The sequence below is a fragment of the Oncorhynchus masou genome, unplaced genomic scaffold, assembly GCF_036934945.1.
Source record: "Oncorhynchus masou masou isolate Uvic2021 unplaced genomic scaffold, UVic_Omas_1.1 unplaced_scaffold_1131, whole genome shotgun sequence".
NCBI lineage: Eukaryota > Metazoa > Chordata > Actinopteri > Salmoniformes > Salmonidae > Oncorhynchus > Oncorhynchus masou.
In genome coordinates this window covers 142,806-209,620 of record NW_027001052.1, presented here as the reverse complement: position 1 = coordinate 209,620, position 66,815 = coordinate 142,806, and the positions used below count along the sequence as shown (strand labels likewise).

The 66,815-nt window shown below is 46.2% G+C and overlaps 1 protein-coding gene across 1 annotated transcript; it reads right to left on the bottom strand.

Annotated features, from left to right (window-relative positions):
- Positions 1-6,108: 6,108 nt before the first annotated feature.
- On the bottom strand, positions 6,109-20,081 carry LOC135529325 (heat shock 70 kDa protein 14-like). The gene is made up of 10 exons (XM_064958113.1): positions 20,002-20,081; positions 19,659-19,739; positions 17,059-17,141; positions 13,846-13,894; positions 11,821-11,923; positions 11,401-11,596; positions 10,183-10,344; positions 9,244-9,399; positions 8,641-8,743; positions 6,109-6,735 (listed from the first exon to the last, which is right to left on the bottom strand). Exons 1-10 carry the CDS (start codon positions 20,056-20,058, stop codon positions 6,694-6,696), a joined length of 1,032 nt encoding a protein of 343 aa, XP_064814185.1. The 5' UTR covers positions 20,059-20,081; the 3' UTR covers positions 6,109-6,693.
- Positions 20,082-66,815: the final 46,734 nt, after the last annotated feature.

The window sequence follows — 66,815 nt, the reverse complement described above, 5'->3', positions numbered from 1 at the left end:
TGAACACCACATATAGGCTACTGGAGGCCATCATTGAACACCACATATAGGCTACTGGAGGCCATCATTGAACACCACATAGGCTACTGGAGGCCATCATTGAACACTACATATAGGCTACTGGAGGCCATCATTGAACACCACATATAGGCTACTGGAGGCCTTTATTGAACAATTGCCATAGGCTACTGGAGGCCTTCATTGAACACCACATATAGGCTACTGGAGGCCTTTATTGAACACCCACATATAGGCTACTGGAGGCCTTCATTGAACACCACATATAGGCTACTGAGGCCTTCATTGAACACCACATAGGCTACTGGAGGCCTTCATTGAACACCACATATAGGCTACTGGAGGCCTTCATTGAACACCACATATAGGCTACTGAGGCCTTCATTGAACACCACATATAGGCTACTGGAGGCCATCATTGAACACCACATATAGGCTACTGGAGGCCTTCATTGAACACCACATATAGGCTACTGGAGGCCTTCATTGAACACGACATGATAAAACATGCCAGTGTTTGACAGCATCTCATATGGTCCCATGATAAAACATCAGCATCTCATATGGTCCCATGATAAAACATGCCAGTGTTTGACAGCATCTCATATGGTCCCATGATAAAACATGCCAGTGTTTGACAGCATCTCATATGGTCCCATGATAAAACATGCCAGTGTTTGACAGCATCTCATGGTCCCATGATAAAACATGCCAGTGTTTGACAGCATCTCATACGGTCCCATGATAAAACATGCCAGTGTTTGACAGCATCTCATACGGTCCCATGATAAAACATGCCAGTGTTTGACAGCATCTCATACGGTCCCATGATAAAACATGCCAGTGTTTGACAGCATCTCATACGGTCCCATGATAAAACATGCCAGTGTTTGACAGCATCTCATATGGTCCCATGATAAAACATGCCAGTGTTTGACAGCATCTCATACGGTCCCATGATAAAACATGCCAGTGTTTGACAGCATCTCATATGGTCCCATGATAAAACATGCCAGTGTTTGACAGCATCTCATATGGTCCCATGATAAAACATGCCAGTGTTTGACAGCATCTCATATGGTCCCATGATAAAACATGCCAGTGTTTGACAGCATCTCATATGGTCCCATGATAAAACATGCCAGTGTTTGACAGCATCTCATACGGTCCCATGATAAAACATGCCAGTGTTCGACAGCATCTCATATGGTCCCATGATAAAACATGCCAGTGTTTGACAGCATCTCATATGGTCCCATGATAAAACATGCCAGTGTTCGACAGCATCTCCCACTGAGAGTTCAGTCTGTGGTGGTGAACATTCCAGAGAGTTCTTTCCCTCGTGGGTATTGTTGGTAGCAGTTCATCTGTTTTCCACTATGCCACATTAAGAGCTTCTTCCACACATTGTGGAGAACAGCCTCTTAGAAACCTGCTGTCCATCTCCACTGCTTTGTCTAGATTGTCGTATATGCCACTCAGAGGACTCAGTCTGAAAAACTGGCCTCTTGGAAGTCCTCCTTTAATGGCTCAGGATGTCCCCCTGTAATATAGTATTTCTGTCTTTCTTTTCTGTACAAAGTTGTAAACAGAGTTCCATTTGATTTCTCAAGTCGGGGTTATTTATTTTATTGAACTAGGCAAGTCGGTTAAGAACAAGTTCTTATTTCACCTTTATTTAACCAGGTCGGCCAGTTGAGAACAAGTTCAGCGACCTGGCCAAGATAAAACAAAGCAGTGCTACAACAGAGTAACACATGGAATAAACAAACATACAGTCAATAACAATAGAAACATCTAGATACAGTGTGTGCAAATGTAGTAAGGAGGAAAGGCAATAAATAGGCCCTCGAGGTGAAAATAATTACAATTTAGCATTAATACTGGAGCGATAGATGTGCAAGTAGAGATACTCCCTTGCTCTTTTGCACCCCAGTAAGTAATAATATGGGGATGAGGTAGCCTGTGCTATTTACAGATTCACTGTACACGGCCATCGGTAAGCTGCTAAGACAGCTGAAGCTTAAAGTTTGAGGGGGAAGAGACTCCAGCTTCAGTGATTTTTGCGATTCGATCCAGTCATTGGCAGCAGAGAACTGGAAGGAAAGGCAGCCAAAGGAGGAATTGGCTTTGGGGGTGACCAGTGAAATATACCTGCTGGAGCACATGCTGCTATGGTGACCAGTGAGCAGAGATAAAGTATTTGCTAGGTAAAGCCCTGCCTTATTTACTTAGATGACCTGGAGCCAGTGGAGGACAACAAATTCAAGGTATTGGAATGGCCATCACAAAGCCCTGACCTCAATCCTATAGAAAATTTGCGGGCAGAACTGAAAAAGTGTGTGCAAGCAAGGAGACCTGCAAACCTGACTCAGTTACACCAGCTCTGTCTGGAGGAATGGGCCAAAATTCACCCAACTTATTGTGGGAAGCTTGTGGAAGGCTACCAGAAACATTTGACCCAAGATAAACAATTTAAAGGCAATGCTACCAAATACTAATTGAGTGAATATAAACTTCTGACCCACTGGGAATGTGATGGAAAAAAATAATTCTCTACAATTATTTTGACATTTCACATTCTTAAAATAAAGTGATCTTAACTCGCCTAAGATAGGGAATTTTTACTTGGTCAAGACTTGTGAAAAACTGAGTTTAAATGTATTTCGCTAATGTGTATGTAAACTTCCGACTTCAACTGTATGTAAATGTGATGAGTAATGTATGTAGACATTATTAAAGTGCCATTATTTAGAGTGGCAATGTTTAATGTGACCAGTGATCCATTTATTAAAGTGGCCAGTGATTGGGCATCAATGCAGGCAGCAGGCTCTCTGAGTTAGTGGTGGCTGTTTAACAGTCTGATGGCCTTGAGATAGAAGCTGTTTTTCAGTCTCTCGGTCCCAGCTTTGATGCACCTGTGCTGACCTCGCCTTCTGGCTGATAGGGGGTGAACAGGCAGTGGCTCGGGCGGTTAATAATATATATCCTCTTAAAGAGCGTGTGAATTTTTTCAGCTTTTTGTTAAAAATCGTATGTGTGGATAGAAAACACTCTGAAGTTTCTAAAACTGGTTAAATCATGTCTGTGACTATAACAGAACGTGTGTAACAGGCAAAACCCCAAGGAAAAACTGTTCACAAAAAAAACATCCTCCGCCAGTTCTCTGTATTGTCTATGGCAAGAGAAAATAGATAGCGCCCAGTTTACAGTTCCTACAGCTTCCGCACGATGTCGCCAGTGTTGGGAATTGGGTTGAAGTTAATCCTTGGTGAAATGAGAAATAGGCACTTCCTGTCATCGAGTACACAAGAGAAAGTTATGGAAGAGACAAAATCGTCCATGATTTGTTGACTTGCTGCTATTGAATACAGATCGCTCCGTGATCAATTTGATCGATTATTAACGTTTACTAATACCTAAAGTTGGATTACAAAAGTAGTTTGAAGTGTTTTGTCAAAGTTTAAAGGCAACTTTTTTAATTTTAAAAAACAACGTTGCGTTTTGAAAACGGAGTTTTTTCCTGGATCAGACGGTCTTCATAAATGGACATTTTGGGTATACAAGGACCGATTTAATCGAAGAAAAAGACCCAATTGTGATGTTTATGGGACATATTGGAGTGCCAACAAAGAAGCTCGTCAAAGGTAATGAATGTTTTATATTTTATTTCTGCGTTTTGTGTAGCGCTGGCTACGCAAATTATTTTGTTTACGTCCCCTTCGTGTATTTCGGGGGTTGCATGCTATCAGATAGCTTCTCATGCTTTCGCCGAAAAGCATTTTAAAAATCTGACATGTTGGCTAGATTCACAACAAGTGTAGCTTTAATTGAGTACCCTGCATGGGTGTTTTAATGAAAGTTTGAGTTTTATCGAGTACTATTACTTGTCACTCTGACATTTCCCCTGATGTTGATCCCTGTACAGGGGCAGCAGCCATAAAAAGGTATTAATGTAATTGATGATCTTTATGGCCTTCCTGTGACATCGGGTGGTGTAGGTGTCTTGGAGGGCAGGTAGTTTGCCCCCGGTGATGCGTTGTGCAGACCTCACAACCCTCTGGAGAGCCTTGCAGTTGAGGGTGGTGCAGTTGCTGTACCAGGCTGTGATACAACCCGACATGATGCTCTCAATTGTGCCTCTGTAAAAGTTTGTCAGGGTTTTGGGTGACAAGCCACATTTCTTCAGTCTCCTGAGGTTGAAGAGGTGCTGCTGCGCTTCTTCACCAGACGGTCTGTGTGGGTGGACCATTTCAGTTTGTTTATTTTATTAAAAGTAATTACAATTTGGCAATTAAACACTGGAGAGATAGATGTGCCGAAGATGAATGTGCAAGTAGAGATACTGGGGTGCAAAGGTGCAAGATAAATAAATAAATACAGTATGGGGATGAGGTAGTTGGATGGGCTATGTACAGGTGCAGTGATCTGTGAGCTGCTCTGACAGCTGGTGCTGAACATTCGTGAGGGAGAGTCTCCTGCTTTGTTTTATCTTGGCCAGTTGTAAATGAGTATTTGCGTTGTGCAGACTGCACTACCCTCTGGAGAGCCTTGCGGTTGAGGGAGGTGCATAGACAGGGCTCGAACTCCCCTAGCGCCACAATGAGAGCCAGCCTGAAAGCTTAGTGGAGTCTGCCACTAGCACAGTCAGTGTAGTCAGCTCAGCTATCCCCATTGAGACTGTCTGTGCCTCGACCTAGGTTGGGCAAAACTAAACATGGCGGTGTTCGCCTCAGCAATCTCACTAGAATAAAGACCTCCTCCATTCCTGCCATTATTGAAAGAGATTGTAATACCTCACATCTCAAAATAGGGCTACTTAATGTTAGATCCCTCACTTCCAAGGCAGTTATAGTCAATGAACTAATTATAATCTTGATGTGATTGGCCTGCCTGAAACATGGCTTAAGCCTGATGAATTTACTGTGTTAAATAATGAGGCCTCACCTCCTGGTTACACTAGTGACCATATCCCCCGTGCATCCCGCAAATGCGGAGGTGTTGCTAACATTTACGATAGCAAATTTCAATTTACAAAAAAAAAAAAAAAAAAAAAAAAAAAAAAAAAAAAGTTCATCTTTTGAGCTTCTAGTCATGAAATCTATGCAACCTACTCAATCACTTTGTATAGCTACTGTTTGCAGGCCTCCTGGGCAGCATTCCTCACTGAGTTCCCTGAATTCCTAGCAGACCTTGTAGTCATAGCAGATATTCAAATTTTGGGAATTTTAATATTCACATGAAAAAGTCCACAGACCCACTCCAAAAGGCTTTCGGAACCATCACCGACTCAGTGCGTTTTGTCCAACATGTCTCTGGACCTACTCACAGTCACACTCTGGACCTAGTTTTGTCTCGTGGAATAAATGTTGTGGATCTTAATGTCTTTCCTCATAATCCTGGACTATCGGACCACCATTTGATTATGTTTTGTAATCGCAACAAATAATCTGCTCAGACCCCAATCAAGGAGCATCAAAAGTCATGCTATAAATTCTCAGACAACAGATTCCTCGATGCCCTTACAGACTCCCTCTGCCTACCCAAGGACGTCAGAGGAAAAAAAAAAATCAGTTAACCACCTAACTGAGGAACTAAATTTAACCTTGCGCAATACCCTAGACGCAGTTGCACCCCTAAAAACATTTGTCATAAGAAACTAGCTCCCTGGTATACAGAAAATACCCGAGCTCTGAAGCAAGCTTCCAGAAAATTGGAACGGAAATGGCGCCACACCAAACTGGAAGTCTGACTAACTTGGAAAGACAGTACCGTGCAGTATCGAAGAGCCCTTACTGCTGCTCGATCATCCTATTTTTCCAGCTTAATTGAGGAAAATAAGAACAATCCTAAATTTATTTTTAAAAACTAAAAAGCAGCATTCCCCAAGTGAGGATGGCTTTCACTTCAGCAGTGATAAATTCATGAACTTCTTTGAGGAAAAGATCATGAACCTTAGAAAGCAAATTACAGACTCCTCTTTAAATCTGCATATTCCTCCAAAGCTCAGTTGTCCTGAGTCTGCACAACTCTAGGATCAGGAGCACGCCCAATTTTTCAGTTTTTTGATTTGTTAAAAAGTTTGAAATATCCAATAAATGTCATTCCACTTCATGATTGTGTCCCACTTGTTGATTCTTCACAAAAAAAATACAGTTTTATATCTTTATGTTTGAAGCCTGAAATGTGGCAAAAGTTCAAAGTTCAAGGGGACCGAATACTTTCGCAAGGCACTGTATATCTCGACATATTGATGAAAATAATCATGGCCTCTAAACCTTCAAGCTGCATACTGGACCCTATTCCAACTAAACTAATGAAAGAGCTGCTTCCTGTGCTTGGCCCTCCTATGTTGAACATAATAAACGTCTCTATCCACCGGATGTGCACCAAACTCACTAAAAGTGGCAGTAATAAATTCTCTTTAAAAAGCCAAACCTTGACCCAGAAAATATTTTTTTTTAACTAATCGGCCTATATCGAATCTCCTATTCCCCTCAAAAACAAATTGAAAAAGCTGTTGAGAAGCAATTCACTGCCCTCCTGAAGACAAACAATGTATACAAAACGCTTCAGTCTGGTTTCAGACCCCATAGCACTGAGACTGTACTTGTGAAGGTGGTAAATTACCTTTTAATGGCGTCAGACTGACACTCTGCATTTGTCCTCGTGCTCCTAGACCTTAGTGCTGCTTTTGATACCATCGATCACCGCATTCTTGGAGAGATTGGAAACCCAAATTGGTTTACACGGACAAGTTCTGGCCTGGTTTAAATCTTATCTATCGGACATATATCCGTTTGTCTGTGGATGGTTTGTCCTCTGACAAATCAACTGTAAATGTCGGTGTTCCTCAAGGCTTTGTTTTAGGACCACTATTGTTTTCTCTATTTTACCTCTTGGTGATGTCATTCAGAAACCTAATGTTAACTTTCACTGCTATGCGGATGACACACAGCTGTACATTTCGATGAAACATGGTGAAGCCCCAAAATTGCCCTCTTGGAAGCCTGTGTTTCAGACATAAGGAAGTGGATGGCTGCAAATGTTCTACTGTTAAACGCGGACAAAACAGAGATGCTTGTTCTAGGTACCAAGAACCAAAGAGATCTTCTGTTGGATCTGACAATTAATCTTAATGGTTGTACAGTCGTCTCAAATAAAACTGAAGGACCTCAGCGTTACTCTGGACCCTGATCTCTCTTGACGAACATATCAAGACTGTTTCAAGGACAGCTTTTTTCCATCTACGTAACATTGCAAAAATCAGAAACTTTCTGTCCAAAAATGATGAAAAATGAATCCATGCTTTTGTTACTTCTAGGTTAGACTACTGCAATGCTCTACTTTCCGGCAACCCGGATAAAGCACTAAATAAACTTCAGTTAGTGCTAAATACGGCTGCTAGAATCCTGACTAGAACCAAAATAAATTGATCATATTACTCCAGTGCTAGCCTCCCTACACTGGCTTCCTGTCAAAACAAGGGCTGATTTCAAGGTTTTACTGCTAACCGACAAAGCATTACATGGGCTTGCTCCTACCCATCTCTCTGATTTGGTCCTACCGTACATACCTACACGTACGCTACGGTCACAAGACGCAGGCCTCCTAATTGTCCCTAGAATTGCTTAGCAAACAGCTGGAGGCAGGGCTTTCTCCTTTTGACCTCCATTTTTATGGAATGGTCTGCCTTCTCCCTTGCCTTCTCCCTTTCCTTCTCTCTCTCTCTCAGGGACCTGAGTCCTAGGACCATGCCTCAGGACTACCTGGCATGATGACTCCTTGCTGTCCCAAGTCCACCTGGCCGTGCTGCCTCTCCAGTTTCAACTGTTCTGCCTGCGGCTATGGAACCCTGACCTGTTCACCGGACGTGCTACCTGTCCCAGACCTGCTGTTTTCAACTCTATAGAGACAGCAGGAGCGGTAGAGATACTCTGAATGATCGGCTATGAAAAGCCAACTGACATTTACTCCTGAGGTGCTGACCTGTTGCACCCTCGACAACCACTGATTATTATTATTTGACCATGCTGAAAATCTTGGCCATGTTCTGTTATAATCTCTACCCGGCACAGCCAGAAGAGGACTGGCCACCCCTCATAGCCTGGTTCCTCTAGGTTTCTTCCTCGGTTCCGGCCTTTCCAGGGAGTTTTTCCTAGCCACCGTGCTTCTACACCTGCATTACTTGGTGTTTAAGGCTGGGTTTCTGTACAGCACTTTGTGACATCAGCTGATGTTATAAGGGCTTTATAAACACATTTCATTGATTTCTGGGTTCCTGTAAGGACTGTTCTGCACAAGCTGCAGCCTGTGGATGCTTTGAGGCCCGCCAAGGAGAGCATTGCAGTAATCTAGTCAGAAGGTGACCTCTCAGGTTTAGAGAGAGCAGGAGTCAGGTGATGTTTCTCAGGTGAAATAATGATTTGTTTTGCCAAACATTCTGTTGTCGGAGAAAGCCAAACTAGCGAGGGATCAAGTCAAACAAGTTGACACGTCACCCCCCCCAAAAAATACATACTTTATACTATTTATAAAAAAAATTTTTAACTATATGTCCAGTATTTACAGAGCACTGTGCCATGGCATCTTCCAAACCCATGTTGGGTAGGTCAGGGTTACCTTGTTGATGTCGCTAGTAGAGAGCCCAGTCGTCTCCAGCAGGCTTCTGATTGGTTGGACACTCTTGTTGAACAGGGAAGAACACAGCAGCTCAAAACGGGCCCTGAGAGGAAAAAAAAAAGTGTGACTTTCCTGTGGCATTGTATTTTTTTAAATTATTATTATTTTTTAACCTTTATTTAACTAGGCAAGTCAGTTAAGAACAAATTCTTATTTTCAATGACGGCCTAGGAACAGTGGGTTAACTGCCTGTTCAGGGGCAGAACGACAGATTTGTACCTTGTTAGCTCGGGGGTTTGAACTTGCAACCTTCCGATTACTAGGCCAACGCTCTAACCACTAGGCTACGCTGCCACCCCATGAAGAGGGGGATTGTGCATCGCAGTACGAGAGGCGTCATTACAGACCCGGGTTCCATTCAGGGCTCACAACCGGCCGCGATCGGAAGTCCCATAAGGCGGCGCATAATTGGCCCAGAGTTATTCGGGTTCGGCAGTCATTGGAAATGAGAATGTTCTTAACCGACTTAGCTAGTTAAATAAATAAATAAAAATACACATTGCGGTGGGTAAGAGAGCAGGGGTTTGTGGGTAGTGTAGTCACCTGGAGATGTTGCAGTCGAAGTCCATGCCGTCGTGTAGCGAGTCAACAAAGCAATTAGCAGAACCCAGCGTGGAGAGAGAATGTTTGGCCATGTCTGCTCCGTTCATCAGCTTCAACATGGCCCGCGCGTTACTACTAACATCCTGTTTAAACGACCTGCAGACAGACAGACACCTTTAAAACCAGGGGATCAGATGTAGGGGAATACCTTCTCCCATGTCACCCCGCTGGCTTCCAGTTGAAGCTCGCATCCACTACAAGACTGTGGCGGAGGGGGGAAGCCCACAGGCCGGGGGGAGCCCACAGGCCGGGGGGAGCCCACAGGCCGGGCATCAGCATGCTTCAGTTCAGCTGGCCAAATAGCGAACCAAACGAGTGTGCTAGCATACTGAACTTCACTTGAAAAATGAAGGAGACGCCAATATAGGCTTCCTTAATTGACTTGACATTTTTGCAGTGGAGACCTTAGTCGCGCAATTTGACATCTAACTAATAGTTTGGTGAAGTTTTTATCAATGAAAACAAGTCATCTGTCGTTGAATGACAACAAAGACTTTAATGAAGAATCCCTCTACTGTTGACCAATCACCGACGATGGACCGTAGACATCGGCTCACCTCTAGAAAACCCTCACCGAAGTCCAAAACGTCACCAAATGTGGTCATAATATAATAACCCTATGGAAGAGTTTCAGCTGGGAGGCACGCGGACGTCATCCCTACCTTCTATGGAAGTGTGAAAATGGGAGTGCCCCCATCCAAATGGTCACTGGTCAGAATATGTACAAACTAAAAACAACTCATTCATCCAGGGGTCTATGAACAGATTGTTATACCATTTCATGTTGATAAAATGCTGTCAGTTCCACTGTCAGTTCCACTCTGCACCAGGTGTGTGTGTGTTACCGTTTGAACTCTGCACCAGGTGTGTGTGTGTTACCGTTTGAACTCTGCAGCCAGGTGCTGTGCCAGGGCGCTTGTGAAGCTCTCTCCTCCGATGCTGTGGTCTGTGTGGGTGTTCAGAACCCGGAACATTCCACCATTCACCTGCAGCACCGTCACACTCAGAGACGTCCCACCTAGTTTATACACCAGGACATGGCTACACACACACACACACCAGTTTATACATACACCAGTTCACACCACTAGAGGTTGACGGAATAATATCATTAAAAATCCATCTTAACATAACCCTCGTTAGCTACACATGGTTGATGATATTACAAGGTTAAACAGCTTGTCCTGCGTTGCATATAATCAATGCCGTGCCTTTTAATTTATCATCGAATCATTAAACGGGTGATGATTTAACAAAAGTGCATTGCCGAAAAAAAGCAATCTTTGCACAAATGTACCGAACCATAAACATCAATTCCTTCCTTAAAATCAACACACAGAAGTATATATTTTTTAAACCTGCATATTTAGTTAAACGAAATTCATGTTCGCAGGCAATATTAACTAAGGACGGTTCCGCATTTCACTGAAAGAATAAACGTTTTGTTTTCAAAATGATAGTTTTCAGATTTTACCATATTAATGACCAAAGCTACATATTTCTGTGTGTTTATTATGATTAAGTCTATGATTTGATGAAGCGGTCTGAGTGGTGGTAGGCAGCAGCAGGCTCATAAGCATTCATTCAAACAGCACTTTCCTGCGTTTGCCAGCAGCTCTTAGCATGCTTGAAGCACAGTGCTGTTTATGACTTCAAGCCTATCAACTCCTGAGATTAGGCTGGCAATACTAGTGCCCATATAAACATCCAATAGTCAAAATACAAATGGTAGAGAGAAAATGTCAACGCAATTCCTATAATAACTACAACCTAAAACTTCTTATCTGGGAATATTGAACCACCAGCTTTCATATGTTCTCAGCAAGGAACTTAAACGTTAGCTCTTTTACATGGCACATATTGCACTTTCTCCTCAAACACTGCATTTTTACATTATTTAAACCAAATTGAACATAATTATTTATAAGACTTAAATAGATGTATTAAGTTAAAATAAGTGTTCATTCAGTATTGTTGTAATTGTCATTATTACAAACATACATATAAAAATCAGCCGATTAATTCAGTATGGGCTTTTTTGGTTGTCCAATATATCGGTCGACCTGTAGTTCATACACAAGAAGGAGTAGTGTGTACCTCTTCCCAGAGGGGCAGTCCTGTCCGATTCCGTAGGCCAGTAGAGCAGCAGCTGGCTCGTGGATCAGCCTCAACACACGGAACCCTGCGGCCTCCGCAGCCGCCCTCAACGCAGACTTCTGAGCATGTGCGAACTCAAAGGGGACAGTGATGACAGCCTCTGTGACATCAGCGCCCAAGGCCGACTGAGCCGTCTCTATGGAAACAACAATAGATGGGAGGGTGGCCCAGTTCCAAGTGGACCTGTAGTACTACACCCTCCCCCCGCTGGAGAGCTGACATGTTTTCACATGTGCAAGTAGTTTGACAATAGTTTTAAGTTGCTCCCTGATAGGCTACCATATTGCTTAGGCCCATTCAATCATCTGGGATCTCCACTAGTGCATAGCGTCAGGGGGAAAATTGGGACTGTGTTCTAACCTTTCATCTTGTGTAGGATCAGCTTGGCAACATCTTGGGGAGCCACATGTCTGGTCATCTCTCCAGTCATCTCATACACTGGCTTCTCTCCCTTGTTGACAACCTGAGACACATCATCAGCTTCTCTATTACACAATATCACTCATAACGTGGTGTTAGGTAGTCAGACATGTTAATCACTGAGAACAGTGTTAGGTAGTCTAATAGAGCCAGGTATACCAGGTTAATCACTGAGTCTAATAGAGCCAGGTATACCAGGTTGATCACTGAGTCTAATAGGGGGTAAAGGGTTAATCACTGAGAGTCTAATAGAGCCAGGTATACCAGGTTAATCACTGAGAGTCTAATAGAGCCAGGTATACCAGGTTAATCACTGAGAGTCTAATAGAGGGTAGAGGGTTAATCACTGAGAGTCTAATAGGGGGTAGAGGGTTAATCACTGAGAGTCTAATAGAGCCAGGTATACCAGGTTAATCACTGAGAGTCTAATAGAGCCAGGTATACCAGGTTAATCACTGAGAGTCTAATAGAGGGTAGAGGGTTAATCACTGAGAGTCTAATAGGGGTAGAGGGTTAATCACTGAGAGTCTAATAGAGCCAGGTATACCAGGTTAATCACTGAGAGTCTAATAGAGCCAGGTATACCAGGTTAATCACTGAGAGTCTAATAGAGCCAGGTATACCAGGTTAATCACTGAGAGTCTAGAGGGTAGAGGGTTAATCACTGAGAGTCTAATAGAGCCAGGTATACCAGGTTAATCACTGAGAGTCTAATAGAGCCAGGTATACCAGGTTAATCACTGAGAGTCTAATAGGGGTAGAGGGTTAATCACTGAGAGTCTAATAGAGCCAGGTATACCAGGTTGATCACTGAGAGTCTAATAGGGGTAGAGGGTTAATCACTGAGAGTCTAATAGAGCCAGGTATACCAGGTTGATCACTGAGTCTAATAGAGCCAGGTATACCAGGTTAATCACTGAGAGTCTAATAGAGCCAGGTATACCAGGTTAATCACTGAGTCTAATAGGGGGTAGAGGGTTAATCACTGAGAGTCTAATAGGGGTAGAGGGTTAATCACTGAGAGTCTAATAGAGCCAGGTATACCAGGTTAATCACTGAGTCTAATAGGGGGTAGAGGGTTAATCACTGAGAGTCTAATAGAGCCAGGTATACCAGGTTAATCACTGAGTCTAATAGGGGGTAGAGGGTTAATCACTGAGAGTCTAATAGGGGGTAAAGGGTTAATCACTGAGTCTAATAGGGGGTAGAGGGTTAATCACTGAGAGTCTAATAGGGGTAAAGGGTTAATCACTGAGTCTAATAGGGGTAGAGGGTTAATCACTGAGAGTCTAATAGGGGGTAGAGGGTTAATCACTGAGAGTCTAATAGAGCCAGGTATACCAGGTTAATCACTGAGAGTCTAATAGAGGTAGAGGGTTAATCACTGAGAGTCTAATAGAGCCAGGTATACCAGGTTAATCACTGAGAGTCTAATAGGGGGTAGAGGGTTAATCACTGAGAGTCTAATAGAGCCAGGTATACCAGGTTAATCACTGAGAGTCTAATAGAGCCAGGTATACCAGGTTAATCACTGAGAGTCTAATAGGGGGTAGAGGGTTAATCACTGAGAGTCTAATAGAGCCAGGTATACCAGGTTGATCACTGAGTCTAATAGAGCCAGGTATACCAGGTTAATCACTGAGAGTCTAATAGAGCCAGGTATACCAGGTTAATCACTGAGAGTCTAATAGAGCCAGGTATACCAGGTTAATCACTGAGTCTAATAGAGCCAGGTATACCAGGTTAATCACTGAGTCTAATAGAGCCAGGTATACCAGGTTAATCACTGAGTCTAATAGAGCCAGGTATACCAGGTTAATCACTGAGTCTAATAGAGCCAGGTATACCAGGTTAATCACTGAGAGTCTAATAGAGCCAGGTATACCAGGTTAATCACTGAGAGTCTAATAGGGGGTAAAGGGTTAATCACTGAGAGTCTAATAGGGGGTAGAGGGTTAAACTCACAGGACATTTACTCTCAGCTTTATGCGTCTGCACCTCAGGATCCTCAAAACTGCCGACAGGAGGAGAGGAAAAGAGGGAAGAAGCAACAACATGAGTTCATTCTCCCTAACCCAACAACATGAGTTCATTCTCCCTAACCCAACAACATGAGTTCATTCTCCCTAACCCAACAACATGAGGTGAGTTCATTCTCCCTAACCCAACAACATGAGTTCATTCTCCCTAACCCACCAACGTGAGTTCATTCTCCCTAACCCACCAACATGAGTTCATTCTCCCTAACCCAACAACATGAGTTCATTCTCCCTAACCCAACAACACGAGTTCATTCTCCCTAACCCAACAACATGAGGTGAGTTCATTCTCCCTAACCCAACAACATGAGTTCATTCTCCCTAACCCACCAACGTGAGTTCATTCTCCCTAACCCACCAACGTGAGTTCATTCTCCCTAACCCACCAACGTGAGTTCATTCTCCCTAACCCACCAACGTGAGTTCATTCTCCCTAACCCAACAACATGTGGTGAGTTCATTCTCCCTAACCCAACATCATGAGTTCATTCTCCCTAACCCAACAACATGAGGTGAGTTCATTCTCCCTAACCCAACAACATGAGTTCATTCTCCCTAACCCAACATCATGAGGTGAGTTCATTCTCCCTAACCCAACATCATGAGTTCATTCTCCCTAACCCAACAACATGAGTTCATTCTCCCTAACCCAACAACACGAGTTCATTCTCCCTAACCCAACAACACGAGTTCATTCTCCCTAACCCAACAACATGAGTTCATTCTCCCTAACCCAACAACATGTGGTGAGTTCATTCTCCCTAACCCAACAACGTGAGTTCATTCTCCCTAACCCAACAACGTGAGTTCATTCTCCCTAACCCAACAACATGAGTTCATTCTCCCTAACCCAACAACATGAGGTGAGTTCATTCTCCCTAACCCAACAACACGAGTTCATTCTCCCTAACCCAACAACATGAGTTCATTCTCCCTAACCCAACAACATGAGTTCCTTCTCCCTAACCCAACAACATGAGTTCATTCTCCCTAACCCACCAACATGAGTTCATTCTCCCTAACCCACCAACATGAGTTCATTCTCCCTAACCCAACAACATGAGTTCATTCTCCCTAACCCACCAACATGAGTTCATTCTCCCTAACCCAACAACATGAGTTCATTCTCCCTAACCCAACAACATGAGTTCATTCTCCCTAACCCACCAACATGAGTTCATTCTCCCTAACCCAACAACATGAGTTCATTCTCCCTAACCCAACAACGTGTGGTGAGTTCATTCTCCCTAACCCACCAACGTGAGTTCATTCTCCCTAACCCACCAACGTGAGTTCATTCTCCCTAACCCACCAACATGAGTTCATTCTCCCTAACCCACCAACATGAGTTCATTCTCCCTAACCCAACAACATGAGTTCATTCTCCCTAACCCAACAACATGAGTTCATTCTCCCTAACCCAACAACATGAGTTCATTCTCCCTAACCCAACAACATGAGTTCATTCTCCCTAACCCAACAACATGTGGTGAGTTCATTCTCTAGAACATTGGGAACATACAGTTGAAGTCAGAAGCTAACATACACTTTAGCCAAATACATTTAAACTCAGTTTCACTATTCCTGACATTTAATCCTAGTAAAAATTCCCTGTCTTAGGTCAGTTAGTATCACCACTTTATTTTAAGAATGTGAAATGTCAGAATAATAGTAGAGAGAATGATTTATTTCAGCTTTAATTTCAGCACATTCCCAGTGGGTCAGAAGTTTACATACACTCAATTAGTATTTGGCAGCATCGCCCTTTTAAATTGTTTAACTTGGGTCAAACGTGTCGGGTAGACTTCCACAAGCTTCCCACAATAAGTTGGGTGAATTTTGGTCCATTCCTCCTGACAGAGCTGCTGTAACTGAGTCAGGTTTGTAGACCCATTCCGCCTGAGAGAGCTACTGTAACTGAGTCAGGTTTGTAGGCTTCCTTGCTCACACGCGCTTCTTCCAGTTCTGCCCACAAATTTTCCTTAGGATTGAGGTCAGGGCTTTGTGATGGCCACTAATACCTTGACTTTGTTGCCCTTAAGCCATTTGGCACAACTTTGGAAGTATGCTTGGAGTCATTGTCCATTTGCGACCAAGTTTTAACTTCCTGACTGACGTCTTGAGATGTTGCTTCAATATAATAATCCACATAATTTTCCTGCCTCATGATACCTATTTTGTGAAGTGCACCAGTCCCATCTACAGCAAAGCACCCCCACAACATGATGCTGCCACCCCTGTGCTTCACGTTCGGGATGGTATTCTTTGGCTTGCAGGCCTCCCCAGTTTCCCTCCAAACATAACGATTGTCATTATGGCCAAACAGTTCTATTTCTGTTTCATCAGACCAGAGGACATTTCTCCAAAACGTACCATCTTTATCCCCATGTGCCGTTGCAAACCGTAGTCTGGCTTTTTTATGGCGGTATTGGAGCCGTGGCTTCTTCCTTGCTGACCTTTCAGGTTATGTCGATATAGGACTCATTTTACTGTGGATATATACTTTTGTACCCGTTTCCCCCAGCATCATCACAAGGTCCTTTGCTGTTGTTCTGGGATTGATCTACACTTTTTTCTAGGAGACCGAACGCGTCTCCTTCCTGAGCGGTATGACGGCTGCGTGGCCCCGTGGTGTTAATACTTGTGTACTATTGTTTGTACAGATGAACGTGGTACCTTCAGGCGTTTGGAAATTGCTCCCAAGGATGAACCAGACTTGTGAGGTCTTGGCTGATTTGTTTTGATTTTCCCATGATGTCAAGCAAAGAGGCACGGAGTATGAAGGTCAGCCTTGAAATACATCCACAGGTAAACCTCCAATTGACTCAAATGATGTCAATTAGCCTATCAGAAGCTTCTAAAGCCATCATTTTCTGGAATGTTCCAAGCTGTTTAAAGGCACAGTCAACTTAGTGAATGTAAACTTCTGACCCACTGGAATTGTGATACAGTGAATGAATCTGTCTGTAAACATGTGTTGGAAAAATGACTTGTAATGCACAAAGTAGATGTCCTAACCGACTTGCCAAAACTATAGTTTGTTAACAAGAAAATTGTGGAGTGGTTGAAAAACTAGTTTTAATGACTCCAACTTAAGTGTTTGTAAACTTCCGACTTCAACTGTAATACAGACACTCACCTCCTCCCCAGCACCTGTTTGACTTTAACCACAGTGTTGGCTGCGTTTCGGACACGACCCTGCTTAGCCGCAATCCCTACTATCTGCAGAGAGAGCGAGCGATGAGAGGGAGGCAGATGGAGGATAGGACAGACGGATTGAACAGGGAGGTGAACGGAGGGTTACAGTGTGAGATGACAGAGGGAGGACATCATGACGACAGACGGATTGAACAGGGATGCGAAGGGAGGGTTACAGTGTGAGATGACAGAGGGAGGACATCATGACGACAGACGGATTGAACAGGGAGGTGAAGGGAGGGTTACAGTGTGAGATGACAGGACATCATGACGACAGACGGATTGAACAGGGAGGTGAAGGGAGGGTTACAGTGTGAGATGACAGAGGACATCATGACGACAGACGGATTGAACAGGGAGGCGAAGGGAGGGTTACAGTGTGAGATGACAGAGGGAGGACATCATGACAAGAGATATGATCCTACATGCTCTGTACACCCACACAGTAATAACAGGTTTCTCTATCGTTTGAGGTAAATCATATTAATTATACTTAAAAATATAAAATGTAACATGCAACAATTTTACTGAGATATGGTTCATACAAGGAAATTAGTCAACCACTGAGAAGCCAGGCCCAGCCAATCAGAACGAGTTTTCCCCCAGAGGTTTTATTACAGACTGAAAAAAGCTCACTAACAGGGATGTAAACATCATTTGTGCACGAAATTTGAGATAGGCATAAGCTACGGACAAACACAATTGCCGACCAAGGCGAGACCCAAAAACGCGCTCCCAGCAAAAGCCCAGTAAGCAGAATTACATTGAAAAGACGTGTAAAATAAGTATTTTCCAGACGTTGAAGTTAGATTCAATTAAGGCTCCGAATTAAAAGGTGAAAAGACATTTTCCGTACCTTTAAAATACATTTTCTAGGATGTTGAAAAATGGGGGGGGGGGGCTCATTTTTGGTCTTGAATGAAAGTTGAAAACATGTAATTTATAGACATCTATGTTTTGGCCAAATCAATGCTGGTCCATACTGGACAAAATCTGAACCAAACAAAGACAGTGATTGGTTCAAATTTGGTCCACACTGGACCAAAAACCAATGTCTGTGGAACATAAGGCAAGTCCAGACTACACCAAAAAAAAGAAAGGACATCACTACCTGTCCATGCTTACTGAGGTGTAGTCTATAGTGTTCCCTGAAATATGATTTTATGACTGCCCATCTGTGGTAAGCCTACCACCTGTAAAACACCACCAAAAGAGGTGTTTGGAAAGGACCCCAAAAAAAAGACTTTGCCTCGTGCTTCCTGGGGTGTAGATCCACCCCCATTACCCTTTTAAAAACAAGGTAACTTAACAGATGCATATCTGTATTCCCAGTCATGTGAAAGCCATAGATTGGGGCCTAATGAATTTATTTCCTTATATGAACTGTAACTCAGTAAAATCTTTGAAATTGTTGCATTTATATTTTTGAAAAGCTAGTCTGGTAAAGAGCTACTTTTGTCTTAAAAGGGGCATTGTCCGATTTCTAAACAGGCTTGAAGGTGTAAGGTAGAATACATGTTTGTATGGTAATAATAATGAAATTCATTTGTAAAGTGGTTTCTTGCATTATATAATACAATTTCAGTTACCTATTTGGCCAATTATGTTAGATAAGTGATTTGAGCTTTCGGACAAGTAAAACACCAGTCTTAAAATGGTGAATGTCAAGCCATGCATGAACCATTTTAATTGAAAACAATCACAGTAAGGTACTTAATTGTTAGCCAGAAATTATTTGATATTAAAGCGTGAACAGCGTTCAGAGTGACTATCGCCTTCGCTGTGAACAGCGTTCAGAGTGACTATCGCCGCTGTGAACAGCGTTCAGAGTGACTATCGCCGCTGTGAACAGCGTGAGTGACTACGCCTTCGCTGCAGCGTTCAGAGTGACTATCGCCTTCGCTGTGAACAGCCAGAGTGACTATCGCCTTCGCTGTGAACAGCGTTCAGAGTGACTATCGCCTTCGCTGTGAACAGCGTTCAGAGTGACTATCGCCTTCGCTGTGAACAGCGTTCAGAGTGACTATCGCCTTCGCTGTGAACAGCGTTCAGAGTGACTATCGCCTTCGCTGTGAACAGCGTTCAGAGTGACTATCGTCTTCGCTGTGAACACCTGAAACCTGCACCCTGGCAAAAGACAGGGATTTCACAGGTGTTCTGCGCATGCTCGATAGTTATTTAGCACAGGTCTGTAGTCTTCCATCTGTTTTCTGGAAACACGCACTAACATGGAGATATGTCCGTGTGAGAGCACTAACCTTATCATAGTGTGTATTAGCTTAACCTGAATTATTTATCGCTGATATGAAAGACAAGGTCCTTGTAATTGCAAAACCCTTACCGCAAGAGACGCATTGTTAATGTTCAGACCCGAGCAACAAAAACCTACAGAAGACTCCTTCCTTCGATGACTGACAAAACCGCCTCCGCGAATGTTTATTTTGTTTATCCCGACCAAATTGTATTGGTCCCATACAAATATTTAGCAGATGTAATAGTTGAGGTAACTAAAACCGTATGTTAGAACTAGTTGTGTGATACCTGTTCCGTGTCTCGGTAAGCCACCACGGCAGGAGTGACTCGGTCTCCGGCGTCATTGGCGACCACCTCCGCTCGGCCATCCTGAAAAACACAATACTGTCAAAATCCTCCCACCCTGGCTTGACCGATAAACAATCATCTCTAAAGCCAAGCAAATTATTTTAGCGTTAGTTTACTAGATGGCTAACACCGGTAGCCAACTCATTCACTCCATGCTAACATTGTCTAGCGTTACCGGTAACTAACTCATTGTCAAACATGTCTAACCGGATCTTTCCGGACCTCCTAAATATATCGCTTCATAACTGAAAACAGAGACTAATCCCACCACCAGAAACAATACCTTAAAAATAGCTACACAGGCACATGTGTAGCCGAAATGTACTCCTATAGCCGCCATGCTTGTTGAAATATCACTACGAAGCTGAACCACGAAGGTTAAAGTTCATTTGACTTTAAACCAATCAGAGTAAAACGTTGCAGGAACTGACTCAATATTCAGCCAATCGGAGATGTTTACTGAAACCAATCAGAAGAGGTCTAGCGTCAGCTGTAGTAGTTTGCAGCAGGTACCGGAGAGTTGCTGCTGTTTTTTATTTTATTGAACTCGGCAAGTCAGTGATTGTAATGTGATATTGTACCCCCTAGCCCCGCCCCTAGCTCAATTGTCCATAGTTTGTAATCTATGTATGCTTGTGTTCCCTCATGTGCTTTATGTATTGATTTGTTGTTAATAAAAATAAATAATAAAAAATCAATTACAACACAAACATCCGTTCAGTACACGTTCAAAAGAATTAGAAATATTTCTGAAACAAGACCACTATTGAAACAGTCAAATACCTTGTTCTCTTTCCAGCGAGGTGCTAAGGTTGATGTTGTTGACTGGATGCTTAAACAACCTTAAAACGAAAAAGTTATTTTTCTTTTTCCTCTCGCTCCCGTTTCCCATATGCCCTTTGCTGGTAAAAACAGGGGAGGCAAAACAAACAAAAAAAGTCACACTAAACTGTCAAATATAGAGTGAGGATTGAAAGCTTGTAAAATACAAGTCCAAATATAGAGCACAGTGTGATTCAAGGGGTTGGTTTACAAGTAGTGCAGAGTAAGGTAGGAGAATGAAGGTGTATGTTTGTATTTCTTCTATATCAATGTCGAGTTAATGTAAACCGTGATCGGCCACACACTCCAGCACAGTAGGGGGCGACATTGCACCTCAAAGCGACAATCAGCAGTGGAAAAAATAACACAGTGTCCTCCCCATGATGTGAGGCTGGAGTAATGTAATCACTAACAAATTCATAGGCATAGTGGGTATTAATATTGTCTTGTGTATTTCACCTAAACCCTTTCATTAGTTTTAGTTATTTTTTCCATATCCATAGTGTGAGTATCGACTGCTCTGTCATGTATTGCTCTAGCCTGGCTGCAGTACCTTCAAGTCAGCAGCGGGAGTTTCCAGGTATGTGTTCCCTGGTGGGGGAAATGTACATATGGTATAAACGTTTAGAACAAGTACAACTTCATGTACTTTTTATAGTGTATTCAAACATCGTGTTGCTAGCGAGCCTTTTTTGATGGAAATATTATTCAGCTGAAAGAGTTTATCTACCGAGTGGTGCAATGTTAGGCTATCTAGCTACAGTACATACCAGCAGGCTGTCTGTAACGTAGCTGCCCTCCTGCAGGCACTTTGCTCACTACTTTCCTTCACGTTAGGTGTGTTTTGTGCTACATCTAGAAGTTCACCATTCATTGTATTCACCGCGGCATTTTCTGAGCTTAACTGACCAAGACGCACTTCCAAATGCCCAAAACCAGTGACAGTTTCGTTCAACCAGTGACATATTGGCTTTTTAGGTGAGCGTTGATACCGCTTTGTGATGAGTAATGTCCACTCCCAGCGCTCCTCTCCAGAGTATTGTTGGAGACGTAACGCTGCCGCGCTCCTCCAGAGTATTAGTGGAGAAGAAACGCTAAATAGGCTCAAGATAGCTCCTGATAAAGTTGGGTAGTTGATATTCAGAGCATAAATAGCCATGTTGATTCGTCCCTGTTTTACAAATGGTGGCCTACCACATGGATGGGCATTCATAAAATGGCTTTTTTTTATTTATTTTACCTTTATTTAACTAGGCAAGTCAGTTTAAGAACAAATTCTTATTTTCAATGACGACCTAGGAACAGTTGGTGTTCAGGGGCAGAACGACAGATTTGTACCTTGTCAGCTCGGGGGTTTTTTGGTCCTGTCCAGACCTCTATTTTTGTTGCTGGTGTTTTACAGGTGGTAGGCTTACAACAGATATGCATTTATAAAATGACATGTAAGGCTACACCTCAGTAAGCATGGACATACTCCAATGTCTTTTTGATGTCTTTTTTTGGTGTAGTCTGGACCTGCTTTAAGATCCACAGACATTGGTTTTTGCTCCAGTCTGGACAAAAATCTGAACCAATCATAGATGTCTGTTTGGTTCAGATTTGGTGCGGTCTGGATAATCCCTGATTTGGCACAAACTAATTTAGAAAATATGTCATTTATAGACATTCAGAACTGAAAATGAACCTGATTTCAACATCCGGAAAAGAGTCCTTTTCAATGTCCTGTAAATTATGTCTTCACCTTTTATTCAGAGCCTAAACTTTAACATCTGGAAAATATGTATTTTCTGTCATGTCAATGTCATTTGGTTCCTGGGACTATTATAGTTTTGCAGTGAGCACATTTTGTTGCCAGTTTAGTCCCTCCTAGGTCGGCAGAACGGCATAGACCGGCCCTGATTAGATTGCGTGTATTTCATCCACTCCAGGTTATGGACACTGAACAACAATATACAGTGGGGCAAAAAAGTATTTAGTCGGCCACCAATTGTGCAAGTTCTCCCACTTAAAAATAAAAAAAAATCATCATATATACAGGGGGTACCGGTACAGAGTCAATATGGAGGCTATATACAGGGGGTACCGGTACAGAGTCAATATGGAGGCTATATACAGGGGGTACCGGTACAGAGTCAATATGGAGGCTAAATACAGGGGGTACCGGTACAGAGTCAATATGGAGGCTATATACAGGGGGTACCGGTACAGAGTCAATATGGAGGCTATATACAGGGGGTAGCATAACAGAGTCAATATGGAGGCTATATACAGGAGGTACCGGTACAGTCAATATGGAGGCTATATACAGGGGGTACCGGTACAGTCAATATGGAGGCTATATACAGGGGGTACCGGTACAGAGTCAATATGGAGGCTATATACAGGGGGTACCGGTACAGAGTCAATATGGAGGCTATATACAGGGGGTACCGGTACAGAGTCAATATGGAGGCTATATACAGGGGGTACCGGTACAGAGTCAATATGGAGGCTATATACAGGGGGTACGGTACAGAGTCAATATGGAGGCTATATACAGGGGGTACCGGTACAGAGTCAATATGGAGGCTATATACAGGGGGTACCGGTACAGAGTCAATATGGAGGCTATATACAGGGGGTACCGGTACAGAGTCAATATGGAGGCTATATACAGGGGGTACCGGTACAGAGTCAATATGGAGGCTATATACAGGTGGTAGCAGTACAGAGTCAATATGGAGGCTATATACAGGGGGTACCGGTACAGTCAATATGGAGGCTATATACAGGGGGTACCGGTACAGTCAATATGGAGGCTATATACATGGGGTACCGGTACAGAGTCAATGTGGAGGCTATATACAGGGGGTACCGGTACAGAGTCAATGTAGAGGCTATATACAGGGTATTACGGTACAGAGTCAATGTGGAGGCTATATACAGGGGGTACCGGTACAGAGTCAATGTGGAGGCTATATACAGGTGGTACCGGTACAGTCAATATGGAGGCTATATACATGGGGTACCGGTACAGAGTCAATGTGGAGGCTATATACAGGGGGTACCGGTACAGAGTCAATGTAGAGGCTATATACAGGGTATTACGGTACAGAGTCAATGTGGAGGCTATATACAGGGGGTACCGGTACAGAGACAATGTGGAGGCTATATACAGGGTGTTACGGTACAGAGACAATGTGGAGGCTATATACAGGGGGTACCGGTACAGAGTCAATGTGGAGGCTATATACAGGGTGTTACGGTACAGAGTCAACCCTAGAGTATGAGCTGTGGACTGGAGGAAACAGGTCAATCCTAGAGTATGAGCTGTGGACTGGAGGAAACAGGTCAATCCTAGAGTATGAGCTGTAGACTGGAGGAAACAAGTCAATCCTAGAGTATGAGCGGTGGACTGGAGGAAACAAGTCAATCCTAGAGTATGAGCTGTGGACTGGAGGAAACAAGTCAATCCTAGAGTATGAGCGGTGTACTGGAGGAAACAAGCCAGAACCAGCGTAGGGGTTAGCCAGAACCAAGCCAGAACCACCGTAGGGGTTAGCCAGAACCACCTTAGGGGTTAGCCAGAACCACCTTAGGGGTTAGCCAGAACCACCTTAGGGGTTAGCCAGAACCACCTTAGGGGTAAGCAAGAACCAGTGTAGGGGTTGGCCAGAACCAAGCCAGAACCACCGTAGGGGTTAGCCAGAACCACCTTAGGGGTTAGCCAGAACCAAGCCAGAACCAGCGTAGGGGTTAGCCAGAACCACCGTAGAGGTTAGCCAGAACCACCGTATGGGTTAGCCAGAACCACAGTAGAGGTTAGCCAGAACCACAGTAGAGGTTAGCCAGAACCACAGTAGAGGTTAGCCAGAACCACCGTATGGGTTAGCCAGAACCACAGTAGAGGTTAGCCAGAACCACAGTAGAGGTTAGCCAGAACCAGCGTATGGGTTAGCCAGAACCACCGTATGGGTTAGCCAGAACCACCGTATGGGTTAGCCAGAACCACCGTATGGGTTAGCCAGAACCAGCGTAGGGGTTTGCCAGAACCAAGCCAGAACCACTGTATGGGTTAGCCAGAACCACCGTATGGGTTAGCCAGAACCACAGTAGAGGTTAGCCAGAACCACAGTAGAGGTTAGCCAGAACCACCGTATGGGTTAGCCAGAACCACCGTAGTGGTTAGCCAGAACCACCGTATGGGTTTTGAACCACCGTATGGGTTAGCCAGAACCAGCGTAGGGGTTTGCCAGAACCAAGCCAGAACCACCGTATGGGTTAGCCAGAACCACCGTATGGGTTAGCCAGAACCACCGTAGAGGTTAGTATAGTTAATATTATGGTATTTTTCAGATGCATATTGGGATGCCTTGAATGTACACTGTCTGTGTTTTGATTCTGAGGAGGGAGGTGTGCACTGTCCAGCATTGAGAAGCTCACGTTCAATGTATTGATTTAATGGATATGATATAAACATCTACCACTCTGACCCTCACACAACCCCCACACAACCCCCACACAACCCCCACACAACCCCCACACAACCCTCAGTACAGATCAGAGATGCCGTCTAACGTGGAGATCAAGGCGAGGGTGAGCAATGCGACACAATTGGCGGAGAGAGCCAGCCAGCTTAGCCAATCGGAGGGAACAGTAATCCGCCAGCAGGACACGTTCTTCAACTGCAGCACCGGACGGCTTAAACTACGTAACCTGATGGTACACACCACACCACACCACACCACAACACACACACACTCAACACCACACACCAAACCACACCACACACGCACACCACACACACTCAACACCGCACACCACCGCACACCACACACACTCAACACAGCACACCACACACACTCAACACAGCACACACCATACCAAACCACACCACACCACACACTCAACACAGCACACCACACCACACCACACACCACACAAAACCACACCACACACACTCAACACAGCACACACACACACACACACACCCCACACACACACACAACCCAGCAACCCTAACCCACACACACACCCCACCCACACACACACACACAAACCCACCCCACACACCCCCCCACACACACAAGTAAACACCCCCCCCCACACACAAACACCCCCCCCACACACATAAGCACCCCCCCACACACATAAACACCCCGCACACACATAAACACCCCGCACACACACCCCCACCCACACACACACAAACCCACCCACACAACCCACCCCCCCACACCCCCCCACACACAAGTAAACACCCCCCACACACATAAACACCCCCCCACACACACATAAACACCCCCGCACACACATAAACACCCCGCACACACATAAACACCCCGCACACACATAAACACCCCGCACACACATAAACACCCCGCACACACACACACGTAAACACACACCCCACACAAACAAATACCCCGCACGCACACATAAACACCACCCCCCCACCCACACACACGTAAACACACACACATGCTTTGGACTGAAGTTGTATTTGTCCAGCAGGATGGGAGTGGCCAGCTGATCTTCTATGAGAGACCAGATTGTGACGGGCCCAAGGTGTCCAACTACTCTCTCTCTACTACACAGGACCCAGAGGGGCTCAGAGTGAGTAGCTACTACAACACACCTGTACCTACTACACAGTGAGTAGCTACTACAACATTACTGTACCTACTACACAGTGAGTAGCTACTACAACACTACTGTATCTACTACAGCACTACTGTCCCTACTACAGTGAGTAGCTACTCCAACACTACTGTACCTACTCCAACACTACTGTACCTACTCCAACACTACTGTACCTACTACACAGTGAGTAGCTACTCCAACACTACTGTACCTACTACACAGTGAGTAGCTACTCCAACACTACTGTACCTACTCCAACACTACAGTACCTACTCCAACACTACAGTACCTACTAAAACTACTGTACCTACTACAACACTACTGTACCTACTACACAGTGAGTAGCTACTCCAACACTACTGTACCTACTCCAACACTACTGTACCTACTACAACACTACTGTACCTACTACACAGTGAGTAGCTACTCCAACACTACTGTACCTACTCCAACACTACTGTACCTACTACAACACTACTGTACCTACTACAACACTACTGTACCTACTACAGTGAGTAGCTACTCCAACACTACTGTACCTACTACAACACTACTGTCCCTAATACACAGTGAGTAGCTACTACAAAGCTACTGTCCCTACTACACAGTGAGTAACTACTACAACACTACTGTACCTACTACACAGTGAGTAACTACTACAACACTACTGTCCCTAATAAACAGTGAGTAGCTACTACAACACTACTGTACCTACTACACAGTGAGTACCTACTCCAACACTACTGTACCTACTCCAACACTACTGTACCTACTCCAACACTACTGTACCTACTCCAACACTACTGTACTTACTACAGTGAGTAGCTACTCCAACACTACTGTTCCTACTCCAACACTACTGTTCCTACTCCAACACTACTGTACCCACTACAACTCTACTGTACCTACTACAGTGAGTAGCTACTCCAACACTACTGTTCCTACTCCAACACTACTGTTCCTACTCCAACACTACTGTACCCACTACAACTCTACTGTACCTACTACAGTGAGTAGCTACTCCAACACTACTGTTCCTACTCCAACACTACTGTACCCACTGCGACTCTACTGTACCTACTCCAACTCTACTGTACCTACTACACAGTGAGTAGCTACTCCAACACTACTGTACCTACTCCAACACTACTGTACCTACTCCAACACTACTGTACCTACTACACAGTGAGTAACTACTACAACACTACTGTACCTAGTACACAGTGAGTAACTACTACAACACTACTGTACCTACTACACAGTGAGTAACTACTCCAACACTACTGTACCTACTACAACACTACTGTACCTACTACAACTCTACTGTACCTACTCCAACTCTACTGTACCTACTCCAACTCTACTGTACCTACTCCAACTCTACTGTACCTACTCCAACTCTACTGTACCTACTACAACACTACTGTACCTACTACACAGTGAGTAACTACTCCAACACTACTGTACCTACTACAACACTACTGTACCTACTACAACACTACTGTACCTACTACAACACTACTACAACACTACTGTACCTACTACAACACTACTGTACCTACTCCAACTCTACTGTACCTACTCCAACTCTACTGTACCTACTCCAACACTACTGTACCTACTCCAACACTACTGTACTTACTACAGTGAGTAGCTACTCCAACACTACTGTTCCTACTCCAACACTACTGTTCCTACTCCAACACTACTGTACCCACTACAACTCTACTGTACCTACTACACAGTGAGTAGCTACTCCAACACTACTGTTCCTACTCCAACACTACTGTACCCACTGCACTCTACTGTACCTACTCCAACACTACTGTACCTACTACACAGTGAGTAGCTACTCCAACACTACTGTACCTACTCCAACACTACTGTACCTACTCCAACACTACTGTACCTACTACACAGTGAGTAACTACTACAACACTACTGTACCTAGTACACAGTGAGTAACTACTACAACACTACTGTACCTACTACACAGTGAGTAACTACTCCAACACTACTGTACCTACTACAACACTACTGTACCTACTACAACACTACTGTACCTACTACAACACTACTACAACACTACTGTACCTACTACAACACTACTGTACCTACTACAACACTACTGTACCTACTCCAACTCTACTGTACCTACTCCAACTCTACTGTACCTACTACAACACTACTGTACCTACTACACAGTGAGTAGCTACTACAACATTACTGTACCAACTACAACACTACTGTACCTACTACACAGTGAGTAGCTACTACAACACTACTGTACCTACTCCAACACTACTGTACCTACTACAACACTACTGTACCTACTACACAGTGAGTAGCTACTCCAACTCTACTGTACCTACTCCAACACTACTGTACCTACTCCAACACTACTGTACCTACTACACAGTGAGTAGCTACTACAACACTACTGTATCTACTACAACACTACTGTCCCTAATACACAGTGAGTAGCTACTACAACACTACTGTACCTACTACACAGTGAGTAGCTACTACAACACTCCTGTACCTACTACAACACTACTGTACCTACTACACAGTGAGTAGCTACTCCAACACTACTGTACCTACTCCAACACTACTGTACCTACTCCAACACTACTGTACCTACTACACAGTGAGTAGCTACTACAACATTACTGTACCAACTACAACACTACTGTACCTACTACACAGTGAGTAGCTACTACAACATTACTGTACCAACTACAACACTACTGTACCTACTACACATTGAGTAGCTACTACAACATTACTGTACCTACTCCAACACTACTGTACCTACTCCAACACTACTGTACCTACTCCAACACTACTGTACCTACTACAACACTACTGTACCTACTACAACACTACTGTACCTACTACAGTGAGTAGCTACTCCAACACTACTGTACCTACTACAACACTACTGTCCCTAATACACAGTGAGTAGCTACTACAAAGCTACTGTCCCTACTACACAGTGAGTAACTACTACAACACTACTGTCCCTACTACACAGTGAGTAGCTACTACAACACTACTGTACCTACTACAACACTACTGTACCTACTACAACACTACTGTACCTACTACACAGTGAGTAGCTACTACAACACTACTGTCCCTAATACACAGTGAGTAGCTACTACAACACTACTGTACCTACTACACAGTGAGTAGCTACTACAACACTCCTGTACCTACTACAACACTACTGTACCCACTACAACTCTACTGTACCCACTACAACTCTACTGTACCTACTACACAGTGAGTAGCTACTCCAACACTACTGTACCTACTACACAGTGAGTAGCTACTCCAACACTACTGTACCTACTCCAACACTACTGTACCTACTCCAGCACTACTGTACCCACTCCAACACTACTGTACCCACTACAACACTACTGTACCCACTACAACACTACTGTACCTACTTCACAGTGAGTAACTACTCCAACACTACTGTACCTACTCCAACACTACTGTACCTACTCCAACACTACTGTACCTACTACAACACTACTGTACCTACTCCAACACTACTGTACCTACTACAACACTACTGTACCTACTACACTGTGAGTAGCTACTACAACACTACTGTACCCACTACAACTCTACTGTACCTACTACAACACTACTGTACCTACTACACAGTGAGTAGCTACTACAACACTACTGTACCTACTACAACACTACTGTACCTACTACACAGTGAGTAACTACTACAACACTACTCTACCTACTACATAGTGAGTAGCTACTACAACACTGTCCCTACTACACAGTGAGTAGTTACTACAACACTGTCCCTACTACACTGTGAGTAGCTACTACAACACTACTGTACCTACTACAACACTACTGTACCCACTACAACTCTACTGTACCTACTACAACACTACTGTACCTACTACACAGTGAGTAGCTACTACAACACTACTGTACCTACTACAACACTACTGTACCTACTACACAGTGAGTACCTACTCCAACACTACTGTACCTACTCCCAACAATACTGTACCCACTACAACTCTACTGTACCTACTACAACTCTACTGTACCTACTACACAGTTTCGTATTGCGTCAGGCAACAACATTGACGAATACGCTGATTCGGTGTGCGAGTTCATTAGAACGTGCGTTGAAGATGTCGTTCCCATAGCAACGATTAAAACATTCCCTAACCAGAAACCGTGGATTGATGGCAGCATTCGCGTGAAACTGAAAGCGTGAACCACTGCTTTTAATCAGAGCAAGGTGACTGGTAACATGACCGAATACAAACAGTGCAGCTATTCCCTCCGCAAGGCAATCAAACAAGCTAAGCGTCAGTATAGAGACAAAGTAGAATCTCAATTCAACGGCTCAGACACAAGAGGTATGTGGCAGGGTCTACAGTCAATCATGGACTATAAGAATAAATCCAGCCCAGTCACGGACCAGGATGTCTTGCTCCCAGGCAGACTAAATCACTTTTTTGCCCGCTTTGAGGACAATACAGTGCCACGGACACGGCCTGCAACGGAAACATGCGGACTCTCCTTCACTGCAGCCGAGGTGAGTAAAACATTTAAACGTGTTAACCCTCGCAAGGCTGCAGGCCCAGACGGCATCCCCAGCCGCGCCCTCAGAGCATGCGCAGACCAACTGGCTGGTGTGTTTACGGACATATTCAATCAATCCCTATACCAGTCTGCTGTTCCCACATGCTTCAAGAGGGCCACCATTGTTCCTGTTCCCAAGAAAGCTAAGTTAACTGAGCTAAACGACTACCGCCCCGTAGCACTCACTTCCGTCATCATGAAGTGCTCTGAGAGACTAGTCAAGGACCATATCAACTCCACCCTACCTGACACCCTAGACCCACTCCAATTTGCTTTCCGCCCAAATAGGTCCACAGACGACGCAATCTCAACCACACTGCACACTGCCCTAACCCATCTGGACAAGAGGAATACCTATGTGAGAATGCTGTTCATCGACTACAGCTCGGCATTTAACACCATAGTACCCTCCAAGCTCGTCATCAAGCTCGAGACCCTGGGTCTCGACCCCGCCCTGTGCAACTGGGTACTGGACTTCCTGACGGGCCGCCCCCAGGTGGTGAGGGTAGGCAACAACATCTCCACCCCGCTGATCCTCAACACTGGGGCCCCACAAGGGTGCATTCTGAGCCCTCTCCTGTACTCCCTGTTCACCCACGACTGCGCGGCAACGCACGCCTCAACTCAATCATCAAGTTTGCGGACGACACAACAGTGGTAGGCTTGATTACCAACAACGACGAGACGGCCTACAGGGAGGAGGTGAGGGCCCTCGGAGTGTGGTGTCAGGAAAATAACCTCACACTCAACGTCAACAAAACTAAGGAGATGATTGTTGACTTCAGGAAACAGCAGAGGGAACACCCCTATCCACATCGATGGAACAGTAGTGGAGAGGGTAGTAAGTTTTAAGTTCCTCGGCATACACATCACAGACAAACTAAATTGGTCCACTCACACAGACAGCATCGTGAAGAAGGTGCAGCAGCGCCTCTTCAACCTCAGGAGGCTGAAGAAATTCGGCTTGTCACCAAAAACACTCACAAACTTCTACAGATGCACAATCGAGAGCATCCTGGTGGGCTGTATCACCGCCTGGTACGGCAACTGCTCCGCCCACAACCGTAAGGCTCTCCAGAGGGTAGTGAGGTCTGCACAACGCATCACCGGGGCAAACTACCTGCCCTCCAGGACACCTACACCACCCGACGTTACAGGAAGGCCATAAAGATCATCAAGGACATCAACCACCCGAGCCACTGCCTGTTCACCCCGCTATCATCCAGAAGGCGAGGTCAGTACAGGTGCATCAAAGCTCGGACCGAGAGACTGAAAAACAGCTTCTATCTCAAGGCCATCAGACTGTTAAACAGCAACCACTAACATTGAGTGGCTGCTGCCAACACACTGACTCAACTCCAGCCACTTCAATAATGGGAATTGATGGGAAAGGATGTAAAATATATCACTAGCCACTTTAAACAATGCTTCCTAATATAATGTTTACATACCCTACATTATTCATCTCATATGCATACGTATATACTGTACTCTATCATCTACTGCATCCTTATGTAATACATGTATCACTAGCCACTTTAACTATGCCACTTTGTTTACATACTCATCTCATATGTATATACTGTACTCGATACCATCTACTGTATCTTGCCTATGCCGCTCTGTACCATCACTCATATATCCTTATGTACATATTCTTTATCCCCTTACACTGTGTATAAGACAGTAGTTTTGGAATTGTTAGTTAGATTACTTGTTGGTTATTACTGCATTGTCGGAACTGGAAGCACAAGCATTTCGCTACACTCGCATTAACATCTGCTAACCATGTGTATGTGACAAATACAATTTGATTTGAGTACCTACTACAACACTACTTTACCTACTACACAGTGAGTAGCTACTACAACACTCCTGTACCTACTCCAACACTACTGTACCTACTACAGTGAGTAGCTACTCCAACACTACTGTACCTACTACACAGTGAGTACCTACGCCAACACTACTGTACCTACTCCAACACTACTCTCTCTACCACACAAGACCCTGAGGGAATAATTAGTGACTAGTTTAGAGTGGGCTCGAGGTGAGGTGGTGTATATTAATGTGTGTGTGTGTGTGTGTGTGTGTGTGTAGACTGTGCTGGCTGATTCTCTAGGGGTGAAGGGTGAGGTGAGGAAGGAGAGGAGGCTGTTCCTGGTTGGTCAGACGAGGGTTCACTTGGACTCAGTGGAGGGCCTGGGACACTACATGGAGCTAGAGGTAGGTTCACCTGGCTGGGACACTACATAGATCTAGAGGTAGGTTCACCTGGCTGGGACACTACATAGATCTAGGTAGGTTCACCTGGCTGGGACACTAGACACTACATAGATCAGATCACCTGGCTGGGAGATCTAGGTAGGTTCACCTGGCTGGGACACTAGACACTACAGAGATCAAGAGGTAGGTTCACCTGGCTGGGACACTACATAGATCACACACCTGGCTGGGACAACATCATAGATCTAGAGGTAGGTTCACCTGGCTGGGACACTACATAGATCTAGAGGTAGGTTCACCTGGCTGGGACACTAGACACTACATAGATCTAAGAGGTAGGTTCACCTGGCTGGGACACTACATAGATCTAGAGGTAGGTTCACCTGGCTGGGATACTAGACACTACATAGATCTAGAGGTAGGTTCACCTGGCTGGGACACTACACTACATAGATCTAGAGGTAGGTTCACCTGGCTGGGACACTAGACACTAGGTTCACCTGGCTGGGACACTACATAGATCTAGAGGTAGGTTCACCTGGCTGGGACACTACATAGATCTAGAGGTAGGTTCACCTGGCTGGGACACTACATAGATCTAGAGGTAGGTTCATCTGGCTGGGACACTACATAGATCTAGAGGTAGGTTCACCTGGCTGGGACACTAGACACTACATCTAGAGGTAGGTTCACCTGGCTGGGACACTAGACACTACATAGATCTAGAGGTAGGTTCACCTGGCTGGGACACTAGACACTACATAGATCTAGAGGGTTCACCTGGTTCATAGATCTAGAGGTAGGTTCACCTGGCTGGGACACTAGACACTACATCTAGAGGTAGGTTCACCTGGCTGGGACACTAGACACTACATAGATCTAGAGGTAGGTTCACCTGGCTGGGACACTACATACATAGATCTAGAGGTAGGTTCACCTGGCTGGGACACTAGACACTACATAGATCTAGAGGTAGGTTCACCTGGCTGGGACACTAGACATAGATCAGAGGTAGGTTCATGGCTGGGACACTACATGATCTAGAGGTAGGTTCACCTGGCTGGGACACTAGACACTACATAGATCTAGAGGTAGGTTCACCTGGCTGGGACACTAGACACTACATAGATCTAGAGGTAGGTTCACCTGGCTGGGACACTAGACACTACATAGATCTAGAGGTAGGTTCACCTGGCTGGGACACTACATAGATCTAGAGGTAGGTTCACCTGGCTGGGACTAGACACTACATAGATCTACACCTGGCTGGGACACTAGACTACATAGATCTAGAGGTAGGTTCACCTGGCTGGGACACTAGACACTACATAGATCTAGAGGTAGGTTCACCTGGTTAGACCTGGCTGGGACACTGGATCTAGAGGTAGGTTCACCTGGCTGGGACACTAGACACTACATAGATCTAGAGGTAGGTTCACCTGGCTGGGACACTACATAGACACTACATAGAGAGGTAGGTTCACCTGGCTGGGACACTACACTACATAGATCTAGAGGTAGGTTCACCTGGCTGGGACACTAGACACTACATAGATCTAGAGGTAGGTTCACCTGGCTGGGACACTAGACTACATAGATCTAGAGGTAGGTTCACCTGGCTGGGACACTACATAGATCTAGAGGTAGGTTCACCTGGCTGGGACACTAGACACTACATAGATCAGAGGTAGGTTCACCTGGCTGGGACACTAGACACTACATGATCAAGAGGTAGGTTCACCTGGCTGGGACACTAGACACTACATAGATCTAGAGGTAGGTTCACCTGGTTGGGAGGTAGGTTCACCTGGCTGGGACACTAGACACTACATAGATCTAGAGGTAGGTTCACCTGGCTGGGACACTAGACACTACATAGATCTAGAGGTAGGTTCACCTGGCTGGGACACTGACATACATAGATCTAGAGGTAGGTTCACCTGGCTGGGACACTACATAGATCACACTACACTACATAGATCTAGAGGTAGGTTCACCTGGCTGGGACACTACATAGATCAGAGGTAGGTTCACCTACACTGCATAGATCTAGAGGTAGGTTCACCTGGCTGGGACACTAGACACTACATAGATCTAGAGGTAGGTTCACCTGGCTGGGACACTACATAGATCTAGAGGTAGGTTCACCTGGCTGGGACACTGCATAGATCTAGAGGTAGGTTCACCTGGCTGGGACACTACATAGATCTAGAGGTAGGTTCACCTGGCTGGGACACTACATAGATCACTACACACTAGATCAAGAGGTAGGTTCACCTGGCTGGGACACTAGACACTACATAGATCTAGAGGTAGGTTCACCTGGCTGGGACACTAGACACTACATAGATCTAGAGGTAGGTTCACCTGGCTGGGACACTAGACACTACATAGAGCTAGAGGTAGGTTCACCTAGCTGGGACACTAGACACTACATAGATCTAGAGGTAGGTTCACCTGGCTGGGACACTACATAGATCTAGAGGTAGGTTCACCTGGCTGGGACACTAGACACTACATAGATCAAGAGGTAGGTTCACTAGACACTACATAGATCTAGAGGTAGGTTCACCTGGCTGGGACACTAGACACTACATAGATCTAGAGGTAGGTTCACCTGGCTGGGACACTACATAGATCTAGAGGTAGGTTCACCTGGCTGGGATACTAGACACTACATAGATCTAGAGGTAGGTTCACCTGGCTGGGACACTAGACACTACATAGATCTAGAGGTAGGTTCACATGGCTGGGACACTAGACACTACATAGATCTAGAGGTAGGTTCACTAGACACTACATAGATCTAGAGGTCGGTTCACCTGGCTGGGACACTAGACACTACATAGATCTAGAGGTAGGTTCACCTGGCTGGGACACTACATAGATCTAGAGGTAGGTTCACCTGGCTGGGATACTAGACACTACATAGATCTAGAGGTAGGTTCACCTGGCTGGGACACTAGACACTACATAGATCTAGAGGTAGGTTCACCTGGCTGGGACACTAGACACTACATAGATCTAGAGGTAGGTTCACCTGGCTGGGACACTACATAGATCTAGAGGTAGGTTCACCTGGCTGGGACACTAGACACTACATAGATCAAGAGGTAGGTTCACCTGGCTGGGACACTAGACACTACATAGATCAAGAGGTAGGTTCACCTGGTTGGGACACTAGACACTACATAGATCTAGAGGTAGGTTCACCTGGCTGGGACACTAGACACTACATAGATCTAGAGGTAGGTTCACTAGACACTACATAGATCTAGAGGTAGGTTCACTAGACACTACATAGATCAAGAGGTAGGTTCACCTGGTTGGGACACTAGACACTACATAGATCTAGAGGTAGGTTCACCTGGTTGGGACACTAGACACTACATAGATCTAGAGGTAGGTTCACCTGGCTGGGACACTACATAGATCTAGAGGTAGGTTCACCTGGCTGGGACACTACATAGATCTAGAGGTAGGTTCACCTGGCTGGGACACTACATAGATCTAGAGGTAGGTTCACCTGGCTGTGACACTACATAGATCTAGAGGTAGGTTCACCTGGCTGTGACACTACATAGATCTAGAGGTAGGTTCACCTGGCTGGGACACTACATAGATCTAGAGGTAGGTTCACCTGGCTGGGACACTAGACACTACATAGATCTAGAGGTAGGTTCACCTGGCTGGGACACTAGACACTACATAGATCTAGAGGTAGGTTCACCTGGCTGGGACACTAGACACTACATAGATCTAGAGGTAGGTTCACCTGGCTGGGACACTAGACACTACATAGATCTAGAGGTAGGTTCACCTGGCTGGGACACTAGACACTACATAGATCTAGAGGTAGGTTCACCTGGCTGGGACACTACATAGATCTAGAGGTAGGTTCACCTGGCTGGGACACTAGACACTACCTTCCGGAGACACCTGAAACCCCAACTCTTCAAGGAATACCTAGGATAGGATAAAGTAATCCTTCTCACCCCCCCCCCCCTTAAATGATTTAGATGCACTATTGTAAAGTGGCTGTTCCACTGGATGTCAGAAGGTGAATTCACCAATTTGTAAGTCGCTCTGGATAAGAGCGTCTGCTAAATTACTTAAATGTAAATGTAATAGATTAAGAGGTAGGTTCACCTGGCTGGGACACTACATAGATCTAGAGGTAGGTTCACCTGGCTGGGACACTAGACACTACATAGATCTAGAGGTAGGTTCACCTGGCTGGGACACTACATAGATCTAGAGGTAGGTTCACCTGGCTGGGACACTACATAGATCAAGAGGTAGGTTCACCTGGTTGGGACACTAGACACTACATAGATCTAGAGGTAGGTTCACCTGGCTGGGACACTAGACACTACATAGATCTAGAGGTAGGTTCACATGGCTGGGACACTACATAGATCAAGAGGTAGGTTCACCTGGTTGGGACACTAGACACTACATAGATCAAGAGGTAGGTTCACCTGGTTGGGACACTAGACACTACATAGATCTAGAGGTAGGTTCACATGGCTGGGACACTAGACACTACATAGATCTAGAGGTAGGTTCACCTGGCTGGGACACTACATAGATCTAGAGGTAGGTTCACCTGGCTGGGACACTAGACACTACATAGATCTAGAGGTAGGTTCATCTGGCTGGGACACTACATAGATCAAGAGGTAGGTTCACCTGGCTGGGACACTAGACACTACATAGATCTAGAGGTAGGTTCACCTGGCTGGGACACTACATAGATCTAGAGGTAGGTTCACCTGGCTGGGACACTAGACACTACATAGATCTAGAGGTAGGTTCACCTGGCTGGGACACTACATAGATCAAGAGGTAGGTTCACATGGCTGGGACACTAGACACTACATAGATCAAGAGGTAGGTTCACCTGGCTGGGACACTACATAGATCAAGAGGTAGGTTCACATGGCTGGGACACTAGACACTACATAGATCTAGAGGTAGGTTCACCTGGCTGGGACACTGCATAGATCAAGAGGTAGGTTCACCTGGCTGGGACACTAGACACTACATAGATCTAGAGGTAGGTTCACCTGGCTGGGACACTACATAGATCTAGAGGTAGGTTCACCTGGCTGGGACACTACATAGATCTAGAGGTAGGTTCACCTGGCTGGGACACTAGACACTACATAGATCTAGAGGTAGGTTCACCTGGCTGGGACACTACATAGATCTAGAGGTAGGTTCACCTGGCTGGGACACTAGACACTACATAGATCTAGAGGTAGGTTCACCTGGCTGGGACACTAGACACTACATAGATCTAGAGGTAGGTTCACCTGGCTGGGACACTACATAGATCTAGAGGTAGGTTCACCTGGCTGGGACACTACATAGATCTAGAGGTAGGTTCACCTGGCTGGGACACTACATAGATCAAGAGGTAGGTTCACCTGGCTGGGACACTACATAGATCTAGAGGTAGGTTCACCTGGCTGGGACACTACATAGATCTAGAGGTAGGTTCACCTGGCTGGGACACTAGACACTACATAGATCAAGAGGTAGGTTCACCTGGCTGGGACACTAGACACTACATAGATCAAGAGGTAGGTTCACCTGGTTGGGACACTAGACACTACATAGATCTAGAGGTAGGTTCACCTGGCTGGGACACTAGACACTACATAGATCTAGAGGTAGGTTCACCTGGCTGGGACACTAGACACTACATAGATCTAGAGGTAGGTTCACCTGGCTGGGACACTAGACACTACATAGATCTAGAGGTAGGTTCACTAGACACTACATAGATCTAGAGGTAGGTTCACTAGACACTACATAGATCAAGAGGTAGGTTCACCTGGTTGGGACACTAGACACTACATAGATCTAGAGGTAGGTTCACCTGGTTGGGACACTAGACACTACATAGATCTAGAGGTAGGTTCACCTGGCTGGGACACTACATAGATCTAGAGGTAGGTTCACCTGGCTGGGACACTACATAGATCTAGAGGTAGGTTCACCTGGCTGGGACACTACATAGATCTAGAGGTAGGTTCACCTGGCTGTGACACTACATAGATCTAGAGGTAGGTTCACCTGGCTGGGACACTACATAGATCTAGAGGTAGGTTCACCTGGCTGGGACACTAGACACTACATAGATCTAGAGGTAGGTTCACCTGGCTGGGACACTAGACACTACATAGATCTAGAGGTAGGTTCACCTGGCTGGGACACTAGACACTACATAGATCTAGAGGTAGGTTCACCTGGCTGGGACACTAGACACTACATAGATCTAGAGGTAGGTTCACCTGGCTGGGACACTAGACACTACATAGATCTAGAGGTAGGTTCACCTGGCTGGGACACTACATAGATCTAGAGGTAGGTTCACCTGGCTGGGACACTAGACACTACATAGATCTAGAGGTAGGTTCACCTGGCTGGGACACTAGACACTACATAGATCTAGAGGTAGGTTCACCTGGCTGGGACACTAGACACTACCTTCCGGAGACACCTGAAACCCCAACTCTTCAAGGAATACCTAGGATAGGATAAAGTAATCCTTCTCACCCCCCTTAAATGATTTAGATGCACTATTGTAAAGTGGCTGTTCCACTGGATGTCAGAAGGTGAATTCACCAATTTGTAAGTCGCTCTGGATAAGAGCGTCTGCTAAATTACTTAAATGTAAATGTAATAGATCAAGAGGTAGGTTCACCTGGCTGGGACACTACATAGATCTAGAGGTAGGTTCACCTGGCTGGGACACTAGACACTACATAGATCTAGAGGTAGGTTCACCTGGCTGGGACACTACATAGATCTAGAGGTAGGTTCACCTGGCTGGGACACTAGACACTACATAGATCTAGAGGTAGGTTCACCTGGCTGGGACACTAGACACTACATAGATCAAGAGGTAGGTTCACCTGGTTGGGACACTAGACACTACATAGATCTAGAGGTAGGTTCACCTGGCTGGGACACTAGACACTACATAGATCTAGAGGTAGGTTCACATGGCTGGGACACTACATAGATCTAGAGGTAGGTTCACCTGGCTGGGACACTACATAGATCTAGAGGTAGGTTCACCTGGCTGGGACACTACATAGATCTAGAGGTAGGTTCACCTGGCTGGGACACTAGACACTACATAGATCTAGAGGTAGGTTCATCTGGCTGGGACACTACATAGATCAAGAGGTAGGTTCACCTGGCTGGGACACTAGACACTACATAGATCTAGAGGTAGGTTCACCTGGCTGGGACACTAGACACTACATAGATCTAGAGGTAGGTTCACCTGGCTGGGACACTAGACACTACATAGATCTAGAGGTAGGTTCACCTGGCTGGGACACTAGACACTACATAGATCTAGAGGTAGGTTCACCTGGCTGGGACACTAGACACTACATAGATCTAGAGGTAGGTTCACCTGGCTGGGACACTACATAGATCTAGAGGTAGGTTCATCTGGCTGGGACACTACATAGATCTAGAGGTAGGTTCACCTGGCTGGGACACTACATAGATCTAGAGGTAGGTTCACCTGGCTGGGACACTACATAGATCTAGAGGTAGGTTCACCTGGCTGGGACACTACATAGATCTAGAGGTAGGTTCATCTGGCTGGGACACTACATAGATCTAGAGGTAGGTTCACCTGGCTGGGACACTACATAGATCTAGAGGTAGGTTCACATGGCTGGGACACTACATAGATCTAGAGGTAGGTTCACCTGGCTGGGACACTAGACACTACATAGATCTAGAGGTAGGTTCACCTGGCTGGGACACTACATAGATCTAGAGGTAGGTTCACCTGGCTGGGACACTACATAGATCTAGAGGTAGGTTCATCTGGCTGGGACACTACATAGATCAAGAGGTAGGTTCACCTGGCTGGGACACTAGACACTACATGGAGCTAGAGGTAGGTTCACATGGCTGGGACACTAGACACTACATAGATCTAGAGGTAGGTTCACCTGGCTGGGACACTGCATAGATCAAGAGGTAGGTTCACCTGGCTGGGACACTAGACACTACATAGATCTAGAGGTAGGTTCACCTGGCTGGGACACTACATAGATCTAGAGGTAGGTTCACCTGGCTGGGACACTACATAGATCTAGAGGTAGGTTCACCTGGCTGGGACACTAGACACTACATAGATCTAGAGGTAGGTTCACATGGCTGGGACACTACATAGATCTAGAGGTAGGTTCACCTGGCTGGGACACTAGACACTACATAGATCTAGAGGTAGGTTCACCTGGCTGGGACACTACATAGATCTAGAGGTAGGTTCATCTGGCTGGGACACTACATAGATCTAGAGGTAGGTTCACCTGGCTGGGACACTACATAGATCTAGAGGTAGGTTCATCTGGCTGGGACACTAGACACTACATAGATCTAGAGGTAGGTTCACATGGCTGGGACACTAGACACTACATAGATCTAGAGGTAGGTTCACCTGGCTGGGACACTAGACACTACATAGATCTAGAGGTAGGTTCACATGGCTGGGACACTAGACACTACATAGATCAAGAGGTAGGTTCACATGGCTGGGACACTAGACACTACATAGATCTAGAGGTAGGTTCACCTGGCTGGGACACTACATAGATCTAGAGGTAGGTTCACCTGGCTGGGACACTACATAGATCTAGAGGTAGGTTCACCTGGCTGGGACACTAGACACTACATAGATCTAGAGGTAGGTTCACCTGGCTGGGACACTACATAGATCAAGAGGTAGGTTCACCTGGCTGGGACACTAGACACTACATAGATCTAGAGGTAGGTTCACCTGGCTGGGACACTACATAGATCTAGAGGTAGGTTCACCTGGCTGGGACACTAGACACTACATAGATCTAGAGGTAGGTTCACCTGGCTGGGACACTACATAGATCAAGAGGTAGGTTCACCTGGCTGGGACACTAGACACTACATAGATCAAGAGGTAGGTTCACCTGGCTGGGACACTAGACACTACATAGATCTAGAGGTAGGTTCACCTGGCTGGGACACTACATAGATCTAGAGGTAGGTTCACATGGCTGGGACACTACATAGATCTAGAGGTAGGTTCACCTGGCTGGGACACTACATAGATCTAGAGGTAGGTTCACCTGGCTGGGACACTACATAGATCTAGAGGTAGGTTCACCTGGCTGGGATACTACATAGATCTAGAGGTAGGTTCACATGGCTGGGACACTAGACACTACATAGATCTAGAGGTAGGTTCACCTGGCTGGGACACTAGACACTACATAGATCTAGAGGTAGGTTCACCTGGCTGGGACACTACATAGATCTAGAGGTAGGTTCACCTGGCTGGGACACTAGACACTACATAGATCTAGAGGTAGGTTCACCTGGCTGGGACACTACATAGATCTAGAGGTAGGTTCACCTGGCTGGGACACTACATAGATCTAGAGGTAGGTTCACCTGGCTGGGACACTACATAGATCTAGAGGTAGGTTCACCTGGCTGGGACACTACATAGATCTAGAGGTAGGTTCACCTGGCTGGGACACTACATAGATCTAGAGGTAGGTTCACCTGGCTGGGACACTACATAGATCTAGAGGTAGGTTCACCTGGCTGGGACACTACATAGATCTAGAGGTAGGTTCACCTGGCTGGGACACTACATACACATAGATCTAGAGGTAGGTTCACCTGGCTGGGACACTAGACACTACATAGATCTAGAGGTAGGTTCACCTGGCTGGGACACTACATAGATCAAGAGGTAGGTTCACCTGGCTGGGACACTACATAGATCTAGAGGTAGGTTCACCTGGCTGGGACACTAGACACTACATAGATCTAGAGGTAGGTTCACCTGGCTGGGACACTACATAGATCTAGAGGTAGGTTCACCTGGCTGGGACACTACATAGATCTAGAGGTAGGTTCACCTGGCTGGGACACTACATAGATCTAGAGGTAGGTTCACCTGGCTGGGACACTACATAGATCAAGAGGTAGGTTCACCTGGCTGGGACACTACATAGATCTAGAGGTAGGTTCACCTGGCTGGGACACTAGACACTACATAGATCTAGAGGTAGGTTCACCTGGCTGGGACACTACATAGATCTAGAGGTAGGTTCACCTGGCTGGGACACTACATAGATCTAGAGGTAGGTTCACCTGGCTGGGACACTACATAGATCTAGAGGTAGGTTCACCTGGCTGGGACACTACATAGATCTAGAGGTAGGTTCACCTGGCTGGGACACTACATAGATCTTGAGGTTGGGGTGTGTGTGTTTCTAGATCTTGTTTAAAAATCTGTTTTTATGAAACTGTGTGTAGGTGGTGTTGAGGGAGGACCAGAGGCCTGAGGAGGGGGAGACGATTGCTCGCAGCCTGATGAAGGAGCTCGGTGTCGGGGATGACAGCCTGGTGACTGGGGCCTACGTGGACCTCTTGCTGGAAGGCCAGGGATAACACACAGTATATGAACCCTCCCATGCAGGACTAAAACATTCCCATCATGTGCAAGCAACTGGAAAACGCTTTTGGTAATAAAAAATAAAATAGCAAATGTTTGTGTGATGTTTAATATGGTCTAAGGGCCTGGGCCTGAGTTTCTGCTACGATAATATAGGGAGCTGTGTTTCTACTATGATAACATAGGGAGCTGTGTTTCTACTAAGGTAACGTAGGGATCTGGGGTTCTACTAAGATAATTGTTACGAATCCCTTTTGGCCCGACAGTCTAGGGGGGATGGTATTGAGACCCGTAACATAACTCATGCAAATTATTATTGTGACAAAGTAAAAGTGTGAACGAAATAACCACGACAACAGAAATCTACCGTCAAACTCCAGGTTTATTTATAAACACACGGTAATGGGGGGAGCAGGAAAAGGGGCTGAGCTGGACCCAAGGAAAGAAACAATAAGTATTCAAAAACACCCCTAAGCTAGACTAGCCTACTTTAACAACAGCTAACTAACCAAAAATACAGTGGGTGGTCCGCCCAGTTCTAACTAGTGTATTTAACAAAGTTCACCTACGGGTAGTGTATGCCCATGGGCGACTTGTCTTGGTTTCCCCCTTTTCCCACCAGCAACAAACAGACACCATAACCAAAAACAATACTCACAGGTGATGACAAAGTGCTATGAGGTGCTTAAACAAAAGAGAGGTTAAGACACAAAGCGAGAGTGAAACACAGAGACCTACAGACATGGCATTTACAGAGAGATTGAGCTCCAGAACAAACAAATGATGGGTTTTTTAAACCATGGGGAAGGAACTGTGATAGGTTAGGAAATAGGAGGAGGTGTGTCTTCTGATTGATGATTGATTGTTGACTGATTGGGGAGTGATGATTTTCACCTGTGAGGGGAGAAGTAGAGAAAAGAAACACACACACAGGATAACTGTATCCGTAACAATAATGTAGGTAGCTGGGTTTCTACTAAGATAACTTAGGTAGCTGGGTTTCTACTAAGATAATGTAGGGAGCTGGGTTTCTACTAAGATAATGTAGGGAGCTGGGGTTCTACTAAGATAATGTAGGGAGCTGGGTTTCTACTAAGATAACTTAGGTAGCTGGGTTTCTACTAAGATAACGTAGGTAGCTGGGTTTCTACTAAGATAACTTAGGTAGCTGGGTTTCTACTAAGATAACTTAGGTAGCTGGGTTTCTACTAAGATAACTTAGGGATCTGAGTTTCTGCTAGACAACATAGGAAGCTGGGTTTCTAGTAAGATAACATAGGGAGCTGGGTTTCTGCCAAATAACTTAGGGAGCTGGGTTTCTAGTAAGATAACTTAGGGAGCTGGGTTTCTGCCAAATAACTTAGGGAGCTGGGTTTCTAGTAAGATAACTTAGGGAGCTGGGTTTCTGCCAAATAACTTAGGGAGCTGGGTTTCTTAGATAACTTAGGGAGCTGGGTTTCTTAGATAACTTAGGGAGCTGGGTTTCTTAGATAACTTAGGGAGCTGGGTTTCTTAGATAACTTAGGGAGCTGGGTTTCTTAGATTTCTATAAGCTAGGGTTTCTTAGATAACTAGCTGTTTCTGTTAGGGAGCTGGGTTTCTGTTAGACAACGTAGGGAGCTGGGTTTCTGCTAGATAACTTAGGGAGCTGGGTTTCTACTAAGATAGCATAGGGAGCTGGGTTTCTGCTAGATAACTTAGGGAGCTGGGTTTCTACTAAGATAACATAGGGAGCTGGGTTTCTGCTAGATAACTTAGGGAGCTGGGGTTCTACGAGATAACTTAGGGGATTGTTTTAACCAAGGGTCATTTAGCTATTTGATTAGAAATGCTTGTACCTTTGTAGGTTTAAAAATTAATTTGATGAAACACTGAATTTGGCCTTACTGCTATTAACCATAGAAAACCAATGAATCACAGATTCATGGCAAAACATGAATACAGGAAGTATCTTTGAAGTGTCTGAGAGATATAAGAACTTTACTACAACACTACTCCCTCTGCCTCCTCTCCTTCCTCTCTCTGCCTCCTCTCCTTCCTCTCTGCCTCTTCTACTCCCTCTGCCTCCTCTCCTTCCTCTCTGCCTCCTCTCTTTCCTCTCTGCCTCCTCTCCTTCCTCTCTCTGCCTCCTCTCCTTCCTCCCTCTGCCTCCTCTCCTTCCTCTCTCTGCCTCCTCTCCTCCCTCTGCCTCCTTTCCTTCCTCTGCCTCTTCTACTCCCTCTTCCTCCTCTCCTTCCTCTCTGCCTCCTCTCTCCTCCCTCTGCCTCCTCTCCTTCCTCTCTGCCTCCTCTCCTTCCTCCCTCTGCCTGCTCTTCCTCTCTACTCCTCCTCTCTTTTGTCCTCTGCTTCATCTCCTTCCTCTCTCTGCCTCCTTCCTTCCTCTCTCTGCCTCTTCACTACTCCCTCTGCCTCCTCTCCTTCCTCCTGCCTCCTCTCTTTCCTCTCTGCCTCCTCTCTTCCTCTCTGCCTCCTGCCTCCTCTCCTTCCTCTCTCTGCCTCCTCTCCTTCCTCCCTCTGCCTCCTCTCCTTCCTCTCTCTGCCTCCTCTCTTTTGTCTCTCTGCCTCCTCTCCTTCCTCTCTCTGCCTCCTCTCCTTCCTCTCTCTGCCTCCTCTCCTTCCTCCCCCTCTGCCTCCTTTCCTTTCTCTTCTGCCTCCTCTCCTTCCTCCCTCTGCCTCCTCTCCTTCGTCTCTCTGCCTCCTCTCCTTCCTCTCTCTGCCTCCTCTCTCCCTCTGCCTCCTTTCCTTCCTCTCTGCCTCTTCTACTCCCTCTGCCTCCTCTCCTTCCTCTCTGCCTCCTCTCCTTCCTCCCTCTGCCTCCTCTCCTTCCTCCCTCTGCCTCCTTCCTCTCTCTGCCTCCTCTCCTTCCTCCCTCTGCCTCCTCTCCTTCCTCTCTCTGCCTCCTCTCTTTTGTCTCTCTGCCTCCTCTCCTTCCTCTCTCTGCTTCCTCTCTCTGCCTCCTCTCCTTCCTCTCTCTGCCTCCTCTCCTTACTCTCTGTCCTCTCCTTCCTCCCTCTGCCTCCTCCCTTTCTCTCTCTGCCTCCTCTCCTTCCTCCCTCTGCCTCCTTTCCTTTCTCTCTCTGCCTCCTCTCCTTCCTCCCTCTGCCTCCTCTCCTTCGTCTCTCTGCCTTCCTCTCTGCCTCCTCTCCTTTGTCTCTCTGCCTCCTCTCCTTCCTCTCTCTGCCTCTTCTCCTTCCTCTCTGCCTCCTCTCCTTACTCTCTCTCTCTCCTTCCTCTCTCTGCCTCCTCTCCTCCTCTCCTTCCTCTCTCTGCCTCCTCTCCTTTGTCTCTCTGCCTCCTCTCCTTCCTCTCTCTGCCTCCTCTCCTTTGTCTCTGCCTCCTCTCCTTTGTCTCTGCCTCCTCTCCTTCCTCTCTCTGCATCCTCTCCTTTGTCTCTCTGCCTCCTCTCCTTCCTCTCTCTGCCTCCTCTCCTCCTCTCTCTGCCTCCTCTCTGCCTCTCTCTGCCTCCTCTCCTTTGTCTCTCTGCCTCCTCTCCTTCCTCTCTCTGCCTCCTCTCCTGCCTCTCTCTCTGCCTCCTCTCCTTCCTCTCTCTGCCTCCTCTCCTTTGTCTCTCCTCCTCTCCTTTGTCTCTCTGCCTCCTCCTTCCTCTCTCTGCCTCCTCTCCTCTCTCTGCCTCCTCTCCTTTGTCTCTCTGCTCCTCTCCTTCCCCTCTCTGCCTCCTCTCCTTTGTCTCTCTGCCTCTCTCTTTGTCTCTCTGCCTCCTCTCCTCCTCTCTCCTCTCCTTTGTCTCTCTGCCTCCTCTCCTTCCTTTGCCTCCTCTCTGCCTCCTCTGCCTCCTCTCCTCCTCTCTCTGCCTCCTCCTCTCCTTCCCTCTCTCTGCCTCCTCTCCTCTTGTCTCTCTGCCTCTCTCTCCTTCCTTTGTCTCTCTGCCTCCTCTCCTTTGCCTCTCTCCTTCCTCTCTCTGCCTCTCCTTCCCCTCTCTGCCTCCTCTCCTTTGTCTCTCTGCCTACTCTCCTTTGTCTCTCTGCCTCCTCTCCTTCCTCTCTCTGCCTCCTCTCCTTCCTCTCTCTGTCCTCTCCTTTGTCTCTCCCTCTCTCCTTTTCTCTGCCTCCTCTCCTTTGTCTCTCTGCCTCCTCTCCTTCCTCTCTCTGCCTCTCTCTGCCTCCTCTCCTTTGTCTCTCTGCCTCCTCTCCTTTTGTGAAAATCCAAATAACTTCACAGATCTTCATTGTAAAGGGTTTTAACACTGTTTCCCATGCTTGTTCAATGAACCATAAGCAATTAATGAACATGCACCTGTGGAACGGTCGTTAAGACACTAACAGCTTACAGACGGTAGGCAATTAAGGTCACAGTTATGAAATCTTAGGACACTAAACAGGCTGACTCTGACTCTGAAAAACACCAAAAGAGAGATGCCCAGTGTCCCTGTTCATCTGCGTGAACTTGCCTTAGGCATGCTGCAACAAGGCATGAGGACTGCCAGGGCAATAAATTCATATGTCCGTACTGTGAGACGCCTAAGACAGAGCAACAGGGAGACAGGAAGGACAGCTGATCGTCCTCGCGGTGGCAGACCACGTGTAACAACACCTGCACAGGATCGGTACATCCGAACATCACACCTGCGGGACAGGTACAGGATGGCAACAACAACTGCCCGAGTTACACCAGGAACGCACAATCCCTCCATCAGTGCTCAGACTGTCCACAATAGGCTGAGAGAGGCTGGACTGAGGGCTTGTTGGCCTGTTGTAAGGCAGGTCCTCACCAGACATCACCGGCAACAACGTCGCCTATGGGCACAAACCCACCGTCGCTGGACCAGACAGGACTGGCAAAAAGTGTTCTTCACTGACGAGTCACGGTTTTGTCTCACATGGGGTGATGGTCGGATTCGCGTTCATCATCGAAGCAATGAGCGTTACACCGAGGCCTGTACTCTGAATCGAGATCGATTCGGAGGTGGAGGGTCCGTCATGATCTGGGGCAGTGTGTCACAGCATCATCAGACTGAGCTTGATGTCATTGCAGGCAATCTCAACGCTGTGCGTTACAGGGAAAACATCCTCCTTCCTCATGTGGTACCCTTCCTGCAGGCTCATCTTGACATGACCCTCCCGCATGACAATGCCACCAGCCATACTGCTCTTTCTGTGCGTGATTTCCTGCAAGACAGGGATGTCAGTGTTCTGCCATAGCCAGCGAAGAGCCCGGATCTCAATCCCATTATGCTAATTCGATTTCCGCAGGGGCACGGACATCAACTATAGAATCTCTAGTCTAGAGAACGTTAACATATTTCTCTAAGGTTGACCACCAAATGGGGCTAGTTCCACTCTACATTGTGTGTGTGGTGGGGGGGCTTGTTTACCCAGCATGCAGCAGATGACTTGCTGTCTTTGAAGGGTCACCATAGCAACAGGAAACTCTCCCTCCAATGCCCACGCTTGCCTGTAAGCACCTTTTTTTCTCTGCCTCACCCCTTCCCTCTCGCTCTTCTCTCTCTCCATCGCCCTCTTCCTTCCCCTATACCTCTCTTCTCTCTCTCCATCACCCTCTTCCTTCCCCTATACCTCTCTTCCCTCTCGCTCTTCTCTCTCTCCATCGCTCTCTTCCTTCCCCTATACCTCTCTTCCCTCTCGCTCTTCTCTCTCTCCATCGCTCTCTTCCTTCCCCTATACCTCTCTTCCGCTCTTCTCTCTCTCCATCGCTCTTTCCTTCCCCTCTCTCTTCCCTCTCGCTCTTCTCTCTCTCCATCGCCCTCTTCCTTCCCCTATGCCTCTCTTCCCTCTCGCTCTTCTTCCTTCCCCCTTCCCCTATACCTCTCTTCCCTCTCGCTCTTCTCTCTCTCCATCGCCCTCTTCCTTCCCCTATACCTCTCTTCCCTCTCGCTCTTCTCTCTCTCCATCGCCCTCTTCCTTCCCCTATACCTCTCTTCCCTCTCGCTCTTCTCTCTCTCCATCGCCCTCTTCCTTCCCCTATACCTCTCTTCCCTCTCGCTCTTCTCTCTTTCCATCGCTCTCTTCCTTCCCCTATACCTCTCTTCCCTCTCGCTCTTCTCTCTCTCCATCACCCTCTTCCTTCCCCTATACCTCTCTTCCCTCTCGCTCTTCTCTCTCTCCATCGCTCTCTTCCTTCCCCTATACCTCTCTTCCCTCTCGCTCTTTTCTCTCTCCATCACCCTCTTCCTTCCCCTATACCTCTCTTCCCTCTCGCTCTTCTCTCTCTCCATCACCCTCTTCCTTCCCCTATACCTCTCTTCCTTCTCGCCCTCTTCTCTCCATCACCCTCTTCCTTCCCCTATACCTCTCTTCCCTCTCCTTTCTCTCTCTCCATCACCCTCTTCCTTCCCTATACCTCTCTTCCCTCTCGCTCTTCTCTCTCCATCACCCTCTTCCTTCCCCTATACCTCTCTTCCCTCTCGCTCTTCTCTCTCTCCATCACCCTCTTCCTTCCCCTATACCTCTCTTCCCTCTCGCTCTTCTCTCTCTCCATCACCCTCTTCCTTCCCCTATACCTCTTTCCCTCTCGCTCTTCTCTCTCTCCATGCTTCTCTTCCTTCCCCTTGCCTCTTTCCCTCTCGCTCCCTCTCTTCCTTCCCCTATCCCTCTTTCCCTCTCTGCTTCTCCCTCTTGCTCTCACCCTCCCTCTCTCTGCCTCTCCTACCCCTTCTCTCTTTCTCTGTGACTCTCCTCTCTCTCTCTCTTTCTCTCTCTCTCTCTGCCTCCATCCCCTTCTCTTTCTCTTTACCTCTACCTGCCCCTCTCACTACATCTTCTCCCCCTCTCTTTCTCTCTTTACCTCTCCTTGCCCCTCTCTCTCTGCCTCTCCTCTCCCTCTCTTTGAGTCTCCGCTCTCTCTCTGCCTCTCCTTCCCCCCTCTCTCTCTGCCTCTCCCTTGTCTCTCTCTGCTTCTCCTTCTCCCTCTTTTTTCTGCCTCTCTCTCTCTTCTTCCCCCTCTTTTTTCTGCCTCTCCTTTCCTCTCTCTGCCTCTCCCTTCCCTCTCTCTCTGTCTCTTCTCTTCTTTCCTCTCCTTCCACCTCTCTATACCTCTCCCTGTCCCTCTCTCTGTCTGTCTCTCCATCTCCCGCTCTCTTTACCTCTCCTTCCCTCTCTGTGCTTCTCCCACTGTCTGCCTCCTCTCTCTGCCTCTCTACCATCTCCCACTGTCTCTGCCTCCTCTCTCCTTCCTTCTTCTCTCTACCTCTCTACCCTCCCCAAATTTTTCTGCCTCCTCTCTCTCTCTACCACTACCCTCTCTCCCTCTGCTCCTCTCTCATTCCTTCTTCTCTCTGCCTCTCTACCATCTCCCACTCTCTGCCTCCTCTCTATGCCTCTACCCTCTCCCACTGTCTCTGCCTCCTCTCTCCTTCCCACTCTCTCTGCCTCTCTAACCTCTCCCACTGTCTCTGCCTCTTCTCTCCTTCCCACTCTCTGCCTCTCTACCCTCTCACACTGTCTCTGCCTCTTCTCTCCTTCCCACTCTCTCTGCCTCTCTACCATCTCCCCCTGTCTCTGCCTTCTCTCCTTCCCACTCTCTCTGCCTCTCTACCCTCTCACTCTGTCTCTGCCTCTTCTCTCCTTCCCACTGTCTCTGCCTCTCTACCCTCTCCCACTGTCTCTGCCTCCTTCCCACTCTCTGCCTCCTCTCTGCCTCTTCTCCCTCTGTCTCTGCCTCTTCTCTCCTTCCCACTGTCTCTCCTCTCCACCCTCTCCCACTGTCTCTGCCTCTCTACCCTCTCCCTCTGTCTCTGCCTCTTCTCTCCTTCCCACTCTCTGCCTCTCTACTACCCTCTCCCACTGTCTCTGCCTCTTCTCTCCTTCCCACTCTCTCTGCCTCTCTAACCTCTCCCTCTGTCTCTGCCTCTCCACCCTCTCCCACTGTCTCTGCCTCCTCTCTAACCTCTCCCACTGTCTCTGCCTCTTCTCTCCTTCCCACTGTCTCTGCCTCTCTACCCTCTCCCTCTGTCTCTGCCTCTTCTCTCCTTCCCACTGTCTCTGCCTCTCTACCCTCTCACACTGTCTCTCCTCTTCTCTCCTTCCCACTCTCTCTGCCTCTCTACCCTCTCCCACTGTCTCTGCCTCTTCTCTCCTTCCCACTGTCTCTCCTCTCTACCCTCTCCCTCTGTCTCTGCCTCTTCTCTCCTTCCTTCTCTGCCTCTCTACCCTCTCACTCTGTCTCTGCCTCTACCTCTGCCTCCTACCCTCTCCCACTGTCTCTGCCTCTTCTCTCCTTCCCACTGTCTCTGCCTCCTCTCTGCCTCTCTACCCTCTCCCTCTGTCTCTGCCTCTTCTCTCCTTCCCACTGTCTCTGCCTCTCTACCCTCTCCCTCTGTCTCTGCCTCTTCTCTCCTTCCCACTGTCTCTGCCTCTCTACCCTCTCCCTCTGTCTCTGCCTTCTCTCCTTCCCACTGTCTCTGCCTCTCTACCCTCTCCCACTGTCTCTGCCTCTTCTCTCCTTCCCACTCTCTGCCTCCTCTCTGCCTCTCTCCCTCTCCCTCTGTCTCTGCCTCTTCTCTCCTTCCCACTGTCTCTGCCTCTCTCTACCCTCTCCCACTGTCTCTGCCTCTTCTCTCCTTCCCACTGTCTCTGCCTCTTCTCTCCTTCCCACCTCTCCTCCTCTCTACCCTCTCCCTCTGTCTCTGCCTCTTCTCTCCTTCCCACTGTCTCTGCCTCCTCTCTACCCTCTCCCACTGTCTCTGCCTCTTCTCTCCTTCCCACTGTCTCTGCTCTCTCTCCTTCCCACTCTCTCTGCCTCTTCTCTCCTTCCCACTGTCTCTGCCTCCTCTCTACCCTCTCCCTCTGTCTCTGCCTCTTCTCTCCTTCCCACTGTCTCTGCCTCTCTACCCTCTCCCACTGTCTCTGCCTCTTCTCTCCTTCCCACTGTCTCTGCCTCTCTACCCTCTCCCTCTGTCTCTGCCTCTTCTCTCCTTCCTCTCTCTCTGATTCCTTCACATTTATCACTCTGCCATACATTTTCTTCCTTTCTTTCTCAATTTTCTAGTTTCCTCTCCTCCTTTCTCCTCCTCTTCTGTTATCTGAGAGTGATGTGTTAGTGTCAGAGAGAGGGAGGGAGGAAAGGGGATAGATTGGTGTAGGTCTGGCCCACGCATCAGTGGGAGACTGAGCCTTTCTATCCACACACACACAGTCAGTGTGTCATGCTTGCACTGTGTGGGCTGAACTGAGCATTCTTGCCATACAGTAACGGTACATAGACTGCCTCCTCTTTCCTCTCTCTCTCTCTCCTCTCCTTCCCCTCTCTCTCATCCATTTCTCGTTCCCCTCGCTTTCCTAATTTTCTCTTCTTCTCTCTTTCCTCTCTTTCCTCTCTCTCCATCTCTTTCTTTCTCCCCATCTCTCTGGCTTTCTCACACTCTACATCTCTCTCTTTCTCTCTCACACTCTCCATCTCTCTCTCCACCTCTCTCTCAGTGTGCAGGCAGAGAAGCCTGGTGATGGAGGATCTGTGTCTCTGATGCTGTGGGTGAGTCTCTTCTCTCTCCTGCATGCTTTCTGTTGAGGGTTTCAAGGTGTGTGTGTGTGTGTGTGTGTGTGTGTGTGTGTGTGTGTGTGTGTGTGTGTGTGTGTGTGTGTGTGTGTGTGTGTGTGTGAGCAGCTAATGACACAGCTTGCCTCTCACCTGCTGGACCTCTACCTGTCTCTACCTGATTACAGTCGTGACTGAAGCTTCTTCACCCACACGTCACTCTCCCTCCTCCCGTCTCTCTCCCTTTCCCCTTCTCCCTCTCTGTCCTGCCCTCTTGTGTTCTCCCTCTCCATTCCCAAACCAATAAATACTTTTGGTACCTTCAAGATATAAAACATATCATGAGTAATCCACATGACAAGGTTTCAGTATGATGATGAGACTGGTTGAGTGTCAGTGTTTCAGTATGATGATGAAGACTGGTTGAGTGTTTCAGTATGATGATGAGACTGGTTGAGTGTTTCATTATGATGATGAAGACTGGTTGTGTTTCAGTATGATGATGAAGACTGGTTGAGTGTTTCAGTATGATGATGAGACTGGTTGAGTGTTTCATTATGGTGATGAAGACTGGTTGAGTGTTTCATTATGATGATGAAGACTAGTTGAGTGTTTCATTATGATGATGAAGACTGGTTGAGTGTTTCAGTATGATGATGAGACTGGTTGAGTGTTTCATTATGATGATGAGACTGGTTGAGTGTCTCAATGTCTCAGTATGATGATGAAGACTGGTTGCAGTGTTTCATTATGGTGATGAAGACTGGTTGAGTGTTTCATTCTCAGAAGATGAAGACTGGCTGAGTGTTTCAGTATGATGATGAGACTGGTTGAGTGTTTCAGTATGATGATGAGACTGGTTCAGTGTTTCAGTATGATGATGAGACTGGTTGAGTGTCTCAGTATGATGATGAGACTGGTTGAGTGTTTCAGTATGATGATGAGACTGGTTGAGTGTTTCAGTATGATGATAAAGACTGGTTGACTGTTTCATTATGAAGATGAAGACTGGTTGAGTGTTTTAGTATGATGATGAGACTGGTTGAGTGTTTCAGTATGATGATGAGGACTGGTTGAGTGTTTGTCAGTATGATGATGAAGACTGGTTCAGTGTTTCATTATGATGATAAAGACTGGTTGAGTGTTTCAATGTCTCAGTATGATGAAGGACTGGCTGAGTGTTTCATTATGAAGATAAAGACTGGTTGAGTGTTTCATTATGATGATAAAGACTGGTTGAGTGTTTCAGTATGGTGATGAAGACTAGTTGAGTGTTTCACTATGATGATGAAGACTGGTTGAGTGTTTCAGTATGATGATGAGGACTGGTTGAGTGTTTCAGTATGATGATGAGACTGGTTGAGTGTTTCAGTATGATGATGAGACTGGTTGAGTGTTTCAGTATGATGATGAGACTGGTTGAGTGTTTCAGTATGATGATGAGACTGGTTGTGTGTTTCAGTATGATGATGAGACTGGTTGAGTGTTTCATTATGATGATGAGGACTGGTTGAGTGTTTCATTATGATGATGAAGACTGGTTGAGTGTTTCAGTATGATGATGAGGACTGGTTGAGTGTTTCAGTATGATGATGAGACTGGTTCAGTGTTTCAGTATGATGATGAGACTGGTTGAGTGTCTCAATGGCTCATGATGATGAAGAATGGTTGAGAGTTTCATTATGAAGATAAAGACTGGTTGAGTGTTTCATTATGAAGATAAAGACTGGTTGAGTGTTTCATTATGATGATAAAGACTGGTTGAGTGTTTCACTATGATGATGAAGAGTAGTTGAGTGTTTCAGTATGATGATGAGACTGGTTGAGTGTCTCAATGGCTCAGTATGATGATGAAGAATGGCTGTGTTTCATTATGAAGATAAAGACTGGTTGAGTGTTTCATTATGATGACAAAGACTGGTTGAGTGTTTCAGTATGATGATGAGACTGGTTGAGTGTTTCAGTATGATGATGAGGACTGGTTGAGGGTTTCATTATGGTGATGAAGACTGGTTGAGTGTTTCACTATGGTGATGAAGACTGGTTGAGTGTTTCAGTATGATGATGAGGACTGGTTGAGTGTTTCATTATGGTGATGAAGACTGGTTGAGTGTTTCAGTATGATAATGAGACTGGTTGAGTGTTTCATTATGATGATGAAGACTGGTTGAGTGTTTCATTATGATGATGAGACTGGTTTAGTGTTTCAGTATGATGATGAGACTGGTTGAGTGTTTCAGTATGATGATGAGGACTGGTTGAGGGTTTCATTATGGTGATGAAGACTGGTTGAGTGTTTCACTATGGTGATGAAGACTGGTTGAGTGTTTCAGTATGATGATGAGGACTGGTTGAGTGTTTCATTATGATGATGAAGACTGGTTGAGTGTTTCATTATGGTGATGAAGACTGGTTGAGTGTTTCAGTATGATAATGAGACTGGTTGAGTGTTTCATTATGATGATGAGACTGGTTGAGTGTTTCATTATGATGATGAAGACTGGTTGAGTGTTTCAGTATGATGATGAAGACTGGTTGAGTGTTTCATTATGATGATGAGACTGGTTTAGTGTTTCAGTATGATGATGAGACTGGTTGAGTGTGAAATACTAGTCTAAATGTTTTTGCTTGTATTTCTAATGTATGTTTGAGGGTTATGTAATGAATGTCTCTCTCTCACCTCTTTCTCTATCAATTAAATGAAATTTAAGGGCTTTATTGTCATGGGAAACACATGTTTACATTGCCAAAGTAAGTGGCATAGATAATAAACAAAAGGGAAATAAATGAACAGTAAACATCACACTCACAAAAGCACAAAAGTTTTAAAATAATAGAGATATTTTAAATGTTATTACTGTACAATGTTGTAGGAATGTGGAAATAGTTGAAGTACAAAAGGGAAGATGAATACACAGAGGAATATGGGTTGTATTTACAATGGTGTTTGTTCTTCACTGGTTGCCATTGTGGCAACAGGTCACAAATCTCGCTGCATACAGGTATTTCACGTATGGAAGTTTATCAATGTTTGTTTTGTAATTCTTTGTGGGTCTCTGTGTAATCTGAGGGAAATATGTCTCTCTAATATGGTCATACATTTGGCAGGAGGTTAGGAAGTTCAGCTCGGTTTCCACCTCATTTTGTGGGCAGTGAGCACAGCCTGTCTTCTCTTGAGAGCCAAGTCCGCCGATGGCAGCCTCTCTCAATAGCAAAGCCATGCTCACTGCGTCTGTACATGGTCAAAGCTTTCCATCATTTTGGGTCAGTCACAGTGGTCAGGTATTCTGTTTAGCAAATAACATTCCAGTTTGCTCATTTTTTGTGTGTTTATTTTCCAATGTGTCAAGTAATTATTTTTTTGTTTTCTCATGATTTGGTTGGGTCTAATTGTGTTGCTGTCCTGGGGCTTTGAGGGGGCTTTTTGTGAACACAGCTGGCTGAGGGGACTCTTCTCCAGGTTCATCTCTCTGTAGGTTAGGGCTTTGTTATGGAAGGTTTGGGAATCACTTCCTTTGAAGTGGTTGTAGAATTTAACAGCTAGAATATAATTGTTCTTTTTGGGATTCTGGGTAAAGTCCCAATTCTGCTCTGCATGCATTAGTTGGTGTTCTACATTGTACACGGAAGATGTTTTTGCAGTTCTACATGCAGAGTCTCAATTTGGTGTTTGTCCCATTTTGTGAATTCTTGGTTGGTGAGCGGACCCCAGACCTCACAACCATATAGGGCAATGGGTTCTATAACTGATTCAGAAATTTGTCAAATTTGATGCTCCTTTTGTGTGCATAAAAGCTTTAGGGACGTTACCTGTGGTGCTAATGTTTAGGTTGAGGTAGGTATAGTTTTTGGTGTGTTCTAGGGCAACAGCGTCTAGAATTTGTATTTGTGGTCCTGGCAACTGGACCTTTTTTGGGAACACCATTATTTTTGTCTTACTGAGATTTTCTATCAGGACCCAGGTCTGGCAGAATCTGTGCATAAGATTTAGGTGCTGCTGTAGGCCCTCCTTGGTTGGGGACAGAAGCACCAGATCATCAGCAAACAGTAGACATTTGACCTCAGATTCTAGCAGGATGAGGCCGGGTGCTGCAGACTGTTCTAGAACCAATTGGTTGATATATTGAAGAGGGTGGGGCTCAAGCTGCGTACATGGATTTTATAATGTTGTATGTTTTCCCATAACACCGCCTTCCATCAATGTATATACCAGATCCTCATGCCGAATTCAGTCTAAAACTTTTTTTGAAATCAGCAAAGCATGAGAAGACTTTGCCTTTGCTTTGGTTTGTTTGTTTGTCAATTCGGGTGCGCAGGGTGAATATGTGGTCTGTCATACAGTCATTTGGTAAAAAGCCAAATTGAAATATGATCAGTACATTGTTTTCACTGAGGAAATGTAGGAGTCTGCTGTTAATGATAATGCAGAGGATTTTCCCAAGGTGGCTGTTGATGCATATCCCACGGTAGTTATTGGGGTCACATTTCTCTTCACTTCTGTGGATTGGGGTGATCAATCCTTGGTTGCATATTGGGGAAGATGCCAGAGCTGAGAATGATGTTAAAGAGTTTTAGTATAGCCAATTGGAACTTGTAATCTGTATATGTTATAATTTCATTGAGGATCCCATCAACACCACAGGCCTTCTTGTGTTGGGTTGGCATTTTGTCCTTTAGTTCATTCATTGTAATTGGAGAATCCAGTGGGTTCTGGTCGTCTTTAATAGTTGACTGTTTTATTGATCATGTGTATGTTTTTGCTGCTTGTCCTTTGTTATAGAGCCAATCAGATTGGAGAAGTGGTTTATCCATAGATAGATACTGTAGTTATAGAGCCAATCAGATTGGAGAAGTGGTTAATCCATAGATAGATACTGTAGCTCTTCATGTTATTTGTTTAATGTGTTTTCCAATTTTCCCAGAAGTGGTTAGATTCTATGGATTCTTCAATTATACCGAGCTCTCGCTCTCTCTCTTGCTCTCTCTCTCTCCCTCGCTCTCTCTCTCTCTGTCTCTCTCTGTCTCTCCCCCCTCTCTTCTCCCCCCCCTCTCTCTCTCTCCCCCCTCTCTCTCTCTCTCTCTCTCTCTCTCTGTATCTCTCTCTCTCTCCCCCTCTCTCTCTCTCTCCTCTGTGTCTCTCTCCCTCTGTGTCTCTCTGTCTCTCTCTCTCTCTCTCTCTGTGTATCTCTGTGTATCTCTCTCTCTCTCTGTCTCTCCCCCGTCTCTCTCTCTCTCTGTCTCCCCCCCTCTCTCTCTCTCTCTCCCTCTGTGTCTCTCTCTCTCTCCCCTCTGTGTCTCTCTCTCTCTCTCTCTCTCTCTCTCTCTCTCTCTGTGTATGTCTCTCTGTGTGTCTCTCTCTCTCCTTCTCTGTGTGTCTCTCTCTCTCTTTCTCTGTGTGTCTCTCTCTCTCTCTGTCTCTCTCTCGCTCTCTCTCGGTGTTCAGTTTAAGGGAAGTTTATAGCTGAACCTGTTCTTTGGTTGTCATGGTAATGGCAGGGAGGTGCAGTGAGGTACTGGAATATGGCAAAATGGAGCGTAGGAGCTCTATATCATCTCTCTGTGTCTCTGTTTCTCTATCTTTGTTTCACTCCCTTTATCAGTGTTGGGGTGACTTGGCCTTTCTGAGGATAGTGAAGGTTCCTCTAGTCCTGTATGGTAGGGAAGGCCCCTCTAGTCCTATATGGTAGGGAAGGTTCCTCTAGTCCTGTATGGTAGGGAAGGTTCCTCTAGTCCTATATGGTAGGGAAGGTTCCTCTAGTCCTATATGGTAGGGAAGGTTCCTCTAGTCCTGTATGGTAGGGAAGGTTCCTCTAGTCCTGTATGTATGGTAGGGAAGGTTCCTCTAGTCCTGTATGGTACTGAAGGTTCCTCTAGTCCTGTATGGTAGGGATGGTTCCTCTAGTCCTGTATGGTACTGAAGGTTCCTCTAGTCCTATATGGTAGGGAAGGTTCCTCTAGTCCTGTATGGTAGGGAAGGTTCCTCTAGTCCTGTATGTATGGTAGGGAAGGTTCCTCTAGTCCTGTATGGTAGGGAAGGTTCCTCTAGTCCTATATGGTAGGGAAGGTTCCTCTAGTCCTGTATGGTAGGGAAGGTTCCTCTAGTCCTGTATGGTAGGGAAGGTTCCTCTAGTCCTGTATGGTAGGGAAGGTTCCTCTACTCCTGTATGGTAGGGAAGGTTCCTCTAGTCCTGTATGGTAGGGAAGGTTCCTCTAGTCCTGTATGTATGGTAGGGAAGGTTCCTCTAGTCCTGTATGTATGGTTGGGAAGGTTCATCTAGTCCTGTATGGTAGGGAAGGTTCCTCTAGTCCTGTATGTATGGTAGGGAAGGTTCCTCTAGTCCTATATGGTAGGGAAGGTTCCTCTAGTCCTGTACGGTAGGGAAGGTTCCTCTAGTCCTGTATGTATGGTTGGGAAGGTTCCTCTAGTCCTGTATGTATGGTAGGGAAGGTTCCTCTAGTCCTGTATGTATGGTTGGGAAGGTTCCTCTAGTCCTGTATGTATGGTAGGGAAGGTTCCTCTAGTCCTGTATGTATGGTAGGGAAGGTTCCTCTAGTCCTGTATGGTAGGGAAGGTTCCTCTAGTCCTGTATGTATGGTTGGGAAGGTTCCTCTAGTCCTGTATGGTTGGGAAGGTTCCTCTAGTCCTGTATGTATGGTAGGGAAGGTTCCTCTAGTCCTGTATGTATGGTAGGGAAGGTTCCTCTAGTCCTGTATGGTAGGGAAGGTTCCTCTAGTCCTGTATGTATGGTAGGGAAGGTTCCTCTAGTCCTATATGGTAGGGAAGGTTCCTCTAGTCCTGTATGGTAGGGAAGGTTCCTCTAGTCCTGTATGGTAGGGAAGGTTCCTCTAGTCCTGTATGTATGGTTGGGAAGGTTCCTCTACTCCTATATGGTAGGGAAGGTTCCTCTAGTCCTGTATGGTAGGGAAGGCCCCTCTAGTCCTATATGATAGGGAAGGTTCCTCTACTCCTATATGGTAGGGAAGGTTCCTCTAGTCCTGTATGTATGGTTGGGAAGGTTCCTCTACTCCTGTATGGTAGGGAAGGTTCCTCTAGTCCTATATGGTAGGGAAGGCCCCTCTAGTCCTATATGATAGGGAAGGTTCCTCTAGTCCTATATGGTAGGGAAGGCCCCTCTAGTCCTATATGGTAGGGAAGGCCCCTCTAGTCCTATATGGTAGGGAAGGTTCCTCTAGTCCTATATGGTAGGGAAGGCCCTCTAGTCCTATATGGTAGGGAAGGTTCCTCTAGTCCTGTATGGTAGGGAAGGTTCCTCTAGTCCTATATGGTAGGGAAGGTTCCTCTAGTCCTGTATGGTAGGGAAGGTTCCTCTAGTCCTATATGGTAGGGAAGGTTCCTCTAGTCCTATATGGTAGGGAAGGTTCCTCTAGTCCTATATGGTAGGGAAGGTTCCTCTAGTCCTGTACGGGTAGGGAAGGTTCCTCTAGTCCTGTATGGTAGGGAAGGTTCCTCTAGTCCTGTATGGTAGGGAAGGCCCCTCTAGTCCTATATGGTAGGGAAGGCCCCTCTAGTTATACAGTGCCTTGCGAAAGTATTCTGTCCCCCTTGAACTTTGCGACCTTTTGCCACATTTCAGGCTTCAAACATAAAGATATAAAACTGTATTTTTTTGTGAAGAATCAACAACAAGAGGGACACAATCATGAAGTGGACCGACATTTATTGGATATTTCAAACTTTTTTTAACAAATCAAAAACTGAAAATTGGGCGTGCATGTATGTTAGGGATGGTTCCTCTAGTCCTGTACGGTAGGGATGGTTAATCTAGTCCTGTATGGTAGGTAAGGTTCCTCTAGTCCTGTAGGTACGGTAGGGAAGGTTCCTCTAGTCCTGTATGGTAGGGAAGGTTCCTCTAGTCCTGTATGTATGGTAGGTAAGGTTCCTCTAGTCCTGTATGGTAGGTAAGGTTCCTCTAGTCCTGTAGGTACGGTAGGGAAGGTTCCTCTAGTCCTGTATGGTAGGGAAGGTTCCTCTAGTCCTGTATGTATGGTAGGTAAGGTTCCTCTAGTCCTGTAGGTACGGTAGGGGAAGGTTCCTCTAGTCCTGTATGGTAGGGAAGGTTCCTCTAGTCCTGTATGTATGGTAGGTAAGGTTCCTCTAGTCCTGTAGGTACGGTAGGGAAGGTTCCTCTAGTCCTGTAGGTACGGTAGGGAAGGTTCCTCTAGTCCTGTATGGTAGGGAAGGTTCCTCTAGTCCTGTATGTATGGTAGGTAAGGTTCCTCTAGTCCTGTAGGTACGGTAGGGAAGGTTCCTCTAGTCCTGTATGTACGGTAGGGAAGGTTCATCTAGTCCTGTATGTATGGTAGGGAAGATTCCTTTAGTACTGTATGGTAGGGAAGGTTCCTCTAGTCCTGTATGGTAGGGATGGTTAATCTAGTCCTGTATGTATGGTAGGGAAGGTTCCTCTAGTCCTGTATGTATGGTAGGGAAGGTTCCTCTAGTCCTGTATGTATGGTAGGGAAGGTTCCTCTAGTCCTGTATGTATGGTAGGGAAGGTTCCTCTAGTCCCGTATGTATGGTAGGGAAGGTTCCTATAGTCCTGTATGATAGGGAAGGTTCCTCTAGTCCTGTATGTTAGTGAAGGTTCCTCTAGTCCTGTATGGTAAGGAAGGTTCCTCTAGTCCTGTATGGTAGGGAAGGTCCCTGAAGTCCTATATTGTAGGGAAGGTTCCTCTAGTCCTGTATGGTAGGGAAGGTCCCTGAAGTCCTATATTGTAGGGAAGGTCCCTGAAGTCCTATATGGTAGGGAAGGTTCCTCTAGTCCTGTACGGTAGGGAAGGTTCCTCTAGTACTATATGGTAGGGAAGGTTCCTCTAGTCCTGTATGGTAGGGAAGGTTCTTCTAGTCCTGTATGGTACTGAAGGTTCCTCTAGTCCTGTATGTATGTATGGTAGGGAAGGTTCCTCTAGTCCTGTATGTACGGTATTGAAGGTTCCTCTCGTCCTGAATGTATGGTAGGGAAGGTTCCTCTAGTCCTGTATGTATGGTAGGGAAGGTTCCTCTAGTCCTATATGGTAGGGAAGGTTCCTCTAGTCCTGTATGGTACTGAAGGTTCCTCTAGTCCTGTATGGTAGGGAAGGTTCCTCTAGTCCTGTATGGTAGGGAAGGTTCCTCTAGTCCTGTATGTACGGTAGGGAAGGTTCCTCTAGTCCTGTACGTTAGGGAAAGTTCCTATAGTCCTGTATGTATGGTAGGGACGGTTCCTCTAGTCCTGTGTGGTAGGGAAGGTTCCGCTAGTCCTGTATGGTACTGAAGGTTCCTCTAGTCCTGTATGTATGGTAGGGAAGGTTCCTCTAGTCCTGTATGTACGGTATTGAAGGTTCCTCTCGTCCTGAATGTATGGTAGGGAAGGTTCCTCTAGTCCTGTATGTATGGTACCGAAGGGTCCTCTATTCCTGTATGTATGGTAGGGAAGGTTCCTCTAGTTCTCTATGGTAGGGAAGGTTCCTCTAGTTCTGTATGGTAGGGAAGGTTCCTCTAGTCCTGTATGGTACTGAAGGTTCCTCTAGTCCTGTATGTATGGTAGGGAAGGTTCCTCTAGTCCTGTATGGTAGGGAAGGTTCCTCTTGTCCTGTATGGTAGGGAAGGTTAATCTAGTCCTGTATGTTAGGGAAGGTTCCTCTAGTCCTGTATGTATGGTAGGGAAGGTTCATCTAGTCCTGTATGTATGGTAGGGAAGGTTCCTCTAGTCCTGTATGGTAGGGAAGGTTCCACTAGTCCTGTATGTACGGTAGGGAAGGTTCATCTAGTCCTGTATGTACGGTAGGGAAGGTACCTCTAGTCCTGTATGTATGGTAGGGAAGGTACCTCTAGTCCTGTATGTATGGTAGGGAAGATTCCTTTAGTACTGTATGGTAGGGAAGGTTCCTCTAGTCCTGTATGGTAGGGAAGGTTAATCTAGTCCTGTATGTATGGTAGGTAAGGTTCCTCTAGGCCTGTATGTATGGTAGGGAAGGTTCCTCTAGTCCTGTAGGTACGGTAGGGAAGGTTCCTCTAGTCCTGTATGATAGGAAAGGTTCCTCTAGTCCTGTATGTTAGTGAAGGTTCCTCTAGTCCTGTATGGTAAGGAAGGTTCCTCTAGTCCTGTATGTATGGTAGGAAGGTTCATCTAGTCCTGTATGGTAGGGAAGGTACCTCTAGTCCTGTATGTACAGTAGGGAAGGTTAATCTAGTGCTGTATGGTAGGGAAGGTTCCTCTAGTCCTGTATGTATGGTAGGGAAGGTTCCTCTAGTCCTGTATGGTAGGGAAGGTTCCTCTAGTCCTGTATGTATGGTAGTGACGGTTCCTCTAGTCCTGTATGTATGGTAGGGAAGGTTCCCTAGTCTTGTATGGTAGGGAAGGTTCCTCTAGTCCTGTATGGTAGGGAAGGTTCCTCTAGTCCTGTATGTATGGTAGTGACGGTTCCTCTAGTCCTGTATGTATGGTAGGGAAGGTTCCTCTAGTCCTGTATGGTAGGGAAGATTCCTCTAGTCCTGTATGGTAGGGAAGGTTCATCTAGTCCTGTATGTATGGTAGGGAAGGTTCCTCTAGTCCTGTATGTATGGTAGAGAAGATTCCTCTAGTCCTGTATGGTAGGGAAGGTTCCTCTAGTCCTGTATGGTAGGGAAGGTTCCTCTAGTCCTGTATGTATGGTAGGGAAGGTTCCTCTAGTCCTGTATGGTAGAGAAGGTTCCTCTAGTCCTGTATGTATGGTAGGGAAGGTTCCTATAGTCCTGTATGGTAGGGAAGGTTCCTCTAGTCCTGTATGGTAGGGAAGGTTCCTCTAGTCCTGTATGGTAGGGAAGGTTCCTCTAGTCCTGTATGTATGGTATGGGAGGTTCCTCTAGTCCTGTATGTATGGTACTGAAGGTTCCTCTAGTACGGTATGTATGGTAGAGAAGGATCTGTATATCTAAATGGCCAGAAAACTCAGTCAGATAAATACCTGATATCTGATTTTTGGCGTTAAGAATAGGTAAGTTAGTTCAGGGGTTAGGTTTGGTAGGTGGGTTAGTTCAGGGGTTAGGGCTAGGTTGGTGGGTTAGTTGAGGGGTTAGGGCTTGGTGGATTAGTTCAGAGGTTAGGGCTAGGTGGTTTAGTTCAGAGGTTAGGGCTAGGTGGGTTAGTTTAGAGGTTAGGGCTAGGTGGGTTAGTTTAGAGGTTAGGGCTAGGTGGGTTAGTTTAGAGGTTAGGGCTAGGTGGGTTAGTTTAGTGGTTAGGGCTAGGTGGGTTAGTTTAGAGGTTAGGGCTAGGTGGGTTAGTTTAGAGGTTAGGGCTAGGTGGGTTAGTTTAGAGGTTAGGGCTAGGTGGGTTAGTTTAGAGGTTAGGGCTAGGTGGGTTAGTTTAGAGGTTAGGGCTAGGTGGGTTAGTTTAGAGGTTAGGGCTAGGTGGGTTAGTTTAGAGGTTAGGGCTAGGTGGGTTAGTTTAGAGGTTAAGGCTAGGTGGGTTAGTTTAGAGGTTAGGGCTAGGTAGGATGGTTAGTTCAGGGGTTAGGGCTAGGTAGGTGGGTTAGTTCAGAGGTTAGGGCTCGGTAGGTGGGTTAGTTCAGGGGTTAAGGCTAGGTGGGTGGGTTAGTTCAGGGGTTAGTGCTAGGTAGGTTGGTTCGTTCAGGGGTTAGGGCTAGGTAGGTGGGTTAGTTCAGAGGTTAGGGCTAGGTGGGTAGGTTAGTTCAGAGGTTAGGGCTAGGAAGGTGGGTTAGTTCAGTGGCTAGGTAGGTGGGTTAGTTCAGAGGTTAGGGCTAGGTGGGTGGGTTAGTTCAGGGGTTAGTGCTAGGTAGGTGGGTTAGTTCAGGGGTTAGGGCTAGGTAGGTAGGTAAGTTCAGGGGTTAGGGCTAGGTAGGTGGGTTAGTTCAGAGGTTAGGGCTAGGTAGGTGGGTTAGCTCAGGGGCTAGGTAGGTGAGTTAGTTCAGGGGTTAGGGCTAGGTAGGTGGGTTAGTTGAGGGGTTAGTGCTAGGTGGGTTAGTTCAGAGGTTAGGGCTAGGTGGGTTAGTTCAGAGGTTAGGGCTAGGTAGGTGGGTTAGTTCAGGGGTTAGGGCTAGGTAGTTAGGTAAGTTCAGGGGTTAGGGCTAGGTAGGTGGGTTAGTTCAGAGGTTAGGGCTAGGTAGGTGGGTTAGCTCAGGGGCTAGGTAGGTGAGTTAGTTCAGGGGTTAGGGCTAGGTAGGTGGGTTAGTTGAGGGGTTAGTGCTAGGTGGGTTAATTCAGAGGTTAGGGCTAGGTGGGTTAGTTCAGAGGTTAGGGCTAGGTAGGTGGGTTAGTTCAGGGGTTAGGGCTAGGTAGGTGGGTTAGTTCAGGGGTTAGGGCTAGGTAGGTGGGTTAGTTCAGGGGTTAGGGCTAGGTAGGTAGGTTAGTTCAGGGGTAGGGCTAGGTAGGTGGGCTAGTTCAGGGGCTAGGTAGGTGGATTAGTTCAGGGGTTAGGGCTAGGTGGTTGGGTTAGTTCAGGGATTAAAGCTAGGTAGGTGGGTTAGTTCAGGGGTTAGGGCTAGGTGGGTAGGTTAGTTCAGGGGTTAGGGTTAGGTTGGTAGGTTAGTTCAGGGGTTAGGGCTAGTTAGGTGGTTTAGTTCATGGGTTAGGGCTAGGTTGGTTAGTTCCGGGTTTAGGGCTCGGTAGGTAGGTAGGTTAGTTCCGGGGTTAGGGCTAGGTCGGTGGGCTAGTTCAGGGGCTAGGTAGGTGGGTTTGTTCAGGGTTTAGGGCTAGGTGGTTGGGTTAGTTCAGGGGTTAGGGCTAGGTGGGTCGATTAGTTCAGGGGTTAGGGCTAGGTAGGTAGGTTAGTTCAGGGGTTAGTGTTAGGTAGGTGGGTTAGTTCAGGGGTCAGGGCTAGGTGGTTGGGTTAGTTCAGGGGTTAGGGCTAGGTAGGTGGGTTAGTTCAGGGGCTAGGTAGGTTGGGTTATGTGGGTAATGTAGTGTGTTTGTGAATATGGTTGTTCAGCCAGGAACCTAGGAAAGAGATGGAATGTGTCCGTGTAATGTAGTGTGTTTGTGTGTAACGTAGTGTGTTTGTGTGTAATGTAGTGTGTTTGTGTGTAATGTAGTGTGTTTGTGTGTAATGTCGTGTGTTTGTGTGTAATGTAGTGTGTTTGTGTGTAATGTAGTGTGTTTGTGTGTAACGTCGTGTGTTTGTGTGTAACGTCGTGTGTTTGTGTGTAATGTAGTGTGTTTGTGTGTAATGTAGTGTGTTTGTGTGTAACAGTGTGTTTGTGTGTAATGTAGTGTGTTTGTGTAATGTACTTTGTGTGTGGTTGTCTGGGTTATCTGGGTTTAGGGTTGCAGCTCCTCCAGTTCTTCCTGCCAAACATCCGTCTCCACGGGAACACAGACAGGAAAAAGGAAGTGTGAGCTAATAGGAAACTTTTAGAACAGGAGGACAGGGAGGAGGGGAAGACAGGTTGGAGAGGAAAGATAAAAAAGATGTCAAAGGATATGTTTTGGGGTTTCGGGTTGTGGTTCGGGGGTTAGGTTGTGTTTAGGGTTGTGGTTAGGGTTTAGGGTTGAGGTCAGGGTTTAGGGTTGGGTTTAGGGTTGTGGTTAGGGGTTAGGGTTGTGGTTAGGGGTTAGGGTCGTGGTTAGGGTTGTGGCAGGGTTTAGGTTTGTGGTTACGGTTTAGGGTAAAGGTTAGGGTTTAGGGTCAGGGTTTATGGTTGTGGTTAGGGTTTAGGTTTGAGGTTAGGGTTGTGTTCAGGGTTTAGGGTTGTGGTTATGGTTTAGGGCTGTGGTTAGGGTTTAGGGTTGAGGTCAGGGTTTAGTGTTGTGGTTAGGGTAAGGGTTGTGGTTAGGGTTTAGGGTTGTGGTTACGGTTTAGGGTTTAGGGTTAGGTTTAGGTTTATGTTTAGGTTTGTGGTTAGGGTTTAGGGTTTAGGGTTGT

What these genes read in the sequence shown, in the direction of transcription:
- LOC135529325 (XM_064958113.1), bottom strand. Translation starts at nt 20,058, where the DNA reads ATGGCGGCTATAGGAGTACATTTCGGCTACACATGTGCCTGTGTAGCT. An exon ending in CCTGTGTAGCTATTTTTAAG is followed by an intron (nt 19,740 to 20,001) that starts GTATTGTTTCTG and finishes TGTGTTTTTCAG; the next exon opens with GATGGCCGAGCGGAGGTGGT. An exon ending in GATCCTACACAAGATGAAAG is followed by an intron (nt 11,597 to 11,820) that starts GTTAGAACACAG and finishes TTGTTTCCATAG; the next exon opens with AGACGGCTCAGTCGGCCTTG.